General features: G+C 38.7%; 1 protein-coding gene and 1 long non-coding RNA gene across 4 annotated transcripts; one reads left to right on the plus strand and one right to left on the minus strand.

Moving 5' to 3' along the window:
- Positions 1–11,506: 11,506 nt before the first annotated feature.
- LOC127448424 (iroquois-class homeodomain protein IRX-6-like) lies at positions 11,507–16,178 on the minus strand. Of its 2 annotated transcripts, none has more exons than XM_051710933.1 (7): positions 15,835–16,178; positions 14,760–15,023; positions 14,242–14,351; positions 13,782–14,077; positions 13,050–13,661; positions 12,637–12,742; positions 11,507–12,040 (listed from the first exon to the last, which is right to left on the minus strand). In XM_051710933.1, the coding sequence occupies exons 1-7, from the start codon at positions 15,898–15,900 to the stop codon at positions 12,001–12,003; spliced, it is 1,494 nt and encodes a 497-aa protein (XP_051566893.1). In that variant the 5' UTR covers positions 15,901–16,178; the 3' UTR covers positions 11,507–12,000. The 2 variants fall into 2 exon arrangements, with proteins under 2 accessions (XP_051566893.1, XP_051566899.1); XM_051710939.1 differs by having other exon boundaries at positions 12,628–12,742.
- On the plus strand, positions 15,531–48,726 carry LOC127448545 (uncharacterized). 2 transcript variants are annotated; one of them, XR_007898548.1, is made up of 3 exons: positions 15,531–15,595; positions 46,729–46,824; positions 47,299–48,726. It is a non-coding gene; the product is annotated as an uncharacterized LOC127448545 (long non-coding RNA). The 2 variants fall into 2 exon arrangements; XR_007898550.1 differs by lacking the exon at positions 15,531–15,595 and adding an exon at positions 38,320–38,350.
- The last annotated feature ends 23,363 nt before the right edge of the window (positions 48,727–72,089 follow it).

The following is a 72,089-nucleotide window of genomic DNA, read 5'->3' on the forward strand; positions in this document are numbered from 1 at the left end:
GTGTTTTTAAGATTACTATAATTACACTGTATATGTTTGTGTGTTTATTTATGCATACATATTCTAGGACTTATGGCATCAAGAGATAACTTTTGGACATATACTGTATATTTAGGCTGGGTGCATTTGAGAATTGGGGTTTGGACATTATTCTGCTGTGCTCATGCAAAATGCCATAAGTACACATTTTGTCAAAACTGAATTATGAAAACCTGAAATCGGGTCTCTTAGCCACATCCACACTAATCAATTTTCATTTGAAAACGCTTTGATTTATGCATCTCATCCAAACTGGAACAGCGTTTTCCTCCCCACTGAATACAGAGACTTTCGAAAACGGTCCCCATAACTGCATGCTTTCGGAAACGATGACATTAAAAAACAAAAACGGACATATGTGGATGTGGCCTTAGATTATGATCTGTCCTGTGACTGACAGGTTTCGCTCAATTATGGTTAGATTCAGAGTGTAATATATGTACTAACCACAAAATCCACACTAAAACCACATATACTGTATGTGTGTGTGTGTGTGTGTGTGTGTGTGTGTGTGTGTTTAAGCTGGGAGGTCACTGAGACGGTACAGCTGGGTGACTCTGCCCACACTCCTCGCCAGGGATTCCCATTAGTTAGATTTATTGTTTCCTTTCTGTGCCCTTTCAAGCATTACACACGGCCCTAATCAGTACACTACCTTATGGTGCAGTGCATATGTGCATTTCTGCATTAACACACACACATACGCTTGCAAATAGTCTATGCATTCATTGACAAATAAATAAGCATATTTACACTCCTTTACATACCTTTATATAGACACAAAAGTGTAGAAACACTGTACACTAAATATGACCCCTTAAAATCAGCCTGTTGTTTTTTACTGCATAACATAGCATAGTCACATTAATTTTGTGATTATTTTCTTTGTCCTGAAATCTCATAGCAGCACAAAATGTAAAGTTCATATGCTCATACCTAGTGAAACAAATTGTAGTGTCCTTTTACCCTCCACATAGTTTAAACAGGTTGAAATCAGTACAGTACTATTTCATACATTGTGTATATTCATTTAAATGTATAATACATTATTCTGTTCCCACTCAGGGGAGTTAGACTTTACTGCTCCAATTAAATTTGTCCTTTATGACCCCAGACACTTATATGTTCCCATCATGTTTTATCACATATGGGGACTGATGGTGATGATGATGATGATGATGATAACAGCAACAGTGCAAATGTCTGTAAAGAATAAAATCTTAAAAAGTGATTCAACGTTTAAATGAGATGCCACATGTTCCTCTACAGACCGGGACTCAGGATTATGGGAAGTGTGCTTTTAGGAGGATGTATTGTGATAAGCAAATACACAAACCCATAATGGAAATGTATAAAATATAACATAATCAATTATATATAAAGAAAACACTGCCATAAATTAATAGTTCAACTTACAAGCACAACCAGAACTAATACTTTTGTGCAGTTAATAGCATTTCTCTAGGTGTGAGTACAAGAGTTTACATGTTGGAAAAAGCTGGAAATGTCTGTATGTCTATCTGCCTGCTAATCCAAATATGTTTACTCAAAGGAACAGTAACATATAATTTGGCCTCTATCCTAGAATACCACAGGATTTCAGTGATTTTAACAGGCTCCCTCAGACATTAATATTTAGTATGAAAATATTTTGTTTCAGACCCAAAATTTACTTCATGAATCATATTTTTTTTTAGCTGGATGGGAGTTTTCATAAGTGTCATGTTTTAAGAAAACTGACATGGTTAATACTCTATATACAACTAATAAAATTCATACATATTGCCAGGGAGATGTAATAAACTTTGTTTTATCAAATAAATCGAAAACATACTCAAATACTGTATGTACACCCAAACACCCACTGTGGATGAACTGTGGATACTGTAACAATACTGTTACAAAGTTGAGGAGAAAAAAGTATGCTAAACGTATTAGACCAGTGGTGGCTTTGTGCAGGGGTAAATTTCAGTGCACAGAGATTTTGGGGTGGTTAAAGGAATAGTTCACCCAAAAATTAAAATTTGCTGATAATTTACTCACCCTCAGGTCATCCAAGATGTATAAAGCTCTTCTGAACCCAAACGACTGATTATTTTTAGAAACAAAACAATACTTATATACTTTTTAACTACAAATGTTCGCTTCTGTACATCTCTGTGGCACACTCATGAGAGGGATGACGTATGCTCATCGGTAAGGTCACGCGTCACATGGAGGAGGAGTCAGGAAGCGCGTCATTGTTTACATTGTTTTTTTTTTTTTATTATTATTATTTGGAAATATATGTATTGTTTTGAAATTGTTTTGGACTGTTTTGGTTTGTGAACGGCACAAGTTTCTCTTGTAAACAATGACACGCTTCCTGACTCCTCCTCCACGTGATGCGTGACTTTACCAAAGAACTTACGTCATCCCTCTCATGAGCGCACATCACAGAGATGTACAGAAGCGAACATTTGTAGTTAAAAAGTATATAAGTATTGTTTTGTTTCTAAAAATAATCAGTCGTTTGGGTTCAGAAGAACTTTATTTGTCGACTGGAGTCGTGTGGATTATTTTGATGTACCCTAAATATGCATTTTGGACCGTCAAATAATGGAGGACATTCACTTGCATTGTTTAGAGGAGGAGGCCTGAAATGAAATCCTAAAAGTCTTAAATTCTGTTTTGATGAAGAAAGAAACTCAGATACATTTTGGATGGCCTGAGGGTGAGTAAATGATCAGTAAATTTTCATTTTTGGGTGAACTATTCCTTTAAGACAGCATGTGTGTGTGTGTGTGTGTGTGTGTGTGTGTGTGTGTGTGTGTGTGTGTGTGTGTGTGTGTGTGTGTGTGTGAGAATGTTTTAGAGATTGGGACTAGCAGGTCTGTGCTGGACCAGCAGGTTTACCTGAGTGCAGTCTCACTCCTGTGGGCTGTTGCCAGAGCTGTCAGTGTTAGTGAACCTCCATGTTGTGCCTGGAGAGATTGGTCTCTAGAGGTCAGTGCAGTTCCACTAGTGACAGCTGCACTCATAGTCTTTCTATAGAGCCAACACGATCGCCTGTACACTACTAGATGGAGGGAGGGCAAAATAATTAAAGCAAGGATCAAATATGTTTCCATGACAAGCAGTCACATCCGCACAAAGACAGATAGATACACAAAAACACAGAGGAGTGTAGCCCTCTAGGGTCTCTGACCTTGTCTCTAGAAATGCTGGTGTGTGATGGTGTTGAGCTCATGAATGAATGTAAATGAAGGACTGCTGTGTGGTTGATTCAAAGCTCTGTACTGGTCTGGCTCAATAATATATATTTGAATAATTTATATAATAGTTGATATAGTTTTCAAAAGGTTTATAGGTACCTGCGTAAGTCTATATTTTACAATAAATATATAAATAAATACAAATTAGGGTTTTCACAGTCATGGAAAGCAGGTAACTATAAAATGGTAATTTCCTGACCTGAAAAAGTCACAGAAATAATAATAATAAAAATAAAAAAAACTTAAATTATCATGGAAAAATCATGGAAATGTCTATAGTAAAAAAAAAAAAAAAAAAAATGAAAAAAACAAAAAAAATGTGTTATGCTCTGTAATCTAAAAATGATTTCAATGGCTAGAAACTGCCCTTTGTGACTGCAATCTCTGTATAATTATTTAAAAAAAAATCATATTCATTAATCATGTGCAATTGGAAAAATCCTGGAAATTCTTAGGTCAAAATGTAATAATGATTTTACTAATCATATGCCCATTACTTTTTATTTATGAAGTTATAATACTGCTTCTCACAAGAAATACCATAATAATAATAATAGTAATAATAATAATAATAATAATAATAATAATAATTTAATATAATGAACTGCATGTTGCAATAAGCCATTTTATTTAACAGTTCTGAGTATTGTGTGGATATCTTCGGCACATGTATTTGATTGGAGATAAAAAAAAGAAAAAAAAAGGGTTGACCACTCATTCCGTAGGACTGCAGAATTTGCTCCTCGGTTTCCGTGTGGCTTTTAGCAGCACATTTTTATCTGCGGCTGAAGTACAAGCTGAGAGCAGAGCAAATGCACCTCCACCCCATCAGAGCTCCGGTTTAGCATAATGTCATTATGTCCAGTTAGTTTTAAAAAGCCCTTTTTTGTAAACATTTACAGTGTGGGGCACAAAGGGAGCTGCTGTTCCTCCTGCTTTTTTGTATTGTGGTTGTGGTCACGTTGGGCTTCAGCTGACTTGTCTCTTGAAAACTGGTGGCAGAAACGTGGCCTGCCCTGCCAAGTTTTAAAATTAGTAGCAAATTTAATATGTTCTGCGCTCCCATCCCCTGCCACAGAGATTGCGAAAATACGTTTCTAGTTTGTCGTGGGGTAATGCTGGATGACCACAAAGAGGCAGAATCATTGGGAAATGTGTAACAGATGCGAGAAGCATCAGGAGAGGAGAGGGGACCGGCTACAAATATAAGGACCACCAAACACGCGGTGCGCCTTGAGCACAAGTCATCTGAACACTTCCCACTCCACCATTCTCAGGCTCTTGGTATGACCTAAATGACAGAACCATGCTCCCGTTAATGGCATAATAGTGATTTATCGCTCTAATTTTGATGATTGCTATCCCCATAACTCCTAATACAGAGGGAAATATGTATTTTGGATAATGTGTGCCTGCTATGAGGCCTCATGGGCTGTTAAAGCATGGGAAGAAACATATTACTGTCATAAATCTACATCTCTAACCTGCTGCATTAAAAGATGTGGAGATAAATTATTTGAATCAAGAATGAAAAGTGAAAAGGAGGAAATAGAGTTGACACATGCTGATATCAGACCACTAACTTTTATTTGTGGAGCATTTAAGTATGCTTTATTAATGGTGCTCCAATTATATTATCCCATTTTCACCTCATACCCTGCCATTCTCACTTGCTGTCTGCACAAACAGCTTCTCCTTCATATGTGTTTCCCCCTCTGCCTTTGGTACTGGAAATACACAATATTTTAGCTTTATTTATTTATATATTTATTCATTATTACTTTATTTTATGATATTTTCATAGTTATGGTCATAGTCGCCTGCTCCAGCTGGGTGGCTTGAATTTGTTAAATGACAGGGGTAATATTATCTGAGCATGACAAGCTTTGCCTGCTAGATGACAAAAATTCCTGTGTAATTACTGACCCAACACATTCTCACAATTTTCTTTTATAAGATTATCTGTCTCTCCATCATTAGGGATCACTGGCATAGAAGGTAGAAGCTGTTTTTAAAAAGGTTATCATGCTTGCAGTGATAAATTTAACCAGTAGAGGGAGGCCACTGGTTTATTTCCACCATTTTCTCAGAGCCAGCAACCTTTGCAGATATCCCCTCATTATCTATGAAGCTAAAAAAATGTGTCACTTATTATTTTTGGCCAGCCTCATCAAGGTGTCAGGGTTTCTCTTGAAGAGTCATTTATAATGTAAAAGATAAGCGTGTTCCAATAACCGATTCCTCTCGAACAGCTCATGAGTGCTGATTACATGTGACTTCACATCAGGTCGTAAATATTTGTCAGCCCACCTTTGAAACAGGCAAACTGTGGCGCTGTGAGTCCTACCACATGAAAGAGTGAATGGAAACGTTTAGGGTTGGGAGCCGAATCAGTCATAGCTGAAATGAGATGGCCAATAAAATGCATAATTATGATGCTCTGTCATTGGCCACAGCCCAGAGGGCTTTTTAACCAGGCGAAAAATCCCACACGCGCATAATGGGCCTTTTTTATGGTAGTCTCGTCTAAAAGTGAGCTGTGACAATGTGTGGTCTGCATTCAGTGCCCAAGGCTGCTGAAATAGACTGTTTACCTAGCCAGAACAGTATGTGGGCGTGTTGCAACGGCCTGTCTTGATTACACTGTTTTCTGGAATACATGATTCTAAAGCAATGTCATAACTACCATGCTACCACGGTAACCTTCACTCTCACCCACCTCTTTTGGAGACATGATGTTCCTTGCAAGTTATCTGTGTGTGTATGTGTGTGGGTGGGTTTGGGTGGTTTACGAGGAAAAAATTTTAGGTTACAAACTGGTAATTACAAAGGTATTATGCTATAAATGTGGTTTATGAGGACATTTCTAGTGTCCCCATAATTCAAATCGCTTAAAAACATACTAAACAATGTTTTTATTTTTTTTATTTTTTTTATTTATTTTTTTTTATGTAAAAATGCCGAAAGTTTTTTGTGAGGGTTAGGTTTAGGGGTAGGGTTAGGGGATAGAATCTATAGTTCGTACAGTATTATGTCTATGGAGAGTCCTCATAAGGATAGCTGCACCAACATTTGTGTGTGTGTGTGTGTGTGTGTGTGTGTGTGTGTGTGCATCAAATAGTACAAATTTGTGTACAAATAGTTTATGGTAAAGTTTCGAGGTTTTATAGAAGTGAGGATGTCAAGAACTGTTTTATAACTTCACAAACTGTTACGTCTAGAGTGTGACAGAATGAATATCATTAGCCACAAAGTTTTGAATTCTTCGGCAATAGAACAGATTTGCCTTCATTGTCAGCCTCATCCAAATAAAAGTTGATGGATGGTGAAGGTAGGCATAGATTCTTCACTGTCAGAATAATTCTTCTTTGACTTCCTTGCACAGTGGAGTTGAATGTAACAGAAGAGATTCCCACAGAGCTGAAGACCCCTAACAGAGAGAGTGAAGAGAGGCATGTAGAAACAGTCCTGTAACGCAGCCCTACTGTGATCTTCAACTGAATATCCCTAAACTGAACTTGATCTCCTATCTGTTAGACATTGTTTTTTCTCATTTAAACACTTCATAACTAATTACAATGGTGGCATTTTGAGGTAAGGTTTCACATTAGTAGAATAAAGTTTGTTTTGAGGTATTTTGAGAAGTTGTATGCCTGCCGCAGACTTCTTCCAAGGAATGGCTATAAGAGGGGAAGCAACATTCTGCCTATATCAAGCATAAATTCTTTGCTCCCTCACCCAACACTCTGGTAGCTGAATTTGTGCAAGGGTTGCAAAGAGGAAGAGGCTCCCTTTCTCTCAGTTATCACATAGCATACAGTAAACGCATACATATGTACCATTTCTGAGAAAATGGCACAGATTGCATTTCTTAGTAATTAGAGTTTACATGCTTCAAACTTTCTCTGTTACATAGACGTGCACATGCCATGCACACAAACACAACTCAGAGAAGAACTGATACTGCTTTACATTTGTTGGTAAAGCACACAATATTGGAACACAGTAAACGTATCATGTTTGAGTTTGGAATATTTAACTGGGTTGAATGTTTCTGTCACTGCAGAGTTGATGTGCTGTTTAGAAACCAACTAAAAGGTTGGAACAAAAAGAATGCGACATAGTATGAAACTGTAATATCAAAAGCCAGAGTCGTGTTTATTACTAATAGAGTTATATATATATTGTATGTTACTGTTTAACCTTAGCGAGTATTCAGGGTGAAAGCCTTATTATCCTCGTCAGTTTTAAGGGTAAATCACACTTTAATTATATGTATTTTACCCATGGGGCATTTTTGTCTCAATGAGGATGAAAGGATGCATAGCTGAAGTTATGAAAAAATAAATAAATAAATAACACATAGTGTTCCCATAATCCTCTGCACCAGTCTCTCTTTCTTCTTCTTCTTCTTTCTTTTGTATAACTTCTGTGCTCATCACTCCAGTGATGAATAATGTGTCTGTTGTCCCATGATTAAGTAAATGTAAGGTTGATGTAGAAGGAGTAGACCACTAGTGTACGATTGGCCTAATTAAAGATACATTTAGTCGAGACCTGTGCTATATATGCTACATTAGGTAAGACTGAATCGTTGCAGGACAACAACCCTTGGCCAGGAGAGGGTCAGGTCACACAGGTCACTCAGAGTGCACTGGAAGTAGCAATGGATGAAAATATACTATCCGCCCACAAGGCACACAAAGCCAGCTTTTCATTGAGCTCTTCGGCCACCGTAATTATCTTTGACAAAACTCATTAGCAAGGACCTTGTAACAACAACGGCGACCAGGAATTTCATGGGGATAGACATGCACAGAAACAAAGCCCTGGACAAATTTCATTGCGCCCTTTGACAAAATGTAATGAAGTGTGTTCATTGTCCCCCTCATCAACATTTGAACTCTGAGCCATCATTGCTGAGATCTTCTCTCACATGCCCTCTGTGGCACTGTGCGGGACACATCAAATAGCACCTTCACTTTACCTCTTTTGTCTGGCTTTGGGCAAATTGTTGTTGGAGATGTTGTTGTTATTATGGGCCTTATTAGCATGAATTGGACATTGCTATTCTGTCAGAACCAGTTAGCTAGTTTTACATCACAACCATATGCTCTGTGAGCAAACAGTCTGAGGTGAGAGAGAAAAACCCTCATAACCCTATTTTTTTATATTAAACCCTCCGTTGACATTTGACACAAATAATTGGGGTATTGTCAATTATAGTCATGGTCCCCCTGGTCAGCAGGGAATGATATACAATCATTGTACATCACTCTCACAGCAAACCAAAATGTTCTTCAATTGGATCCAGCAGTCGTGGCCCATGCTCATGGAATTTATTGATGTTGGTCAATAAAAAGAATGCTGCAGCACATATATTTCAAGATAAGCATATTTGCCAAATCCCACCCAGGCTGTAAATATCACTAGCTAAAAGTAACTTTCCTTGAATTAACATCATAAAATTGGTACTGGATCATCAGTCTGCTTCATCAAAATCTAAACCATTTATGCCACATTTCCATAATCCATAAAACAGATTGAATCATGAATCATGAGTCATTCACAGGTCATGAGATATATAGGTATACTATATATATATATATATATATATATATATATATATATATATATATATATATATATATATATACAGAACTGTGCATTTGCCTTCAAAACAGCACCAATTCTCCTACTTACACCTGGACACAGTTTTTCTTGGTTGTTGGCAGATAGGATGTCCCAAGCTTCTTGGAGAATTCGCCACAGTTCTTTTATTTATTTAGGCTGTCTCAATTCAGTATCTTCATGTAATCCCAGACTGACTCCATGTTCAGTGAGGGGCTCTGTGAAGGCCATGCCATCTGTTGCAGGGCTCCCTGTTCTTCTATTCTATTCTATTCTATTTGCAAAAGGAATGTTTGGGAGTATAAAATGTATATTTCCTATTGACACACTAAAGTAGCAGATATAAATAACCATCTTAAAGTTAAACTATACAGTAAACGTTGTGTGCATTCTTCGTTTTCAGTATAAAGCATTATTGTAATGTCATTTACATTCATGTACTGTACAAAATGCATAGCATGTGTCCCTGTGCACCCTTCCATTAGACTAATGAACGACAGACAAACATGGTGAATCATGAAATAAGAAAATTACACATTTTAGGAAGACACTTTTTTCCATAGTCCCCATCTGAACGTGAATGCAATCTTAGATTGATTCTGCCCTCGTTGGTGTAGATTTAATATGGCGTAAACCTGTTGTAAAACAGGCTCTTAATTGAACTATTAGTTGCAGTGTGAGCCTGATACTCTGTGGCAGGAATCCATGCTATTATTGCCGGTTCCCTCAGGTATAGCGCTACCGCACTAATCCCGTTGCACATGCATCATTACCTTCAATAATGTTTGGCAGCTCTTCTTTACAGCTCCCATTTTAATTACGTTTGCTTTAAATATTTAACACAAGGCAAATGCCTTTATGTGGCCGTCGCACAACCGTGTAGCACTTGGCAATACAGAATCAGTAAGCAACGGGTCTACGGGTCTACGGGTTTTTGGTTATTGTGCGTTGTTTGTTTTCATTTTATAGTGGCAATTTGTGGTCCGGGTCAAATGTTGGATCGTGGAAATGCAAGCTGGTGGTTGAAAAACAGGCCTGAGCCGTTAAGCATCAGGCTGGTTTTGAAATATTCCAAGTTACTCTCCATCATGCCAGTATCTCTTCGTGTTTTTTTCTTTATTAATCAAAATAGTATACAGAATATGATTTTGAGAGGTTATATTTAGGGAGATTTGTAGAAATAGATCTCGCCCGTTGGACAGATTGCTTTGTAGAGTGCAGATCCCGAGAGATAATCCGAACTATAGTCCGTTGACCTTTAATAAAAACAAAAATACAGGGCTAAGAGGCAAAGCATGCCACCTGCATCGTGTTAGGCCTCTGAAATACATTTTTAGCACAATTTCCTACAGCAACAAATCTAGTCGACAGCACTGAACAGCTTTCAAACCCCCCAAAATGTAATCGAATTAAATGAAATAATTTGCGTTTTTGTCGTAGCCTACAATGACATCTTTAACGTGCTTAACAACAGCAATAATAATAATAATAATAATAATAATAATAATAATAATAATAATGAAAAAATAACAAAATAAGAACTGGCTCATTATTTACAACTATTGCATGATGACCATATCTGTTGAATGCTTTGCTAAATAAACTTATATTAATTGGATTTAAAAACCAAGGCTTATTAATTTTCTCGATATATGATCATCACCTTTTGTAGACCAGGATTTTTTTTTTTTTTTTTTTTTTTTTTTTTTTTGAGGAATTCTGCAGCGCAAACAAGTGACATGACAGTCGGCACGACCCCTTTTTCAGTTCGCCCACAAATTGACCACAGCGCCTTTGAATAGACCTAATACAGTCCTAATGCTCTTGTTTACATGCCTTAATCTTCCACTCCGCCCTGAAATAATGTCTATCTTTCTGTGGCTTAATTTTCTGGAGCCCGACCAGTAGGTCATTTCTCCATACTTGTTTTTATTATTTTATGCTTTCATGATCGTGTTTTACCTCTGACATTAAAAGTTTACTTGACTCGGTGCTGAAAAAAACAAATGTAGCATCACTAATGCATGCCTAACACGTCATAGTGTGAATTACTTTTAATTATTTCTGTTTTATTTTATATCCGTTCAGGATAATATTCTACATGCCAACGAAAAAAAAAAAAAAAAAAAAAAAAAAAAAAAAAAAAAATTCTCTGTGTTTTTGAAACAGCCCATTCATTGCTTAGCGCGTTTAATCGTAGTGCTTAAAGATCCCCGGGGATGTTAGTTCGAGCAATTGACTGATCAACTTCAAAACACTTCATGCGTATGGATGCTCCCGCGTGACCCCGTTGTTACCACAAGAACTGGATGATGAACTGGACAAAGCTGCATTTATAACCTATTCGTGCATCACTCAGAGCCTGAACAATAACAAAGTGTTTGATGCCAATACCGATTAAACAACGATAATGATAAACGGATGCCCCCTTTCTTCACCCCCGTGTTGAGCCCATTCACATCCTCTAAATGTAATACCTTCCAACAATGTCCAGACTTTAAGCATATCAGGAGGATGCATTCCGTTTACAAAGCTGGCTGATTACGCTATAAACAAAGAAATAAGTTCAGACAAATTGAAAATGAGTTCTTATAAAATATTTTATAAATAAAAACACATCACATTTATACACAGTTTCTTGATATAAACATAGCAGACTCCTCAGGATCACAGTATCTTACCTCATTTATTATTGATAAGTAAATCAAACTAAAAAGTCTGGCTGTAAGCTTTACAACAGCTTTCAAAAAAGTAAATCACAGAACATTAAGCACATGACCACAGATGCATGGTAGAGATAAATAAAGCAGATGGATAATTAAACAATAAATAGATAAATAGGAGGACTAAACTACGATTGCCAGTGCAAACAAGAAATCACAGACAATTTATTCTCATACACCCACAAAACATTGCATAAAGTTATTGAAACCATCAAATCATATTGTGCAAAATTATGGCTGCCTCCAGTTTTCACAGTTCTAGAAAGAGCGCACATCATTGTGCTAGAATTTCAAGTGTCTGCTCTCATGAGCTTAGATCTTCTTTGCTTCCGTTCCATAGTGCATAATGTAGATCATAAAAATATCCCAGTGTTTATTGGCATTTCTGCAGTCCTAATTAACAGAGAGAAAGGAAATGTATGAGCCAATATTGTGAAAGGTAGACTAGGTGAAAAGGACAGGTAATATTGGGTGATTACTTGATGAAATCCTTGTGACAAAGAAGGATATGTATAACTCATTACCTCAAACCACACACATATATAATGTAGATTCTAAATAGAAAGATACATCATTCTACTTTAATTGCGCAGTGACTGAAATTTTGCCAGAACAATCCAGTGAAGTTTATCAGTTAAGCTGAGGGCTGCACAGCAAAAATGTTTATTGTTGTCAGAGTTACTGTACAAGAAGTATGTGTAATGGCATTACTTGATGTCCGCTCGAATCTATGCAGACTGTGGGGTGACAGATATCATGTAATCCTAGATGATTGGATTTCTTTCTTTTATTTTTTATGTACATTTACATGTCTGCCTTTTTGTGGGTCTTTCTAGCAGAAAAGACCTCTCTTTGGGGACATTTTTGGATGTCCTTATTTGGAAAAATAAATTATCCATACATAAATTAAATAAATATTTTAAAAATTCTAATAGTGCAAAAAGTTTTGTGTGTGTGTGTGTTTAGTCACTCTTGCTCACCTTCCTCACCTCTTCATCACAGGTCTGAATGCAGTGGTCTTAGTATCCTGCAGTGCTGGACATGTGTCATTGAGCTCGGTGGGTTCTGTCTCTATCTTTCCTGTACTGGGAAAGCCTACAGTAAACATAAAAGACCGCAAATGCATTGTCAGTCCCCCTGAATGTACATACCCACCTGTCAATAAAATAGCCATAATTTAAACACTACACAGATTTAACTTGGACACAATATATTTTGAATTTTTAAGGTATTTTGAATATGTATCAGTGTCATCATTAACTAAGAATTTAAATGTAACCAGGATGTTGACTAGCATTCAAAATTAACAACAGCTCATAAGTTAACCCTATCAAACACTGGTATTGTTACTTGGTTCTTTTCTATAGTTCTATAATGTTGATTAAACACAGAGATGCTGTACCTTCCACTGAGGAGTACTGGCAGGATTCTGTCAGTATAGGATAGGACGAAGAGTGTAACTGGAGGGTCTTGAAGTTTCCACTACTGTAAGCCTTATGTATCCCCTGCAGTCCTTCTTGGTAAATGCTTTCAGTATTGCTCAGGTCCCCACTCTGCCCTTCTCTGACTGTGGGCAACCTGACTCCCTGCATCTGACAGTCCGCAGGGCCAGTTCGTAAATCTCCTCCATGCTGCGTGCCTAAAACAACCCCTGCAGCAGCTGTGCGTGCCAGTGACCAGATCCGGGGCTTCTCTGAAGCCTCAAAGTGAGAGAGTGCCACAGTACTTATGGAGGTGGACTGAGGTGATGGCTGCTGTTGCTGTGTTTTGGAGCCCAGAGGATCCGGGTAATCAGGGTTCACAGGCCCCAAACTCTTCAGGCCACAGGAAAAAGAGGCAAAGTTAGAATGGAGAGGGAGGTCAGGGTTACAGTCTCTCTTTGGAGGGGAGGAAGTCGGGAGGTCATCCTGACCCGATTTCTCACAGTCACTGTCCAGCTTGTCACAGTCCTCATCCTCAATTTCATCCAGGTCACTGAACTGCAGGTCCTGCTCATCCTTACAATCTTTGGAGTCTATGTAAAAGCAGTGAGAGGTACTGAAGTGAAATTCACATGATTTAAAAATAACAAAGTTAAACATGTTATATTTACAGAAATTGGATTTAATTACACTTGAGAAGAGGTATGAGGTACCTTTGGTAATGCTGTCTGGGTCAGTCTTATTGAGGTCTTCTTTCCTGTCGTCCCCTGCTTTGTTTTTGGGGGACCAGGTCATCTTATTCTCTTTCTTTAATCTCCTTCTAGCATTGGCAAACCAGGTGGACACTTGTGTGAGAGTCATTTTGGTGATGATGGCCAGCATGATCTTCTCACCCTTTGTAGGATATGGGTTTTTCCGGTGTTCATAAAGCCATGTTTTAAGAGTGCTCGTTGTCTCACGTGTGGCGTTCTTTCTCCGTGTTGAACCATTAAAATCAACTGTCCCATACCTGGATCAAAACAAAAAGCGGCATGTTTAACTTGAGAATTTATTTTACAAGTATATATATATATATATATATATATATATATATATATATATATATATATATATATATATATATATAAAATATTAAAATAATCTTATTAGAGGTGGGACAGACTTTAAACTCACCTGTCATACTGGTACTGTCCCAGTGAGTGGTCATATGGATAGTAGGCAGCAGGTTGGGTTATAGTGCCATGAAGGCTTCCTGATCCCTCTTTGATATCATATTGTGGGTTCTGGAGATAAATTAAGTACAAGAAAAATTTTAGTATGCGACAGCTGTTCCATATATTACTAGTATTTAGTCTGATCCTGTACAGATTATTATTATTTTTTAATGACATTTATTATTTTATCTCCTTACTGTCTCTAAATTATGACCTTTCTTTTTTAAAGTATGATAGGCAATATGCATTACATATGTTTCTGTGTATATCTTCCCAATTAAACCAAGTAGGCCATATTAAACCAAGCAGACAATGTGCAATGTCTCTTCATTCTATACCTTCTGATTATTAAAAGTTATTTCACCAATAACTTGATCCTTTTAGCAACCCAATATAATCCATAACAAGCCGTGACTTGAAAGAGTCAATCGATTGAACGAGAACTCGCGCTATATCTGATGAGAGCGCTGCACATACCAGGCTTGAATAGATGGCCGAGGGGTCGGCGCTGTACGGAAAGTAGTTGGCGTAGTTCTGACCGGCTGCAGCCGCTGCTGCTGCGTACGGAGAGCCGTACATCCCGAGCGCGGCGTTGAGCTCTGTCCGTGTGCTCGCCAGCAGCCGGTTCTCATAGGAGGGACAGCAGAAGGAGGCTGCTGTCTGAGACGCGCTCGATCCTTCCGTCACCGACCTGGAAATCGAATCGCAGCAAGTCGTACTGGTGTTTGCCGACACGAACAACTGCATGAAGACAATTGTGGATAGAAAAGTCATTTTATTTTTGCTTAACAAAGTAACCGCACAGTTTCCTTAAACAGAAATGTAAGGTAAGCTTAAGACACTTTGTTGATAGCCTGAACTGTAAAACTGTATATATATATATATATATATATATATATATATATATATATATATATATATATATATATATATATATGAGTACTTTAATTTTACTTTGAGACTTAATCAAATTAATGGAAATATCTATCAACGTTTAGTTTTTAATCTTATTTTTGTGTGTGTGTGCTGATTTACGGTGTACAATATGAAACCTATAGTGTTCAGTTTCTGTTATGTCAGAAAGTAAAACTTTCTGTTAAGTTTTGCTCAAAGGTAAGTTAACCGTCATATTCTTTGCCTGCATAGAAACTTTGTATCTTTTCCATATTAGAGTAAAACCATGATTGTTCGCACGTCATATTGTCGAAATCGCTATTATTTGAAAATGTGTAATTAATTTATACACACAGACCGCAGAGCAAACCGGCAAAGGGAGGAGTCTCGCTCTCACCATGAACAATTACACCGTAAAGGTAATTTACACGTTTACAACAACACGTGAGGTCATTTATAATTCAAATAACCAATTACTATAAATATTGACAAACCCCAAGATATAGCGGAACTTTACTTTGGGATGCAATGACAGAGCAAACTGCTACCCAGTGATACAATCCAGAGATTATCATAGAAAGTACAAAAATAAAAACACATGGTTTTAGCGGTCTTTAAGCATCTACATAGGACAAATATGTAATATTTTAATGCTTACCTGAGAAGTTGCATTGTAAGGACATCCAAACTGCGAGAAAGACATAGCTGCTTCTTTTGTTATCATAAGCAATAATCTTCTGCTGATCGACTGAAACAAAATCTACTTCAAATCCACCGTCTTACACACATTTTCACACTCGGCCTTTCGCTCAATAATATATGACTGCACTTAACTGGGAAGCTCTGAGGATGTTTACGCCAGCCCTACTTTTATATGTATATATAATCCCCTTAAGGAAACGAGAAATTAGAGTTAAGCTTCATCAAGTACAAAAATATTGTTGTTATACAGCTGTAGAAAGCTTAAAGGATAACTAAGACTTGCAAGATATGAACTTGCGGTTGTGCTATTATTTGTGCCTCTATAGTTCTTTAGAATTCATCCATGCACGGGTATCCGTGTGACGTCACTCTAATCCCGGGACGGCGAGGATAGAGTGATGTCTTTGCCAATCACGTCATGCTTCGCGCTTTTCTTGAGGTGTGTTTTGCACACTCTTGTCCCCTCTGCCCCGCCCCCCACCCTTTATAAAACACTATGGTATTCTAAGACTTAGAGAGCAATGATGAATCACTTGGACACAACTTCTAAAACAGAGACAGTGACTATAAGCAAGAATTCTTATTCGATAAAGAATAGCCTATTTACATAGCCTTTACACTTTTCAAATTAATTCATGTAGCACATATAGTTTTGGAAAAGCCTGTTTTCATGGCAAATTACGTGTTTGTTTTTTTTTTTTTTTTTTTTTTTTTTTTTTACATGTTAGATGTATGTTAATATATGCGCTCTAAATGATATAATTTGATCAATATTTTCAGTAATGCAAACGAGGGTTTGACATATGAATATTTTTATTTTCAGGTTTATAAAAATAATATAGAACTGTTCAAAGCTTTAATCACAATTATATGTTTTACTTATCATCCCTATATTACATTATGTGCTTGATGATACCAACAAGCGTATAATTATTGCATTTAAGAAACTACCCAGCTGATGAAGAAATGAACTGAAGAGGTATGTGCAGGACCCTTGCTCGCATCTGTCTGACCGATCAGAGGTCCGACCTGATGTTAATTGCGATGATGTTTCTATCTCTCTCTATTAGAGAGAGGGACAGTTCCAGCAGACGTGCACACAGGGAGAACCTCTGGCAGGTCAACAGAAAACCGATTGATACTTATCTCGGGACCTACGCGACCATTACGAGAAATGCGTAATTGTAACAATTAACAAATGGATATGGCCTTGTTTAACCAGCGAGTTACACCGTGAAAATATGCCTCTGTAGTGAAATTAGACGATCAGAATGGAAGAGAGAGAGAGAGAGAGAGAGAGAGAGAGAGAGAGAGAGAGAGAGAGAGAGAGAGAGAGAGAGAGAGAATTAGCTGAATCTCTCAAGTCTAATTACACGGCAGTAGTGGGAGGCGACGGGAACAGCATTCTAATTGAAGGATGCTTACTTGAAAGGGATGATAGAAAATAATGCTCCCTCGCGCGGAATAAAGACTGGATAAAGGATAATACATGCGGTTTTATTAAATGTTCTAGACAATATGATTAGAAGACTCATCTCTCTCTCTCTCTCCTCTCTCTCTCTCTCTCTCTCTCTCTCTCTCTCTCTCTCTCTCTCTCTCTCTCTCCCTAATAACTATCCTAATAGCTTTACTGTGAAATAATTGTGATAGTACTAGTGAAGTGCCCGCGCATCATCACGCGCAGCTGTCACAATGCTCACGCGCTCCCCACGGCTTGTGGCTATCTTGAGGAGATCTCATCTCCTCTCATTTTATAATTTCCAGGGATAATGCAAGACGAATAGTTCCATGTCCACGGTGATCTTTTTGCGATTACGAGCTCACTCTTCGAGAGGCGCCAGAGAGCCGCGGGTAAATGCACGGCTCTAATGGATGGATTTAGGATTACTGGTAAACTGCAATGACACAGCAGAATATAGGCCCATCAATACTTTGAGTGCCAAGTTCACTCTTTTTACTTCAGTGAATAGTCCTCCACCAAGATTTATTTTTTAAAGCCAATTACTGTATAGCTCTATTCTGTATGTGTCTAATTAAACACCTGATCCAAAACCTTATAGTTACTGAGATATAGCCCTCGTGAAAACTTGCCTTGGTCTCCCCTACTAGCCTTACATAACATTGTAGGTTAATAATCAAAAAGGAAAATAGTTCAGTGTGTAGCCTAAAACCCTAAAGTTTCAAAACCGAAAAGTATAGATACTGAGGGTCAAAAAGCAGCAGTCACACTCTCTAATTTCAATTTATCATCCCACAAAGCTCAGGTTATGAGCACAATTAAAGAAAGAGGAACCAGTTAAAAGAAAGGCCAGAATCTTTACTGTAGTTTGTCCAAACTCCTTGTGCAAGGACATGCATGATAGCCCAAGTGCATATGGGCGCCCTCATGCATAATGCATGTGGAGTAGCGCCTGATGATCAGTACTGGGGGTGGAGGTAGAAAGTTAAATCAGCCCTAATTGAGGAGGCAGAGCACACTGACCGATCGTCCATACATATCACTATTCATCCCCATTGCTCCCACTGCTTTCAGGATATTCTGAGTCTGATACATGATTGGTATCAGTCTTGTCTGATACAACTGAATCAATTTTTATACTGTCTGTGAATATTTTTTTTGTTTGTTTGTTTTTTGTATTCGTAAACATAGCTAGCTATCTGTATAGAAAGATAGATAGATAGATGGATAGGTGTGTGTGTGGGGGGGGGGGGGGGGGGGGGGCTTTGTTAGCCTTGCATAGGGATTATGGAGGCTCAAAGCCTCACAGCAGAAAGGTTAAACCAACAGCCTGCTTCACCTTCTCATTTAATACATTTCTCAGGCTGCTTTAATGAATTTCACAAAGCTTTTCTGCTTTTTCATAAGACAGATCAGAGCTTTTTTATGAAATAATAATAAGGCCCTGCTCAGAGAGGGGCAGAGTGGAGGGGAGGGGACACTCTGGATCGAAGCTGAGTGATATCTCATTAAACAAGTCTGATATTCCTGATATATTCAGATGAATCCCAGACATACAAGATCCTGAATTATTGCTCACAGTCTCCCCTCGCTTCATTCCAGGCCAGGTATTAACACTGCTAAATTATCCAAAAATGTAAAATAAGGCAATAAATATTCTAATAAGAAACCCTCAAATTATAATGTATGTGGCCATAGCATTGCCCAGCAAAATCCAAAACAAACTTCATCTCAGCAGATGGATAAATTGACCAGAGTGAGGGAGACTTTGATCCTCAATTATCTTTGCCTACTAGAGGCATAATAAAGTTATCAGTCTAGCTATTTAATAAAAGCTTTGTGTTGGATGCAATAAAGTAGAAAGTGCTTCAATGTCTGTTCCGCAGTGTCAAGCTTGAATTCATATTGCTCCATTTCTGTAAATGCTCTTTTATTTAATAATTAGAGACATTGTTTTTAAAGATGGTGCAATACCAAAGTCAACTTACCATTTTTCTGGAGTACATTACAGTAATTAATTAATTACAAATTAATGTGCAATAAGTTGTTTAATCAACACTGATTATTATAACATTTTCAAACATTTTAATTTATTTATTATTATTATTACTATTATTATTATTTGATGTGTGATGCACTGCACTGTAGTGTATACTGTATATTTAGGTTTGTTCTTCACTGTTGTGCTGAGCTTGTGTGAACAGGACTGTTTAGCTGGCAGGACCTCTGAGGGCCCCAGTGTAAATCTATTATTAGTGTTCCTGTGTTGTTGTCAGGGATTTGTAGCTTGTTACACACAGATTGGAGAGTCAGAGAAATACTGTAGACTAGTATAACTCAGTTACTGTGTTTCTAAGAAGGCCCTCTAGTGACGTAGTTGAATGCTGCATACTCGCTTGTGCACATGCATGTTGTGTTCGTTTAGATAAAATACAGTGTATGTCATGTAAGGCTCCAATGCTTAATGGTATGTTTGTGTGTACATGTAATGATCAGAGTATGTCAAATGAATGTCATCATGCATTGTAGACTACAATATCTCCAACAATTTGTGTGTTTCTAATAATTCTGCAATTTTCTCTCCTCTCCTCTCCTCTCCTCTCCTCTCCTCTCCTCTCCTCTCCTCTCTCACTCTTTTCCTCTCCATTTTTCTCTCTGTGCTTGATGCCCCCTGGGAAAGGTCCCAACTGCAGATGCTTGTGGGTGGATAACCAAACACTGGTGTTTGTTTGCATAAACACTTTTGAGAGGTTTTCTATTTATTTTTAATAGTTGGCTGGAGCTTGAAGGACTGTGACAGAGACATGGGGGATACAGTTCATTGCTAGGTCCAAATCTCCATTACTTAAGTCTGGATTCTGATAATGTGGTGGTTATGCTGCATACGGACAGTAAGTTAAGTCTCATTTTTTTGCAAACATGAAAGCAATTCAGGCTGTTGTGATGTCAAATTTAGTTTTCCACTTGCTCTTATTTCAAAGCCTTGTCGTGAGTACCGTGCAGTATTAGTATGAGGTTTAACTAATTGAAAAGTTTTCTTTCACTTTTGATTTTACTCCTGGATTGAAAGAATGCCAGAAGAGGGATAATGTTGAGCCTTGTAGGGCAGGATAACTAAAGATTAAGTTACATGTACAGGCAGAAAAGAACATTTGTTTATCCCCTATTATGACAGGCACATTTTAGTTTCAGGTTTTCATCCCTGGGATTTGGGAAAAACAGAAAGTGTCCAATTGGTAGTCATCATCACATAACTGTTGTTATTCTGTAGGTTTAGGAAAACTGACCTGACTGCTTTTATCTTCAGGTGAGAGTGTGTTGCCCTGGAGGTAAGTGGGAACAGACATGGGCTGCTGAAGTCTAGCCTTACCTCTGCAGGACAAAACAGCATCTCCTGCAATGACAGTTCAATTGCTGAGGCCTCTGGTCCTCATTTGCAGGCCAGACTCTGGAGAGATTTTTCTCCTCCATGCTTGGTCTCAAACACAAGCCAGATGGCTCTATTAATGTTTGCTCCACACATTTTATTTTCATCTGCCCTGTCGGGTCTTGTCGTGTTAGTTCCCAGTACTTAATAATGCATTATTTCTGTGCTTTCTGATGTGAAACCAACCAATGTTTCCAACCAAGCAAGAAACCAATGTCCGAAATGTCTTTCACTCCATACTCTTTTCTGAGAATCAACTTTACTCTGTACACAGTTGTTTCCTTAGGGAATACAATTTTATAAAAATTATTCACGATTGCCAAGATGAGCTAACTATGTCTAGTATGCAGAAAAATTAAAAAGAAAGAATTGAATTGCTAAATAAGTGTATCTTGGTGCCACATTCATAAATTATGCACGCACTCTCCTGACTAAACCTAAACTAAAGAAAAAAGAAAAAAAAAACACATAATTTTAACAGTGTAACCAAGTGGGGGGGGGGGGGGGGGGGGTTAGGGGCAGTATTGTTTTATACCAGACACAGCTTGGCTTCACTCCTGCTAGGAATGTCACCCCTTCCTCATTTTCCAGTGTTGTGGATTTTCATTTCCAGGACACAATGTTGTTACCGTGGAGTGCCATTCAGACATAACTATTTCATTTCATTTTTTATTTTTTTTCCATTAAGATCACATATGTTATGTACCTCCAGAACTGTCTGAGGTTATTTTCCCCAAACAGGAATCTGGATCTTACTATAGCGGGCATATTGCAGAACTTAAAAGCAGCTGTTACATTGCTGCCAAGATCAAACACTCTTGTTAACTGTACAGAAAGTGAAATTAAATACCTTTGATTGCTAAAGTAGCTGGTTATTGTAAACTAGTTCTTGACATGGCTCTTACACAGCCCTTGACCTTGGCTAGGCTGCACACGCATCATCACATTTCAAAATCAGCTACATCTTTTTGTTGTTACTGCTAATTCCTGATTAGCAGATTGTCAAATTTACTGTACTTTGGGGACTTAGAAACTTGGATTGAATCTCAGAGGTGTTTCCTTTATTGATTTAGAACTAGCTTTCTTAAGTAAACCCACAAGGGGTAGTGTTTGGGTACTTGCAAAATGCAACATTGTGCTTTTAAGATTTTTGTCTGCCAAGCAGTTTTCTCTTATGTATGTATATCAGATTCAGTTATTCTAGTGAACCATCTTATCTCAAGAAATGAGTACAGAAATGTTGGTAGTTACAATATTGGCAGACAACATTCTTCAGGCAACAAATTTTGAACGACACACATGCGTTCCATTCAACAGATTAACCCCAAAAGAGAACTAATTTGAGAAGTTCAGAGGATAAAGGCCTTGAAATTTAAGCATTAGACATTGCATTAAAACCCAGGGAAAGTACTGAAATTACACCCCAGTGTCCTTATTTTGTCTTATTCATTCTGTATGCAAATTGCTGAATGTTTTAGGGGTTACTTCATTTGATGAAGGCATGCCCCCACAGAAATTCTAATGTCTGACATTTGTAATAATTTCAACTCCTTACTTTGATGGCTAGAGAATAATACTTCATTAAAAGGTTAAATTTTGACATTTAATACTGTTATCATGAGGGTGGCTTTTATAAAAAAACAAAAACAACAAAAAAAAAAACAATTAGTGCATTAATGTGCTGAGACTAAAAAAGCATTAATCTAAAAAAAAAAAAAAATGCTTCATGTGGTAACATCTAAATTAACTGTTTTTATTCAAGTAAAAATATAAATAAAATATTTAACATGTCTGAATCAACCTGACTTCATAAGGTTACACCAAACAAAACCATTTTTAAGGTTAGAACAGGTAGAAATAGCTCCTTAAAGGAATAGTTCACCCAAAATTAAAATTATCTTATCATTTACTCAACCTCATGCCATTCCAGATGTGTATGACTTTCTTTCTTAAGCAGAACACAAACGAAGATTTTTAGAAAAATATCTCTGCTAGGTCCATACAGTACATTGCAAGTGCATGGTGATCAGACCATTGTAGCTCCAAAAATCACATAAAGTAAACAATTAAGCCATTCCCACTGGCGGTACTAAGGCCAGTTTTAGGTACTTTTCCCCGGGATTAGTGCTTTTCGTCGCTTTCACACCTAAGGAACTATAGTTCCTCGAAGCCATTTTAGGGTCATTTTTAGCTCCTACTCCAGGGTAGATACTTTTGGGGTATAGGGACTGTGTGACTGTGGGAAGTGCTGCAGCCTGTGATTGGACAAAACCCTGCATTGAGAAAGGATAGGAGCTCCACAGCCGCCATAGTAAACAAACTAGCTACTAGCCTGCTACTGAGAGGATTATGCTAATTTTACAATTCCCTGAACAGAAATAACATATAACAAACAAAGTATCCAAAGAGAATCACCTGTTTCACATATGTGTTTGTCAGTGTGTGTGACTTCATCAGGAAACACGCTCTGAGGTTTCATCGCATCTTTACTATTTGTACTGTGTGACTGTACAGAAAATCAAGTGATTTCTGGATTACTACATCAAATTTTTCATGGGATGACGGATATAAATAATCAGATGTTTATCGAGAGTGGGTAATTGATAGAGTTGGGGTACTCGAGTTCGGACTCGGACTCGAGTCCGAGTCATGAGTCCAATTTTTATGGATGCATTAAATGGACTCAGATGCATTTTTGGACTTGACTCGGACTTAAGCCATTGGGACTCCGGAGTCTAGCCGAGTCCATGGCATTTGTGATGCAATGAAAAAAATAAAATAACGAAACAAAAATAAATGAACACATCTCTTTCTGCATTCAGCCATAGTACCCCCAGAAGTCATAGATGTGCAAGAGTTTGTTTCACCGTGTTAAGCAAACACATGGCCACACATATACGCACGTGCACAGTCACACTCACACTCACACTCACACTCATCAGTCAATCAGTACGCTTAAATGTTACTACAGAGACTACTGTTTAACATCGATTACCAAGGTGGCTGGCACGCCGAAAACATAAAGACAAGTATGTAGCCAATGTACTAGAAACAAGGCAGTTTCGCATGGCACGGGACCTGACAGTTGGTAAAATTGCACATGCCATTTGTGCAGATAAGAATGTGCTCGCATTGCAGTTTCATCGTGGTTAAGAACTTCAAATCAAGAACTTTATTGAGTCTCCCACATCATGACAGTTTACTAAAAACAACATTTTGAAATAAAAATTTAGAAAAATAGTTTTAATACTGGTCTGTTAAGTCTTTTAAGGCATAATGTATCCACACATATAGGCTTCTGTAGCCTCTTGTGGTCCATGCAGTGTTGTCAGCTTGAAATGGTCCATAATAGCTCGATGAATTAACTGTGTAGTTAGTTTGTATATGAAGCTACTTCATGTAACGAATTGAATTTAGCTGGTTATTACATTTTTATTTAAAAGTTTTTATTTTATTTTTACCACTGGGTAACTTATGCACATATTGTTTTTAGCCTATATCTCTGACACTTTTGAAGGACAATTCTGTTAAAAATAAAACTCGATATTATTATTTTTCATGATTTTGTGGTTAAAGAAGACCTCAGTGAAATTCTTTGGTATTTAAAGATTTCATAATGATTGTAGACTAGCGTGGCTGCCGCTCAAGCAAATATCAAATATTTTTATCTTGGATGTCAGCTGCTACTAGCCGCACATGGACGCATCAGGGTTTTAGGTGCACGATCAGCACGCAGAACTGTTTTCCACTAATTAACTATGTGTTAAATGGCCCTAATATTAGCAGTGGGCTTTTCCAGTGTTTTTGGATGTAACATTTGCAGTTAAATCATGAGATGTAACTTCTCAGCGAGTGCTAATTAGTACTGTGTTGACGCATTTGTATGTGTTTTCTCAAACCAGTCGGCAGATAGAGACTCTCAGTATAGACTATTATTTCTTTAGTTAGGGTTAATTTTTAGATAAAACTAAACTAAATTGAAAGGACAAATTGAAAATGTAGCAGAAATAAAAACTAAATTAAAATTCGAAACAATAATAACCCAGGTTGTAATGACTAACACAAGTTTCACTTACTTTAGTCTGTGTTTGTTTTTGTCAAGTTTTTGTTACATTTATATATTGACATTTTATTTTTCTTAGTTGTGAAGGTTAAAATAAGCTTAAAATATTGATGTTGAGTTTACGGTTACAATTTTCAGATTCATTCAGACTCGACTCGAACTTGGTCTACTATGGACTCGGTCTTGAGTCTGACTCGGCCCCTTTTGGACTCGGACTCAACTCGTACTCGATTGTTTAAAGACTCGGACTTGACTCAAACTCGACTAAGGTGGACTCGAACCCAACACTAGTAATTTAATTTTATTATACACTAAACCGTCTTTAAATGTAGTTTACATGAGGGAAGTATTGCGTACCTATTACTGTGTGGTTAACTTGCATCAAGGCATCTTTTTTAAGTCACTATATGTTGAGTCATAAAAGCCTTTATCGTAAAAGATAGGTTTATAGTACATTTTCCACATGTTGTCCGCTGAGTTCAGCGTGTGCTGTGCAGTTAAACAGCATTTTCGCTGCCTCATCTCTCCTCTCACTCCAGCTGCAGCACGGAGTACCGCATGCACGCCTTGCGAGCTCAGTTTAAACTGTGTCCAAAAAATGCTGCCTTCGGAGGCTGTATAAGGATGGACGAAGGTAGGATGAAGTAAGGTGCCTTTTAAACTGTTCAGAGAGTTCCGTTCATCCAAAAATGCTGTTGTTTAAACCATTAACTGATAAGGCAGGGGCCTATGTTTTCCGATGCAGCCAAAGTTCGTATAAAACAGACCTAAACAAACAAAAGTGTAGCTCCGATCCTGGAGTCCTCCGAAAACACACGCGCAAAAAACGTCAGAATAAAAATGGTAGATACTTGGTTACGTCACTACGGTGGTTACTTTGGGAATGTGAATGCAATGGGAAATGTCTCCTCGGGTGTTCCGTTCCTCATAAGAGTTCTCATCTAGAAAGTTACTAAGGGAAAAGTATGTATGTGACTGTGACTGTGGCTGTGTCTTGTTTGGAAGGCTGTGTCCTCCAGAGGTCGAATTTGTCGGCCGCATACGTCTTCGAGGCTGTCTCGTTTCAGAAAAGCGAGTAGGGCACTTCGAATGCAGCCTTCGAATGCGACCTTCTTTCATGGGAATTTGGAGGATGCATGAGGTGTATCCTTCGTGGGCACTCACAACCCACAATTCTTTGCTTCAACGGAAATGTCTATAAAAAATTATGCCACTTTGCCCGTAAATATGATGTTCAAATGCAAGTAATGTTAATTCCCAAGTTGAAGTACCTCAGTAGATGGGTGCAGAGTATATAATATGTATAACTGTATTAATATATAATTAAAATAAAATATTAGACTAAAACTACACCTGTAAAATCTATTTTCTTTTCTCTTTACATCATTATAACTCTCCTAAAATTTACCTCATACATACCCTTCTAAAGGGACTTTGTTCTCTTCTCACTCAAAGCGCTCGTACTTGTTAAAGAGTGGCGTGCTGTCATAGCAACCATGTTACGTTACGTTTCTGTTTGTCTTACGAAGGCCGTCTCATTTAAACGAGACTTGTTTATTTCCTATTATATGGACCTACAGAGCTTAGATATTCTTCTAAAAATCTTCATTTGTGTTCTGAAGAAGAAAGAAAGTCATACACATCTGTGATGGCATGATGGTGAGTAGATTATTTTTGGGTGAACTATCCCTTTATGGTGACAATTTTAGGTTAGGTTTTAGGTTAAGAGTAGTTATATATTTAAATATGCAAAGTAAAATATTACTTTGCACCTTTTCAAAAGGTCTGTCTTGCAGGTCAATCTCAACAATCTTCAACAATTGCAGATCATACAGCAATTTTTTTTTCTTCTTTTTTTTCTGTCTGGAATATACTTGCCACTGTTGACCACTTGGTTTGATCTGGTGATTGCATCATGGACAGAGATTCAATATGAAATCCTATTATATCCGTCTGGTCTGCAGTCTGTATTGTGTGGTTCTTACTTTTGTTGGGAAGTAAAACTTTGTGCCCACGGAGGGCAGGCAGAGAATGAATAAGTGAACAGTGAAGCTATAGCAAGATGTAAAGATTTTCTTAGAGGACTGTGTATCAAATCTCAGATTATTGAGTAGCTCTTTGTTTGACGGGCTGCCAAACCAAATGAACGCATTCAGTCCCATACAGAGAATATTTTACGCCTTGGTGGATAGCATATAACTAAAAAAAAAAAAAAAAGAAAAAAGAGAGAGAGGGAAAGAAAGAGCGTAAAGTCCAAATCCTTTTTAATTCATCAAAGCACCTTCTAAATGAAGGGCTGAGTTAAACTTTCATACCCCACGTAGAAGGCAAACAGCAAAGCCCCCCTCCCCCCTTTGGTATGCCTTTCTGAGATTCATTAGGTTTTGAAGGCATGGGCTGAAAGGGTTGAGAGGTAGAAAAAGAGTAGAGAATAAGAGGGAGAGAGAACAAGAATGATGACTGTTGCCTCTTTTGACAGATGGAAAGGTAACCCCCTAATTTCCTAAGGTTCATGTCATCCATTCTATGATTGCTTGATTTTGTGAGCTCACTTTCCCTATATATATGGCCATTCTTTAAATATTTTGCTGACAAACTCTCCTCCAGGGCCTGACAGATCCACCTCCAGTAGGCAGTCTGTGTAGTTCCCAGCTCCAAATATATTTTTAGACTGATTGTGTACAGTAGAGTTTCCCAACCCTGTTCCTGGAGGCCCCCCAACAGTACACATTTGGATATTTCCTTAATCAAGCACATCTGATTCAACTCATTAGCTCGTTAGTAGAGACTCTACTACCTGAATTGAGTGTGTCAGATAAGGGAGATATACAAAATGTGTAGTGTCGGGAGGCCTCCAGGAACAGGGCTGGGAACAACTGGTGTACAGTAATTGCATCAATCCATTCTTCATTGTGACATTTATATTGCAGTGTTCACAGGAAGTCTTGGAACATCCCATTTAAGACAGTCAGTTTAATTCATAGGAACAATTTTCTAAGTCAATCATTCTCTTTTTTAAAGGAAAAAGCATGACTCAAAGTCCCCTTACAGTCAAGCACAAGCAAACTGTGCTGATTGGTATGCACAGAAGCAGTTTGTCACACAATGTCAAAGCAGATCAAGCCATTTTGATGAGCAAACTAACTTTTTACAGAAAAAATTACATCTTTGAATATGTAAATACACATTTAGAACAAACGCATCAAATGCATTTCTAAGAAATAAAATAAATATTGGCATAATGGTTGTTCACTACAGGCTCCAGATACTCTGATGTATCTTACTCATTTCTGAAGACCCTCTCCTCTTTTTCCTCTCTTCTTGATCACTCTTCTTGTCACATTTCCTGCTGCTGTCTGAGTGTGAGCAGGGTGCCGGGGTCAGGTAGCTCAGCTCTGTGATAACCCCTCATAAGAGCCGCCAGCATGGCTGACACTCACCATATGGCCCTCTGACCCTGTCTCCTTGGGAACAGGACATGGCACAGGAAGAAGAACTCTGGGGGAGAGATTTGTACTCGGCTGAAAGGAATGGAAAAGATATGTATGAATAACTCGAAAAACTGGGAACATGATGATAAGTAGTTTCGGAAAGCAGTGTGGACTGTGTTAAAAATCAACAATGTAGTTCACAGCTGAAATGCTTGTTGACTGGTGATAAGGACTTTCAGCATGGCTGCTCCAAACTAACTACAGAGACAAGTATTTTAAATGCATGTAGCTGAATGATGTTCATTGTGGGAATAAGTCTTTTATCTCTTACACTGCGATCAATAGTCACACACAGTGTTGGATAAGTTACTCAAAAAAAGTAAATAATTACTAACTAATAATTACATAGTCTAGAGTGTAATTAGATTACTGTACTAATTATTCTGTATGAAAAGTTATTGCATTACTTACTACTAATTACTTTCTAAAACCCTTATCAACCTCGACCAGATGAAAAATACAAGGATAGACATGAAACTGTTCTATTAATTCTTTCAAATAAATCATATAAAATCAAATAAATTATTCATGAACTGGTCAAAGAATTTAAGGGGGCTGCATTAAATTAGAAAACATACATTTTAACATTAGACTTTAAATTTCGATTTTAAATTCACTATTGTTTTATTTAGAATAGTTCTATAGTCTATACAGTATTTAACGCAATTACATCATAACTAACTGTAATTAAATTACTGAAAAATTAAGAGTAATCCCTTACTTTTTAAATGAAAAAGTAATTTAATTACAGTAATTAATTACTTAGTAATGCATTACACCCAACACTGGTCACACACATGCACAAATGTGTATGCACACAAACACACACACACACACACACACACACACACACATACCTAATATCTGGACAGTTCCCTGGGCTTGAGTGCGTGAGGAGGGGAACTTGCAGTCTGGCTTATTAGAATGCTCTGTGTGAGATGAGAAGAGAAGAGCAGCAGCTTTCCCAATGTAGACCCCACGTCACACGCAGGCAGCGGCGGTAGACAGGGGTCACTGCTCCTTGACCCCCCCTTCCTCTTGGGAGATAGTCCAGGTCTGCTTTCTGTCAGGGTGTCTTCCACACCGCACCCCAGGGGGCCACACCATGTGGGAACACAATGTTTTAAACCTTATCACCCTGTGAAGGAAATGGAGACAGAGGAAGGATACAAAGAGAGAGAGAGAAGTTTTTAGTTGAAGATGTGTTGATTTTGTTACATTTACAATGGAACAGCGTTTTCCTCCACTCAAAATGGAGATTTTTTTTTTTTTCAAAACTTTTTTTAGTACCGCATACTTTAGAAAACAATTCCGTTAAAAAAATTTTTTATAACAAATTATTAGCGTGTACGTGACCAGAGACTCGACTCTCCTCTCCTCTTCTCTTCTCTTCTCTTCTCTTCTCTTATTCTCCTATCTTGTTCATCTCCTCTCGGTCGATAGGGTTAATTGGTCTGCTCTGTCAGTGCTGCATTGATTGTGACCACTAATAAAAGAGATATTGATTGGCAGTTTGTTTAACATTGGCCTGCACACTGCACACTGCCCTTTAATGCTATCCCAACAGCAACCTTTTCCTGTTTCCAGCACTTCTCAATGTCATGAATTATGCTGCTCGATTATGTGTTTATATATATATATATATATATATATATATATATATATATATATATATATATATATATATATATACACAGCTCTGGAATAAAATTAAGAGACCACTGCAACATTGTCAGTTCCTCTGGATTTAGGTATGTATTTGCGTAAAATGAGCATTTTTGTTTTATTCTATAAAGTACTGACAAAATTTCTTCCAAATTCTAAATAAAAATATTGGCATTTACAGTATTTATTTGCAGAAAAATGACAACTGGTCAAAATAACAAAAAAGTTGCAGAGTTTTCAGACCTCGAATAATGCAAAGAAAGCTCATATTCATTTTTAAACAACACAATACTAATGTTTTAATTTAGGAAGAGTTCAGAAATCAATATTTGGTGGAATAACCCTGATATTCAATCACAGCTTTCATGCATCTTGGCATGTTCTCTACCAGTGTTTCACATTGTTGTTGGCTGACTTTATGGCACTCCTGGCACAAAAATTCAAGCACCCCTAGACTATCACTGATCCTCCACCTGGTCATCTAATGGTTAGACGGAGACCTGGAGAGGCCTTCAATCCACAGTGTCTCGCACCCACTGTGAAATTTGGTGGAGGATCAGTGATGATCTGGGGGTGCTTCAACAAGGCTGGAATCGGGCAGATTTGTCTTTGTGAAGTACGTATGAATTAAACCACATACAAGGTTATTCTGGAAGAAAGCTTGCTTCCTTCTGCTCTGACAATGTTCCCCAACTCTGAGGGTTGGTTTTTCCAGCAGGACATGTTCCATGCCTCAAAGACAGTTCAATCAAGGTGTGGAAGATCACCGGATTAAGACCCTGTCATGGCCAGCCCAATCTCCAGACCTGAACCCCAATGAAAACCTCTGGAATGTGATCAAGAGGAAGATGGATGGCCACAAGCCATCAAACAAAACCTAGAGCTAGAGGATAGGAGAGGCCAGGCGGAGCCAGGTGACCGACTGACCAAGGAGGAGCCAAAAGGACGAGGGACCCCAGAGAAGCCGATTGGCTGAAGGACCATGGTGGAGCTGAAGCGACATAGGGCCAAGGTGGGACTGAGGGATCGAAGGACCAAGGCGGAGTCCAGGGCTCGGAGGGTCTAGGCAGGGTCGGAGGGTCGAAAGTTCCCCTTGCCTGATCAGGAAAACTAAAGGTGGGCACAAGGGCAGGAACCAATTCCAGCTCAAATAGCCCAGTGAGAGATGGCTCTGGAATGAATGAGGCCTGCAACGCTGGTTCGTTGGCCAGAGGTGAGCCTGAGACCTTGCACGGAGCACACTGAAGTGTGGCTGTGACATAGCATAGAGCACACTGAGGCGTGGCTGTGACATAGCATGGAGCAGAATCAGACGTGGCTGTGACGTGGCATGGAGCAGACTCAGGCATGGCTGTGACGTGGCATGGAACAGGCTGAGGTGTGGCTGTGACATGGCATGGAGCAGGCTCAGGCATTGCTGTGACATGGCATGGAGCAGGCTGAGGCATTGCTGTGACATGACATGGAGCAGGCTGAGGTGTTGCTATGACATGGCATGGAGCAGGCTGAGGTGTTGCTGTGACATGGCATGGAGCAGGCTGAGGCATTGCTGTGACATGGCATGAAGCAGACGCAGGATCCGGGGCAAAAGATGGCACTAGCTCAGCAACCATAATGAGGAACTCTGGCTTGGTGGCCATGACGTGGGACTCTGGCTTGGCGGCCATGACGTGGGACTCTGGCTTGGCATCCCCCTCCCCCACAGTGAACACAGAACCAATTATCTGCAGGGCAAGGTCGATATACTGAGCCAGATTGAGGGGACTGCGACCACCAGGCATCAGGGAAGAGATTGGATCATTCAATCCCACCTGAAAAATGTCCTTGAGGGCGACTTCATTAAAGTCCACCTGGCAGGCCAGAGCGCAGAAGTCCTCCTCATAATTTTCCAGGGATCGATTCTCCTGGTGAAAACAAAGAAGCTGGATTGCTGGGTTCATTTTAGTTGGTCAGGTATTCTGTAACGTAGTTGAAGAGACGATGATGTGTGATGACCCTAAGTGCAGATTTATTTACAAACGTGATATCCAAAAAACCATAGCTCCAAACGTGAACAAAACATAAACTTGACTAAACTTGACTTGAACAAAACATAAACATGAACTTGACTTGACTTAACATGACTTGACCATGAACTTGGCATAAACAATAGCACGACGTTACTGTCATGTTTATGTGTTTTGTTCTTGTTTTCATGTCTTTTATTTTCAAGTTTAGTTCCTGTTCAGGTCATGTGGTGTCATGTGATTTCCTGTTCTCTCATGTGATCTTGTCATGTGTTTCCCCTGTTCACATGTCTTGTTTTCATTGGTTCATTTGTTTGAATACTTTGTTATTAGTCTTGTCTTTTCATTGGTTAAAGTTAATTTAGTCTTGTTATCTTGTTTATAGTTTAGTCTTGTGATTGGTTGTCTTGTTTACTTGTTAACCATGTCCTTGTATTTAAGCCCTCATGTTTGCCATTGTCTGTTGTCAGGTATTGTGAATGTAACTTTGTTGTTTAGTCAAGCCAAGCCAAGCCAAATCTAGTTTTATGTCAAGTCAAGTCAAGTCATGTCATAGTCATGTTCATGTTTATGTTTTATTTACCTTTGGATTAAACTGCACTTGGATTCCTCATTTCTTCGTCATCATCTTAATCATTGTCTTTGCCAGCCCATCGTTACAGTTACACAAACAAACAATACCTGACAATGGACAATGGCAAACATGAGGCTTAAATACATGGACAAGGGTAACAAGACAAGACAGAACTGATAACAATGTAACTAGACAATAAACCAATGAAAACAAGACACATGAACATGGAGGGAAACATGAAATCAAATGACCAGGGGACCACATGACATGAAACACATGAACAAACACATTAAACATTACATTACTGTATACAATAAACATTTTATTTATTATATTTTTAACTACCTGCCCTGGACGCTGTATATTGCTACATTTTCTGATGTAGTGTCTAATGAATAATACTCTGTAGTGTTTATATATTGACTTGCTGTGTGTATGAATTTAAAGTATTGCTTGATTTTGAGCACAAATGAAATGGGTTTGAGGCGATTGTTTGATTTTGCTAGAAGAGTCAGGGGTTTTGTGAATGTAGTTTTAAGATATGGTTTTGTGTTTAAAGTTGTGAGAAAATGGGTGAAAATTTCAAAAAATGTGTCTTAGCAATTCAGAAAAACTGTAAATGATATTCAGTTTATTTTTGTCTGCTATATAATCTCTTCCAAATATTAATTCACATCTTACACTAATTTATATTGTATGAGGGCATGCTTAAAAGTGAAAGTCCTCTGTGTGTCCCCTGAGTCTGAGGGAGGGCTTCAGAAACAGTCTTAAGTACTGTACTTCATAGATTTAATTTTCTCCATTAACTATTCAGTGATCAATAGAGTTAGTTTTAGCCAATCAATAGGTGCCCAGCCACCAGAAGGACAATGTGCATAAGTTAATATTTGCATTTGAAAGTGGCTGATGTCACATGGCCCCATTGGAAATCCATAGCATTTTGTGCAGCTGGATCTTACGGATCTGTTTATGGCTGCCCGCTATTGATTCGGCCCACTGTATTTACTGCCTGGAAAGTGCTATTGCTTTTAATTGTCAAAATGTTTTTAGAAGGCAGATAGACTGGTCACACATTCTTCTTCACCCCTCTGTCTTCAACCTTCTCTGTCTTTCCCTCACTTCTGCCTTGCTTCAGAATTTTGCCTTTTCTTCTTTCTCCTTGTCTGTTCTTCTTTCTGTTTTGTGTTTTAGTCCTTGTGGCATGGAAAAACTGATTTTCACACACAACCTTCTTAATTTGCTTGTTGTGAATTTATGTGTGTGTCGGTGTGCATGCAATAAAGAGAATGTGTGAATTTAAACTGATACCTCTACGAACCCCATGGGATCAGCTCGCATCACTTCTAAGTGCGTGTAGCTGCTTATTGAGCCCTGTTCCTGATGGATTTCTGTTTGTTTACCAACTCATTTTCTGATGTAATGTGTTTTCTCCTGATCTCACGGACCTGCAGCCCAGCACACTTGAGCTTTTTTGAACACATGTTCAGTCAAAGCCATTGCTTTGATTTTATACCCATACATTTCTTGTCATATTTGAACTTTACACTCTGAATTGACTTGTGTTTTCCCATTTGATTTGAAAAAATCTGCTTATGTTAGAATAACGGATTTTTTTCCTTATACATTTATTTATTTTTTACAAAAGTAATGTCATGTCTATGCATGTAATATTTACTGTAAACACATTTTATTCTTGTGACAGGAATGACATAATGAGATGTCTGTGGAGACAAGGTATTCATGTGCAGATAATAGATTATATGATATCATAATTCATCTCTCTTATCGACTAATAACTATTTATGTTAATGACATCAAAATGTATTGATTTGAAATAAATTTAAATTATACACAATTGTTATTTCTTAAATTGTATCTAATGATAGATATACTGAGTAGAAGAGACATACTGTGTTTGGCTCAGTCCAAAACTGAAGCAGCTATTGACTGAAAAATTAATACTGACATTTTTTGCGGAAATACTGTCTCGGCTATGGCTAAAAGGAGCACAAATATACACACCACTTACCCTTCCTCAGTCTGTGTATGTGTGCGAGCTCTGCCCATTTACAAATTGTGATGAATAACCAATTCTCATATTGTAAAAAATAATCATCTTGTTCAAGAAAATGTCATCAAAATGTTTTGACCCTGATTAATTTTATTATTATCTTATTTGCATGTTAAGGCATGTACTTAAGATGTTAAAACACAGTGACACTGCACTGAATCACAATTGTCAATCTGCCTCTCACAGCTCCTTTAAAAAAACTAAAAAAAATATGAGATAATGTTTTAACAACTCATTATGCAATGCCTCCTCCAAACAACTTTTGTAATGGTAAAAAAGTGTTGGTCAGAGTGATTCTCGGGTAAGATTATGTTGCTGAAATAACACAGAGTGGCTAAAGACACTTTGAAAAGTGAGTCTATTTTAAATTGCTCCCTGCTGTGTTTTTAATCCGCTAAAAATCAATAGAGCTTTTACTGTCACTCTGAATGGGAGGCAACGTGTATTGATGTCCAGATGTCATTCGGAGAGGACTTGAAGCTTCTATTCCTCCTTCTCTTGCAGGGGATGGTGTGATATATCAGCTCATCCTGCCATTTATTTTTAAGAGAGTTAGTAAAGCTTTCTGCTGTGTTCTGCAGAGTGCAGGATGTTGGGCCTTGCTAGCATCTCTTTAACGTGCTTGGTTTACACAACAGGGCTTATTTTAAAGCCTTTTATTGATGTCTGTCTCAAAGAAAGCTCTTTAAATGAATACAGTCTTAATGGGTTATCACTGTAAGCTCTTACACGTAGCTTGGCTCGCACAGGGCAAAGGCAATTTATCTGGCAATTCAATAAGAGGAGAGAAAGTTTAACATGATTCAATAAGGCTTTCCTGCAGGCAAGTCTCTCCAAAGGAACTGAGGAAAGGGGAAAGCCATAGGAATGAGAGAGAGGGACAAGTAAATGAATGGAGAAAGGACAAATGGAGGATCAAAGAAGGAGAAATAGCTGTTAGAGAATTGACAAGAGTAGGAGCAATAAGAAGAGAAGCATTAATGGGAGCAGAAAGCTGGGAAGGCTAATGCCTGAAACATACTCTACACAAGCCATTACATCAATGCAGACACTTCTAGCTATGCAAGCTCGATTTTGTGCATTGTTGCATTCCGAAATGTGACCAATTCATAGCTCAAAACTAGTATGTGTTGCATTCTAAGCTTTGCCACAAGGGATGCTGTAGTGGACTTTTTCATAAAATTGCTGCTGTTACGTTCACTTTTCTCTTTACGGTTAACGGTAACACTTTATAATAATAGTCCATCATTAATTAGTAATTATGCAGGAAGTAATGCAGGACAAATGAGTAGTACTACATTAACACAACTATATGGAAACACAATTAATAAATCTGTAAATAATAGTGAACTGATGACTGATGTAGTTTACTGTTAGGTAATCAATAATTACTGAATTTGATTTGTCTCATTGAGAACTATTAACTAACAATGGCTAATTTAAAATAACTACTAATTAATTACTAATCAAAACATTAACATTCGTCTAAAATGTGAATGATTATGTTTTTATTGTGAACAAGATCATGAAATGTACCTTGAGAGAAACATGAGCCTCACGTGTGTTCTTTGTGGAAATTAATTTATGAACATAACAGCTCTCTAAATCAAGGCTACAGTGTCTGGTAGAGTATCATAGTCAGCTTACCTTACAGAAATATAGGTATGTTTGTGCCCAACCTGTGTATTCCTTGGGATATCTCTTCTGTTCATTACAAATTATTAACTTCAGCATGTTAGATATTGCTGGAGGTCTTTTTCAATAATTTTGGTAACCCATAAATAATTAAGTGTAACCACATAAATATGAAGGAATTACTAATATAATCTGGACCATTATTTTAAAGTGAGGGTCATGGTAACGCATTATTAATTAATGAGATTACTTACTGTTTCCTTCCTTGGGAGTTAAAGGGTATCTGGACCATTATTCTGAAGTAAAAAACACATTATAAACCATTAATAGTAACTGAGGTGTTACTTGTCAGTTAGTAATGAATACTCAAGTGTTTGTTCCTACATTTTTTTCCATTTAATCAAACAGATAACAAACATTCACAGACATTCCAAAAAAAAAAAAATGTTCTGCCATTAAATTATGAATCATTGAAATAATTGAACATAATTGCACACTTAACTAAACACAATGTCTTTTAGCAAACCTTTAGCAGGATAATGCTTTTAATGGCTGTTGCTCATGGTTACTACATGTTTTAAAAGTCTTATCTCTTAACATAAAGTAAAATAATAAATTAAGATAAATATTAAAATTATGTATCTAAAGGACAAGTGTGTTGATCTCCACAAGACTTCAACACAAAACCTGAGAAAACCATCGTGCTGCTATGAGGCCGATTCCACTTATCTGTGTACTTCCGCCCTAGACAGTCCACTCGGTAAATACATATAGTTTTTATAAAATTAATTTAACATGTTTCCTCATTTTGCCTATGTTCGGTCTGAAAAGAACAGAACTTATGTTAAAGTTTACCGAATGCAGGAGGAGTGATGGGAGGGCGGAGCAAAATCACACTCAATCTTTCACTTTCAGCGCGAGCATTGAATATGGCAACCCTGATCGGATTAGAAGCTTGATGGATGAGACACTCATTCTTTCTTTTTTTTTTTTTTTCACTGGATCCATTAAGTTACTCAGAAATAATAAATAAAAATGCACTTCACATAAAATTAAACACTTCTTGTAAGATTAACTTACAGTATCTATGACTAAAAAATTAATTGTAAAAATATTTTGTAAAAACAAAGTTGTGTATATTCAAGTGATTTTTCATTAATTAATAATGCGTTACCATGACCCCCACTTTAACATTTAAAATAATGGTCCAAATCAGTAGTAATTCCTTCATATTTGTGTGGTAACTCTTGACAATTACTTATCAGAATTATTTAAAAAAAGTAATCCAGCAATATATAACATGCCGAAGTTAATAATTTGTAATGAACAGAAGAGATATCCCAAGGAATACACAGGTTGGGCACATACATCCCTATATTTCTGTAAGGTAAGCTGACTAGGATACTCTGCCAGACACTGTAGCCTTGATTTAGAGGACTGTTATGTTCATAATTAATTTCCACAAAAAACGCATGTGATGCACATGTCTATGCGCATTTCATGATCTTGTTCACAATAAAAACATAATCATTCACATTTTAGGCACATGTTAATGTTTTTATTAGTAATTAATTAGTAGTTATTTCAAATTAGCCATAGTTAGTTAATAATTATCAATGAGGCAAATCAGATTCAGTAATTATTGATTACCTAACAGTGAACTACCTCAGTCATTAGTTTACTATTACTTACTGATTAGTTAATCGTGTTTCCATATTAGTTAATAGTAGTAACTAAAGTGTTAATGTAGTACTACTTATTTGTCCTGCTTTAATTCCTACATAATTACCTATTAATGACGGACCATTATTATAAAGTGTTCCCAGGTTAACTAAAGACCCTTTTCACATTTATGGCTTTTGGAATGCGAAAGTAAACTATTGCAGGCTAAAATTCTATAGCGGTGAATGAGACACCACAGCAAATGCTATTTTTGCTTACCCATTTTCTCCAACAGCACAAGAAAAAAATCCACTATTCTGTTTCCATGCCTTTCTACAAGAGGAAAAAATAGACAGTGTTGGGCAAGCTACTCAAAAAATGTAGCTAGCTAAGCTACCAACTACTCAACAGAAAAATTAGTAAGTTAAAAGCTACACTTCAGAAAAAGTAGCAAGTTACACTACAAGCTACATGGCAAAAGTAGCTTTCTACACTTTTTTCAACCGCAGATGCACAGAGCATACTGTCATAGACAAAGAACCTAAAAGACGTATTCACATGACATTTATCAAAGCCATGGGACAGTATATTACAGTTTAGTGCAATACAGTATACAAGTATATAATAGGTGCAATACGTATGTGCATGGAAATAAAACAACCATGTAAATTCATATTTAGACATGCTACCTACACAAACCTATGTGTTCAACATGAAAAATCACTATTTTAATTTTTTTTAAATATATATTTATATTACTACCTCTACAAACCCATACCCATTAAAACGTAATTTCATTTGCACATTTCTGTATAAAAATTCTGCGTAAATACAGTATACCATTCATCTTATTCTGTAATTCTGTGTCTAGCTGCTGTTGTATTTCTGTATGTACTGGAAGCATTTTTTTTTTTTTTTTTTAGGTTACAAACTGGTAATTACAAGGGTAATATGCTATAAATGTTTTTTATGAGGACATTTCTAGTGTCCTCATAATTCAAATCGCTTAAAAAACATACTAAGCAATGTTTTTTTGAAAATGTAAAAATGCAGAAAGTTTTTTGTGAGGGTTAGGTTTAGGGGTAGGGTTAGTGGATAGAATCTATAGTTTGTACAGATAAAACCATTATGTCTATGGAGAGTCCTCATAAGTATAGCCACACCAACATGTGTGTGTGTGTGAGCACATCTGGGCAATAACAATGTGATATCTGATGGCATCAGATGGTCATACCATGGTACTTTGATATACAAATATTTATGTACCATTCTGTAGTTGCATGGTGCTTCAAAGTACTTCAAAGAATACTATGTTACTACCATGGTAATTTGATATAGGATTACCATATTCATATACTATTGTATTTACAAGGTGCTTCAAGGTAATTAAAAAAAAAAAATACCATGGTACTTCGCTATATTACCACATTCATATACCATTGTATTAACATGGTGCACCCAGGTAATGGTACATGTCAAAAAACATGGTAATGTCATGGCACTTTTTTAAGTGTTTTCATGTAGGCTAATAAGTGTTTTGATACTCTTTTACCTGCACACGTATTGAACTTAAAGTTGCAGTATGTAAGATTCAGAAACCCTTGTCATTAATGTCACCTGTGGCTGTTAAGTGAACTGCAGCCAGGTACCTGTTGCTCGTGCTCGCGCTCATGCACACACACCATAGGGATGCAAGCATCTGCCAAAACAATGACGTAACATACAAAGAGACAACGTGATTCACCGGCATCATGCTGACAGATGAGGTATCATAATTAAAATTACACAGTTATGATTGCTTTACTACAGACTTTAAGACTGTATATTATATTTGACTCTCCAGTGCTGGAACAGGGCTAAAACAAAGTGTGGATATAGGTCTGACTATGCGAGACCGTAGTTTGAAGTAATCACTTTTCTTTGCATGATACAATGACTGCATTTATACGATAGCCTATGTCGGCATTAGCTTGCTAGCCAGCTTTATCAATAGCTGTTAGCTAAATTTGGTGGATGATTACAGTAGCTGTTTATAAAATAGCCTGTACATTATAAATATGTTGACACAATTCAGTATTGATGTGATTCCATCACAACTGTCATTTTTATATATCAATGTGGTATTGTTTTATAATAATAGAATGTATAAATTTTCTGTATAACCAAGTTACATTACACTAACGAATGGGTCTTTTTGCATTATCTTAAACATTGTCTAGCATTCATTTAATGTTATTGTAGTTTAGCTTGCTGAATAATTACAGATTAACATTGTTTATGACAGTTACTGTGCAGGCAAGTTCAAGTTAGCTAAAATTACACAGATCAATCCTTATGGCACTATATTTCACATGCTTTGCAGTTATGTAAGCTTACATGTCCAATAAGAAGAATGCCAATTCAGAGTCGGTTTTGATCCCCAAAACCAAACTAAGGTCCCTCCAGGAATCAAATGCCCTGCTGATGTTCACTCTAGTTTTTGCTCAACCACGATCATGTTTCCGCTTAGCCAGATGGGATTCAGTAGATGAATGTTTTTTCTTTTTTTTTTCTATTTTTGGCTTACTCTGAATTTGTGTAGGAGTTGGTGTTGTGCTGGGAGAGCCGGACATTTGCTGGATTCCATCTCTAAGATAACATTACCTAGTGTTTCAGACTGTCTGTTGACGTGGAAGAGAAGCTATTAATGAGGCAAGGCTCTCGGGAGCACGCATAAACATCACATCCTTTGGATTTTTCCAGCAAAAGCGACCCGCTCCCTTCGCATGAAAATCAGTCTACAGACTTTAATTGGCAACCTAGGAAGTCCGGGAAGGGCTCATTTTTTAAGTTGCGTTACAAGCCGTTCACTCATTGGCAAAAAAAAAGGCAAATATTACATGAAAATTTGTACATATTGCACTTTTAATAAAGACTTTCTTCATCACTGACAAACAATAGGATGTATTTGCAAGTTTGGTTTCCATTGATTGAATGTAGATCCACTGCAACCAGCATTATCTTCATTTTCCGTGTTATAAAATATTCCATGAGCTTGTTGACAAGTGAGAGTGCACGCCATATGATTCAGCAGCGTGAGCGCAAGCTTTCTGAGTCATTCAGATTGTATCATGAATTGATTCAGACCGCTTTCCTATCACATGTGTCCAATTCATTGCAAAGAACTGACACATATAAGCAATTCATTTGTGATTGGACATATTAATTCCTGACTCAAAACTGCCATTAGTAAACACTGGGTACAAGATATGATGTAGTGGTGTAGCTTTTGTCAAAGCTACGCCTCTACCTGATAAAAAATATAGCTTATCCACTGAAAAGCTACTTGATTTAAAAACGTCATGGTTACTTGTGTAACCTCTGTTCCCTGATGGAGGGAACGAGACGTTGTGTCAATGTAGTGACACTAGGGGTCACTCTTGGGAGCCCGAGATACCTCTGGTTTTTGATAAAAGGCCAATGAAAATTGGCGAGTGGTATTTGCATGCCACTCCCCCAGACATACGGGTATAAAAGGAGCTTGTGTGCAACCACTCATTCAGGTTTTATGCTGAGGAGCCAAGACAAGGTCCCAGCCATTTCAGCGGGTAGTTCAGCATTGTGGCAGGAGGGACACAACGTCTCGTTCCCTCCATCAGGGAACAGAGGTTACACAAGTAACCATGACATTCCCTATCTGGCACTCACTCGATGTGGTGATGTAGTGACATTAGGGGTCCCTATACAAAATGCTGCAACTGGCTGAACTGTGTTACGTGATCTGGCGGTGTGTGACAGGCAGACAACTGTGTGCCTCGTAGCCAGCCCACCAAACCGACACGTAACCTCCCCCAACATAGTTATGAGTGTCGAACAGCCCTTTGGGGACAAGTCGACTACCCAAAAGATAGAGACAGGCTAGCCCAGTCATAGCCTCTTTTCCCCTTCTTTTTTTTCACTCCTTAAAAAAAGGGGTATTATCTGACTGGGCCGACAAGGTCAAGTCAGGGGATGTCCCTCCCAAGGGGAGGACACCGTGAAGACCACACCTCGCCCAGAGAGAGGGGGGATATTTAACTGGGAATACATCGCATGGTCTTGCCGAGCTATGTCGGAAGTATGTCATTGGGGAAGTCTCATGGTAGGTCCTACCCAACAGGGGAGGAGTTACTACAAACATGGAGACTGTGGCAGAGGGGCCTCTGCCCAAGGAAGATGCAGTTTGCCAACAGGGAAACAAATTAGCGGAAGATATACATCGCATGGGTTTACCTACAGGGTACCGCCACATGCGGAGCACCTACCCCAGAACAGGGCTTTTAGTTAGCACATGAACTGGGCCGGCAGATAGTCTCTCCAAAAACTTGACTGCCACAGGGCTCGGAGGAAGTCAAACAGGGAAAATAGTTTGTGAACACTACTGGGAGTTCCCCTAGTCTTCAGCTCAGGGAAGGTGAAAGGCATTATGTGCAAGCGATACACCTGGCCGGCTATCCCGGACTTATCTGCTTGTATTGCGTGCCACTACACGGGACGAAACCGGTTCCACCCAGAGGTTGTAAACCTCGCAAAGGTGTTGGGTGTTACCCAGCCCGCTGCTCTGCAAATGTCTATTAGAGAGGCACCCCTGGCCAGGGCCCAGGAGGCCGCTACACCCCTGGTAGAATGGGCTCGTAGCCCTACCAGGGGCAGCATGTCTTGGGCGTGATATGCCATAGCTATGGAGTCAATGAGCCAGTGGGCGATCCTCTGCTTGGAGACAGCGCTTCCTTTCCGCTGTGCACCAAACCAGACAAAGAGCTGCTCAGAGACTCTAAAGCTCTGCGTGCGATCCAAATAGATGCGTAAAGCACGCACCGGACACAGCAACGACAGGGCTGGGTCTACCTCCTCCTGGGGTAGTGCTTGCAGGTTCACCACCTAGTCCCTAAAAGGGATCGTGGGAACCTTAGGCACATAGCCCAGTCGGGGTCTCAAGATTACCTGAGAGTAGCCCGGACCGAACTCCAGGCATGTTTCGCTGACAGAGAACACTTGCAGGTCAACAACCCTCTTGATGGAAGTGAGCACAGTCAGGAGGGCAGTCTTCAAGGAGAGTGCCTTAAGCTCAGCTGACTGCAAAGGCTCAAAGGGGGCTCTCTGTAGACCCTGAAAAACTACAGAGAGGTCCCATGAGTGAACGAGGCACGGTCTGGAGGGATTCAGCCTCCTGGCGCCTCTCAGGAAACTGATGATCAGATCATGCTACCCTAAGGACTTATTGTCCACTGTGTCGTGGTGTGCCGCTATAGCGGTTACATGCACCTTCAAGGTGGAAGGGGACAGCCGCCCTTCCCACCTCTCCTGCAGGAAGGAAAGCACCGATCTGACTGCGCATCTCTGGGGGTCTTCCCGTCGGGAAGAACACCACTTAGTGAACAGACGCCACTTAAATGCATACAGGTGCCTTGCAGAGGGGGCCCTAGCCTGAGTGATCGTGTCTACCACCAGTGTCCTCTCGTGTCCACTCTCCCGTCCAGGGGCCAGACATGGAAATTCCAGAGGTGTGGTCACGGGTGCCAGATGGTGCCCCGTCCCTGAGAAAGAAGGCCGGGGGGGGAGGAGCGTGAGGTCCGAGAACCACGTCTGGGTGGGCCAATAGGGTGCTACCAGGGTGACCTGCTCCTCGTCCTCCCTGACCACAGGGTCTGTGCAAGTAGGCTTTCTGGGGGAAATGCATATTTGTGCAGTCCAGGGGGCCAGCTGTGTGCCAGCGCATCTATACCGAGAAGCGCCTCATTCAGGGCATACCAGAGCGGGCAGTGGGAGGATTCCTGGGAGGCAAACAGGTCTACCTGTGCCTGTCTGAATCGACTCCAGATCAGCTGGACCACCTGAGGGTGGAGTCTCCACTCTCCCCTGAGGGTAACCTGCCGTGACAGTGCGTCCGCTGCAGTGTTGAGGTCGCCCGGGATGTGAGTGGCTCGCAGCGACCTGAGGTGCTGCTGACTCCAGAGGAGGAGATGGCGGGTGAGTTGTGACATACAACGGGAGCGCAGACCGCCTTGACGGTTGACATATGCTACCGTTGCCGCATTGTCTGTCCGAGCTAACACGTGCTTGCCCTGGATCAACGGCCGGAACCTCCGCAGTGCGAGCAGAATTGCCAGCAACTCAAGGCAGTTGATGTGCCAACACAGCCGCGGGCCCGTCCATAAGCCGGCGGCTGCATGCCTGTTGCAAACAGCACCCCAGCCCATTTTGGAGACATCTGTCATGACCACGACACGCCTGGAGACCTGCTCTAGGGGAACGCCTGCCCATAGAAATGTGAGGTTGGTCCAAGGGCTGAAGAGACGGTGACAGATCGGCGTGATGGTCACGCGATGTGTCCCGTGGTGCCATGCCCATCTTGGGAGTCGAGTCTGAAGCCAGTGCTGAAGCGGTCTCATATGCATCAACCCGAGCGGAGTGGCCACCGCTGAGGATGCCATATGTCCCAGGAGCCTCTGAAAAAATTTCAGTGGAACCGCCGTTTTCTGTTTGAATGCCTTCAAACAGGTCAGCACTGACTGTGCACGATCGTTCATGAGGAGCGCCGTCAACGAGACTGAGTCCAACTCCAAACCGAGAAAAGAGATGCTCTGAACCGGGAGGAGTTTGCTCTTTTCCCAGTTGACCCGAAGCCCTAGTCGGCTGAGGTGCGAGAGCACCAGGTCCCTGTGTGCACACAACACATCCCGAGAGTGAGCTAGGATTAGCCAACCATCGGGATAGTTGAGGATGTGAATGCCCACTTCCCTTAGCGGGGCAAGGGCTGCCTCTGCGACCTTCGTGAAGACGCGAGGGAACAAGGACATACCGACAGGGAGGACCTTGAACTGATACGCCCGACCCTCGAATGCAAACCGCAGGAAAGGTGTGTGTCGAGGTAGAATCGAGACGTGGAAGTATGCGTCCTTCAGGTCTAATGCTGTGAACCAATCTTGATGCCGGATGCTCACTAGAGTGTGTCTTTGCATCAGCATCTAGGACGGGAGTCTGTGTAAAGCCCGGTTCAGTACTTGCATGTCCAAGATTGGCCGCAACCCACCGCCTTTTTTCAGTACAATGAAGTAGGGGCTGTAAAACCCCTTCTTCATCTCGGCCGGAGGGACAATCTCGTCAGACATACCAGCGGGTGGGGCCTCGTGGCGGGGCGGAGCCTGAGGTGTCACGTCGTGTCATGGCCGTGCTGAGTTCAGGGACATCGAAGTACTTAGAAGGCCGGGGAGTCCACTCTCGCCAGGTGATGGCGCTCTGTGGGCATAGGTGCACCTTGAGTGCCTTTATCCACCAGGGGGATTGCTGAATAGCCCTTGGCCGCCCCACCATCGAGGGTAGTGAGGGCGGGGAAGCTGAAAGATCGGGACCGGCAGTAAAATGTGCCTCCCACAACCTTGTCATTTCTTCGTGCACTTCCGGGAAGAAAGGAATGGGGATGGGGTGTGGCTTTGAGTGGCATCGTGAGCCCAGGAACCAATCATCGAGCCGCGAGGGTTCATGGGAGAGCGGAGGGTTCAACTCTAGCCCGACACTCGCGGCTGCCCGGGAAAGCATGTCGTCATCTCCGCGTCAGCCTGTGACTGGGCAACCACACCCGAAGGGAGGAGCCCAGCTGAGGCTTCCGCGTCCGACTGGACGAGCCCGCTCTCTGATGCTGCGCTCGAGAGCTCATCACCTTCGCGGGCTCCAAATAAGAGGTCGAACTCGCCGTGAGACGAGCCGGCGGACTCTTTCAGAAGCCCGATCGGGGCAGACGAGTGTGCTGGGTAATGGGAGGTCCATGGGTGGATACCCGGCGGAGATGGTCCCATTGGGGTCCCCAAATCGCCCCCAGTGCTAGCCGCGCTGGCCTCATACCCGTGGGTAGAAGGACCGAGGCGGGGAGCCTCTGGGGTGGCTTGCTTTCTTACGAAGGTAAGCCGTGACCGCATCGTTGCCATGGACATGTTCTCCCAATGAGTACTTGACCCATCCACGAACGCTGTCTCTGCATGAGCAGTGCCCAGACACGAAAGACAGTGATCGTGACCGTCAGAAGGCGAGAGATTACGAGCGCAACCAGGAATAACACACAAAGGAAAGGCATCTTTAAAAAGACGCGTCTTTAAAAAGACGTTCCGTGTGTGCCACTCCTTTGCACCAGTGCAGAGGGGGGAGAAGCCGCTGAAATGCGCCGTCAGATCCAGCGGTGAGCATGACCGTTCGGCTCCGAAAAGTAAATCTGAATGAGTGGTTGCATACCAGCTCCTTTTATACCCGTATGTCCGGGGGTGTGGCATGCAAATACCACTTGCCAATTTTCATTGGCCTTTTATCAAAGACCAGAGGCGTCTCGGGCTCCCAAGAGTGACCCCTAGTGTCACTACATCAACACAATGTCGAGTGAGTGACAGATAGGGAACTAACGAAGCTACCGTCTCCCTACTCAGAAATGTAGTTAAGCTAATAGCTTCGCTATTTGTAATGAAGATACTGCCCGTCACTGAAAATAGAGAACAGTGGATTATAGCAGTCAGAAGAGAAAACATGCCAAATTTACTTTCACTTCCTCAGCAGCAATACTAGAAACCCTATCACAGCTGTAGTAAAGTTTAGCCATGAAATTCTATGTGGCATAAGCTTATAGGTTCTTTGAATTTGTTACAGTATTTGTAAGCCAATTGGCTCACTTACTGTACATATGACATTTTATGCCAATCTGCTCTCATGCTGTAAGCTGATTAGTCCTTTGACATGTAATCAGTTAGCCAATCAATTTAAGTTTCTCTCTTTGTCTAACATTTAAATTGCTCAGTTTTGCAGATATGCTGGATTCACTGAAGCACACCACGAGAGTATTTCTCTGAAACCCACCTCCACCCCAGCTCAAATTGTCTAGAACTGCTACAAGGTAATTGTTTGTGATGTCTATTTGTGCAGCAGCAGCATGTCCACATGTTAGCAGCAGCAGCGTAGCAGATCTATAATATTCTATCAATATACAGTATCATACCCATATTAACATGTCAAATCTTTCCAAGAGATCTATAATATCCTATCATTATACAGTATCATACCCACATTAACATGTCAAATCTTTCCAAGAGATTTCATGGCAGACTATTTATTTATTTATTTATTATTTTAATTTTTTTAAAATAAATTTGCTTAATGTATGTGTTGGACAGGTAGAAAAACTAGGATGACAAAAAGACATATACATTCATAAAAATATAGATTCTAAGTGACTGAAACAGGATAGATTGTGAATAATTTTTTTTTCCCGAAAACTTCATTTTGTGTATAGGTCATTACAGATATCGCTGTCTCTCTCCTTCTCACTTTCTTCTTCATCTCCACCTTTTCTCATTTATGACATTTCCAGAGCCTATTGTATCATTGCATAGCTGGTGGATGTTCAGAGACCGGTTGAGACCAAAGTCGGTTTGAGTCTGCCTGGATGGGTTTGGCATGTGGGACTCTGCTGGTGGCCCTTTCTCTCTTCTTCACTGAGCCTGCTGCCTTTGTCATTATTTATTTAGCCCTTAAGTGTTTAAAATGGAAAGGTCTAGAGGGACTAAGAATAGCTGATGAAAATATTCGCCGATACAGTGCAGGGCAGGAGGAGATATTTTTTTTCCCATTTTTTCTGATTCTTGGTGAGATAACCTGTGTACCTGAAGCTTGGATAAAGATAGTCCTTGATGTACTGTGTATTCATTTAGTGTTGTGTCATAAAGAACCTAAAATGACAGAAGAGATGAGGGACTGAGTATCATATTGTCTGTGTGTCTGTGTAATGGGAGATCCACTTGAATAACTGATCTTTGACTGGGGGTCCCCAAAGGGGCATCACTGGCCTGAAGCAATTGGCCCTTGAGATAACATCATCATCAGACACCCCCCAGGTCAAAGTTCACCCCAGGGACCATGCATAGGCCATTGCTTTTGTTAACCAGTTTGAGTTTGGATGTCATAGAAAGGTCTTATCAATCTTGTCTGAGCTGTGCAATGATTTATTGTCTGTTTATGTTGGCACGTCTAAGATTGTTTCTTTATTACCACCGACAAATAGTCAGCTATTAAATTTTCAGTCAGTTGAGTCACACTTTTAACATTTTGAATCCTGTACGATTTTGGATTCTTCAGTATATACAGTGCATGTGCCTAAATTGGTACAAATTTTGGCCTAATTTTTGGTTCATTATTTATAATAAGCACAACATACAATAAACTGAATACTATAAATAAGTGACATTTTGAGCATGTATACTTTGATTAATATGAACTAAATTACATGTTTATTAAGGTCACATGGGTCTCATTATAGTATGGTATGTTGTAATGCAGTTTTAAATTGCTATTATAATTTATGACAGATAGACATAGATGCAGATATGCTAATAAAAAATGTGTGTTCTGATCACCAATAAACTATCTCAGTCAGGGAATGCAATGCACAACAGTCGCAAACTGTTTCCCTTTCAGCCTCTGTTTTTTTTTTTTTTTTTTTTGTCTTTTACTTTATATTGATTTTAGATTGTCCAGATTTGGTTGCCTTGCTCATCTATTTCTCTTTCTCTCTTGCCTCCCCTCTCAAGTTTAGAAAAGCCGGGCCTCTGTTAGAGCATCTGTGACCGTAAAATGTCCCATTAGGGAATCACACTCACTCACTCACTCAACACATCAAAAAATGATGACACAAATCTGTATTGATCAGAAGAGGTTTGAAGTTGTCTGGCTTTTGTCTGTGCATGGATGCCTGCTGAAATTTTGGCATATTTCCTCCAATCACACATAAATAAAAACATTTAACAATGATTTAAATGCTTTTTTATTTAGCATTGCCTTTGAATTGGTGTGAATAGGCAAGGGGTTTAGTAGACGAGTCTGTGAAACAATATTAACCAACAACATATTCCAATACTGAGAGCACTCACTTTTTATTGCATTCTAGAGCAGAGCTGACAATTTTGCAGTTCCACTGCGGTGTCTCATGAAAACACATCCAGTCAATAACCTAAAATCTGTGGAGAATTTAAGCTGAAAATTAAAGGAAGTCAATAAACTGCATTGCAGATGGGATATTTAGATTAAACTGCACTTAATTTAATTTCTAGACAATACAGTGTTGCCGAGTACCTTATGAATTGCCCATTTTTCCAGTTCTGTATGCTAGGCTAAATGGTTTCTGTCATATCCTGCTAAGCATAACCTGGTAAAGGTTATTAATGGGAGCAATAAAGGGCAAATTATCCAGTGAAAGCAGTGAAAAAATAAATATCTTGAGTCATAATGTGCGTATGTTTGTTTACCTTTTGCGGTTATTGCTTGTGCTGTTTGCTATTGGTAACTGTCAGAGATGTGACAGCAATGTCGTTTTACTCTTTGAAAAGCGAAAGCTAATTTTTATAACCTGCACTTTCTAAAGGATCCCTAACAGAGATATAATACAGAGAATATGAAGCTGTTTAAGGGCACCACAATCAACTTTCTTCCCAAATGTACTAGCCAAACATTTAAATTATTTATCTACTCTATTATATCCTGTAATTCCTGTATTGACTTTATAAAGTATCCAGCACCTGAAATGTCCCTGTCTACGAGTCACATCGCACTGAGTCATATCCTCCCTTTCCTTCATAGAGAAGCAACTTTATCAAAGCCCTTCCCTTGGGCAGACACAGTAGTGTGTATTGATTTCCCTCCCTCTCCATAATGAACTACTCAGCACAGCTTTATCACAGCGTCGTGCCACCATTGGCTGACGGTAATATGAAATTAGGCAGCATGCAACCAGCCTGTCAGGATCGATTCCCCCACCCAGATTACTTGTTACAAAAGAATAGAGCTGTCTGTGGCATAACTAAACAAGTTAACCCCTTGTGCCATAAAATGTAAGCTAACATTGATTCATAGGGACCTGGTTTTCATGCAGAATAAAAGGAAACGCACACTGTATTGTCTTTGTGAGATGTTCATGGAATTTTCTTTTCTCTCTGACTTTGCCTCACTCTCTTTGTCCTATGTTCTTTCACACTAGCTTTCGATGTTTTTCTTGCTGAGTTGCAAGAAAAGTAAATGGGATTTTGTTTTGTGCTGTAGCTTTTCTTTCTGTGTTTTTCTCTTGTGCAAGCACTCAAGCCTTTAGCTCCACAAAGTGACTGCTGTATTTGTCTACCAATAATGTTATTTTCAATGTATCCTGGTGTAACAATTAGCTTAGTCAAGAAAGCTTATTTAAAGACCTTGTGTGGAAGGGTCTTCCACATTACCTGGGTCGAGGGTGGGTCGTCACACTGCTCAGCGTGTGTCAAGCACAAATTTTACAACCTTATGAAAAGCTCAAATTCATGAGTTTGCCAGGCAAGAAAGTGGGATGTGTACACAGTAAACATCAAAAACATGTATTTGGAGAAGAGAAAAAAAGTTGTGGCAATTACTTTGATACATTAATTGCAGGAAGTGATCAAAAGACTTGTTTATGTTAAGGTTATTGGTGTCTGGTTAATTGAAATGAGTTCAATACCTGACGTCTCTGGATGCTTGGAAACAATAAGGTAAATATTTATGAATAAAAAGAAACTATAAAACATTCAATATTTCTTTTTAAAGTTTGACAGTTAAAAGGCATCATTAGTGAGGTAAAATCTCTGTAAGGATTTTTACTTAAAAATCCTTACAGTGTAATGTCAGTCCTGACATTGCAAAACCAGACTTTGCATATATTCGATAAGTCAGCAGCAACGGGGTTAAATTTGTAATTGTTTGAACTTTGAGCACGTTCTTCACCACTTGAAGGAGTGCCAAGCTGACACTTCACTCCATAAAGTCAAATGTATTCAGCAACGTTGACACGAGTGGAAGCCCCTTGACATGTAAATACACACATTCTCCTAAACACAGAGACCATCTATAGACACAGCTGAAATTAGAAAGAAAAAATTCCAAATGTATCTCTGAATGCTAACTCAAACTGACACTTGTTTAAGGAAAAATAATTTTGTATGAAACAAAAACAAGTTTTAAGTCATCTCTTCATTCTGGCAGTATGAAAACAAAGTACTCCAATGATGCCAAGTTTGATAAAGAATGATCAAAGAATATAGATTATATTATCAGCATGCAGATGTACAGGAGATCAACAGACATAAGGAGAGGAAACTGAAAACACACAGGGAGAAAGAGAGAGTGAGAGCTGTGCCCCATAAAACAGATCTAAGCAGGTGAACACTTTTTCCACACTGTTACTTCTGCTAATTACAGAATAGAGCTCAGTCAAGGGGAAAATGCACTCTATCTGAACAAACACTCCAGAATCAGCCCTTCAGGCCTCACACTTAACCACTCCTCTTTATACAGGGTGGGGGGTCAGCAGGCAGGTTGTGAGGGGGGATGTAAATTGTTTGATGAGCGTATGTAGCTCTTGTCGCTAGCCCAGATGTAGGCTAGATACAGTGTTTTCCCTCTGTGGGGTTAAGGGTTAATGAAACGCTCCCTCGCTCCCCGGTTCTCCTCTTCTCCTCCCGGCACAGTGATAAGTAGCTAACCAACGGTGCCTGTAATTACAATCTTACAGAAACCAGACAGATCTGTATATAAATCTCACCATCCAATTACAATGTGTAATAACTTTGCACTCAAGCTGGTAATGAGCTCTAATACTGCAGCATGTGATAATCCCCTCTGGATGCTGGCTTGATCAGATGTTGGCTTTGTAATTAGAGTGGCAGAAAATCATTATTTCGTGTTCAGGAAAAAATGAGGTTGGTGGGAAGTTAATTTTGCTAGCATTCTCTGAAGCGTAGACAAGAATTTAATGATTTAATCATGATTGTTAGCTATTTTGCAATCAATTTGTAATGATTGTGTCACAACAGAGGGCTTTGCTAGGGAGAAAGTCCTCAAAAGAGTCGCTGATATGGCATGTGAGTGTAAGTGTGGTGTGTTTGTCTGTGTATGTGTGTGATCATGTGCCAGCCATAAAGAGATTAGGTTCTCTCTGAGTTATGTTGCTAGTATTTATGTTATAATGCAAACTCTATTGAATATAAAAAGAGAATAATTAAAAGGACAGTGAAGGGTGTTAAAAAAAGCTGTATAAAACATTTTAGGGGAAAAGTAAAAATAAAATAAAAATAATAAGTAAACAGTATCTGCTGACTGACAAAACATGTCAACCCAAAAATAAATAAATGACACATTTAAAAAAGCAAAACAAAATAATTTTCAACTTCATAACGAGAAGGCCACTGTACCTACATATAGTATATCATCCATAAAAACAAAGGCTTTCTAACATAAATCACACTGAATATGTATCTCATTACAACAACAATGAGATCTGATCTGTCATTTTCACACAACATCATACTCCAGTGTTGGGAGTGTGTGATTTCTGTGTTCTTTGAAGCAGTGTGACGTGAACTGCTTGAAAATATTTTCACTCACTGAGTGCGTCTTATGAGGTGTGTGTGTGTGTGTGTGTGTGTGTGTGTATAAGAGATAGAGAGAGATAGGAATAGATTATACTATCCAGTGCTGTTATGCTCTCCCCTCATCCTGATAATCTCGGGTGATTTGCACTGAAAGCGTATCGATGCAGGACTGGCTGCTCTCCTCCGAGTCTCTACTCTATAATTGATACTGTTTTGAAGTTTCCTCAGAGACCCATATTTTTTTAGAGCACTGGTGCTTTTTGATCAATTATTATAAAGCACTATCCTCAAATATTTGAGTGCACCCCAAATTTTATCCTGTCCATTTAGAGAGCTCTATACTGAAACACACTGCCTGTACTGACCTTTCAGCAAATCACATTTCAAACAGAGTGCTGTAGTTAAAACATCTTCCACCTAAATTGTTTGTTCTATCCACCTACATTATATGTTGTGAATTTGTGTCACAAATATGTTTTATGTATATTCATACATGTGTATGTGTGTTGGAACTGTATGCAGCGCATGAAATGTAATTATATATATATATATATATATATATATATATATATATATATATATATATATACTGTATATATATATATATATATATATATATATATATATATATATATATATATATATTCGTAACTTCAATGGAAAAATAGAATGTAATGCTCCAGTAAAAAACAGTTAATTGGTAAACTTAACTGGTAGTTACCATGTGTAGTGAATATTTATATATTTTTTCTCTTTTCTATTATAATTTTTGTGGTAAAATATAAAAAAAATTACATAACTTTTAGAAGTAAAAATTATGGTTTACCTTATAAAATTTATATTATGTTTAACAAGACAATACGTTTTTTTTGTTTGTTTGTTTGTTTGTTTTTATGGTAAACTATTGTTAAAATTACAGTGAAATGCAATATTATATTATATTTTATTTTAATAGCTATGTTTCTGCTGTTTTTTAAATATGTTTTTATATGTTTTTTGGGGTAAATGCACACCTGGTGGAAAATTAGCTTTTTCCTGGTCACAAAATGAATTATTTAATGTTGATGGAGCAACATAAGTGTTATTTTTAAATATGTCATTAAATATGTAATTTAAATATGTAATTAAATATTAGATCAAATGACCTCAAATCAATCTTTAGACATTACAGTACATGCAATGATCTCATGGATCAGAACAATTTTGAAGTGAATAGTGACAAACAGGTGCCCAGAAAAGTGCTGTGGGAGTTTTTGAGTGTTTTGGGAGAAAATGAAATCAAGTTATTTTAACCCTGGGGGGCCTTTAGCCCCATTATTAACCATAGTTTCTGGAAGAGCCTCTTTTGATGGGGACTTTTTTGATTACCCTAAAGTCATCTTGTGGCCTTCTTTTGTTACTATGGTGATTAACACATCATTTTAAAATACAAAGAAAGACGATTTAATGTAATTCCAGTAGGTTGGTATATTAACATTATATAATTTAATGATAAAAAAAAAAAAAGTTGTTAACTGTAAAATGTACATGGTCTCTGTATTTTTATTTTTATTTAATTTTTTTACAGTGAATTTCTAGCAACCACAGCTGCCACTTTAAAAATAATAATAAAATAAAAAAAAAAAAAAAAATATATATATATATATATATATATATATATATATATATATATATATATATATATATATATATATATATATATTTTTTTTTACCTTAAATGCAATGGATGTTTTTTTTTATTTATTTATTTATTTATTTTTTTTACAGTAGATCATAGAGCATCTTTTCAACACCTATCCTACAGTCGCTCTTTGAGGTCAGCTAACTGCTCCACCTTCTCCCTGGAATAGACCCTCCTATGAAAGCGAGAAACGAAGAGTAGGAGTGAGAGTAGGCCCTTGGGCCTTTCCATTGCATTGAGAGTGATCTAGATCTCTTGCGCTCCTCCTCTCCTGCTCCTCACACCCCACTGCCCACCTGCTCAATACCTCAGAACAGCTTTCAAGTGTTCTTTGAAAAAAAAAAAAAAAAAAAAAAAAAGAAAGAAAATTCAGAGCTTGTGTTCCTCCTGTTACTCAATAGCTTCATTCTCTCTCACAATCTTTCTCTCCTTCTTCTCACTGGAAACACATCCTCCCTCCTGGCTGAGACTCTTGAGGTCACAACAGGGCTCTTATATTTGGCTGGTCCAACACAATGAATAAATAAAATCTCTGTTAGCTCTGTCAATATAGAGACAGCTGAAATTGCTGCGGGCACATGACCTGGCACAGATCCCCTCTTCATAAATCTCTCCAAAAATCATACCTGCTAGGCACACTGGCATGGGCCCTCACCCAACTTACATGAAATATTACTGTCAACCTATAATGATAATTAGACTAGTCTCATCTTTGTTCACAACCCCCTCTCAGAATGCTCCAAAGAATGGACTTGGGGTAGTATTGCGCCAGAGACAAATCACATCACACCTTAGATTGTGTTTTGTTCACATTTACCTTTTTTGTTTTGCAGATTAGTATACAGATTTGCATGAACATGCATACACACTGTGCATTATATTTATTCATTTTGCAGATGTTTTTGATCAAAGCAGAGTATGACAGATACATAAAATGCCTTGGGATAACAAATACAAATGCAGTTTGTGTGTGTAGCACGTAATCCTGACACAATGCACATGCACACAGACTTTCTCTCACTCTCTCTCTCTCTCTCTCACTCACACACACACACACACACACACACACACACACACACACACACACACACACACACACACACACGTTGGTGCAGCTATCATTATGAGGACACTGCATAGACATAATGATGTTTATACTGTACGAACTATAGATTCTATCCCCTAACCCTAACCCTACCCCTAAACCTAACCCTCACAGAAACCTTTTTGCATTTTTACATTTTCAAAAAAACATAATTTAGTATGTTTTTTTAAGTGATTTGAATTATGGGGTCACTAGAAATGTCCTCATAAACCACATTTATAGCATCATACCCTTGTAATTACCAGTTTGTAACCTAAAAAAAAGTCCTCTTAAACCACTTAAACCTGCCCACACATACACACACACACACACACACATGTTGGTGCAGCTATCATTATGAGGACTCTCCATAGACATAATGATTTTTATACTGTACGAACTATAGATTCTATCCCCTAACCCTACCCCTACCCCTAAACCTAACCCTCACAAAAAATGTTCTGCATTTTTAAATTTTCAATAAAACATCGTTTAGTATGTTTTTTTAAGCGATTTGAATTATGGGGTCACTAGAAATGTCCTCATAAACCACATTTATAGTAGAATACCCTTGTAATTACCAGTTTGTAACCTAAAAAAAAGTCCTCTTAAACCACTTAAACCTGACCACCCCCCCCCCCCCCCACCCCACCCCAACACACACACACACACACACACACACAAAGGACATCTATAACAGTGTTTCACAAAAGCATGATCTTAGAACAACTCATGTGCCATTACAATAGCTGTTGTATAGACACATCTATCAGAATAAAATGTTTCTATTTTTCGTCTCTCTTTAAGTCTGTGCCAGCCTGGGTTCAGGAGGCCTTTGGAAAGCACTGATTCATCTCTGTAGCCTGAGGCCTCAAATACTCCGATATAGCTCACACATTCTCCTCTCCTCACTCTCACCATGACACATCAGACTGTCACTTCTGTTTCAGATTCTCTTACCTACTAGCTCACTATCAGGGCAGAAGTAGGTCAGGACTCAATTTCTTCTTAATCCCCATTATTTACACTCATATGAAACATATGCCCTTTCTGGAACAAGAGAAAGGCTTATAATAGACTTGTAAAACGGGGATAAATGTGATGAAATGACTGAATTGGCCCAGGACAATATGACTGAGTGAACATCGGATACAGTATTATCCAATTTATCTCTTCATGCCAGTTTTCAGTGTTGAGAAACTGTAGTTTTCAAAAGGATGTCACTAACATAGATAACAACAGTGAGCATGTGCACTGCCAAAGTCACACTCCGACAGTCTTGTTCTTCTGTCTGTTTGTGTATGTGGTCAATAAATATAAATGATACTTCCAAGGTGATCTTGTATGAAAGTTGTTAAGGTGCAGTTCTTAAACTAGGTGGCAACTGCTACAGATTGTCTTGGCAGAACAATAAATCACTTGGTCCATGTCCACAATAAAGTTCTTTACTGTTCCCATTTGATTAATACATCAGTATCAGTGTGTGATTCTATAAATGAACAATTATAACAATAATGAATATAGATACGATCATAAGACAGAAACAGTAATAACTGAACAATATAAAGTAATAATGCAACAGCATAAAGATAAGGACATATTTATAAGTCCAGCAGATGTAAATTTCCTCAGGTTTATATGCATATTCACTTTAAATCAACTATCAGATAAAGCAGAATTAAATATTTCCATATAATATTTAAACAATTGCATTTAAAGCTTTATTCAGTGTGTTTTATGCTGAAATGAATGTGCAATTGAGACTACGTGCTCATTGACTACTTCAAAGGAATAAGCGAACATTTAGTATTGCAATATAACGTAACAGTAATTCAATCCAGCAATAGATGCATGAAAAGAGTATTTCACTACTTATTTTTAAGATGTACGCACACAGTATGAACAAAAATCCATTAGAAATTGGACCAGATCAGCACGGAGATCAATACAAAACTGCCGCAGAACTTAGCAACTTCGGTACATGTCTGGACATGAACAGTCTTTGATTGACATTCAGTTCTGCTGACTTAAACCAATCAAATTACAGAAATAATAGTCATGTGATTCAGAGATAATATACATGTAAGTGCAATACAATAAATGTCTAGTGGAGGGCACCAGCATCATTAAAGCTTGGCCTTTTGTACAGCCGCCCCCAAATTTGTTTAACAAATTTGTAAATAAAGAAAAGCCTGACTAGTCTTTGTTGGTGTTGGTAGGTAGGGCAGGCAGTTTAATTAGGCGAGCCACCGGCCTTGTGTAACTTCTGTCTTTGACATTTACTACAACTGTATGAACTCGCCCATCTAGTCCAGGAATGACTTAGGCCACAGTACCTATTTGCCATAGAACTCGGGGTGATTGTTGATCCATAATCATCACAACTTCACTGATCTGAAGGTTTTCAGATCCTCTTTGCTATTTTTGCCGCTGTTGAAGGTCCGGATGTCGTATGAAACATTTCCAGAAGTTTTCAATTAGAATCTGGCTGTGACGCCATCTCCTACAACTGAGCATTTCTGATTCTGGGTAGACAACTTGTGGTAATGCAGAAGTTGGACATCCCATAAAGAGGGAATTAGGTGTCACAGGGTCAATATCTGCTATGTCTGAGGAAACACATCCCAGTGGTCTGGAGTTTAATATTCCCTCTATTTCCACAAGTAAAGTGTTCAGCACTTCCTCTGACACAGATTGAGAACCAAGAGAGGTATGCAGTGCTGTCTTGATAGACCTAACCTCTCTCTCCCACGATCCTCCAAAATGCGGTGCATTTGGTGGGTTTAGACGGAAATGAATCTGTTGAGAAACCAGATGCTCTTTCAAGGTTGGGTGAAGTGTATTGAAGGCATTCTGAAGTTCTGTGATACCTCCTTTGAAATTTGTGCCGTGATCAGAAAGCAGTTCATATGGTTTCCCTCTGCAAGCTATGAACCTTCTTAACGACATGAGAAAGGAGTCTGTGTCAATGCTCGATAGAAGTTCAATATGAACAGCTTTGGTAGTAAGGTATTTGTACAGTATTCCCCAGCGTTTTTCACATCTGCATCCAAACTTAACCTGGAAGGGGCCAAAACAGTCAATGCCTGTTGAATAGAAAGTTGGACGAAACAGTCTATGGCTAGACTGGGGAAGATCCGACATCATGGGAATTTCTGGCTTTCCTCGCCATTTCTTACATTCAAAACAGCTGCGCTGGTGTCTTTTTACTGCCTCTCTGCCTCTTATGATCCAATATTTCCATCTCATCCCAGAACACATGCTCGGGTCCTGGATGTAACAGGAGGTTGTCGTAATGTTGAATCAGAAGCTTTGCGAGAGGGTGAGCAGGATCTAAGACAATGGGTGGAGCGTGTTTGAGTCCAAGTGGTTACATCTGCGGAGGCGTCCACCTACTCGGACTAATTTGGCTTCATGATCATACTCTGGGGCTAGAGTTAGAAGACGACTAGAATGCGATACAGGTTTATTTACCTGAAGTTGGGCTGTTTCTTCTGGGAAGCTTTCAATTTGAACATGTCTCAAAAGTTCCAGTTCGGCTTGTGAATAGTCGTCAGCAGAGAGTTCACTTGATTTGTCTGCTGCCCCGTGTAAAGAAATAGCAGTCGCCTTAATCAGATCTTGAAGTGGATTGTATTGAGAGATATCTGGGATATCGGTTTGATTGGAGGTTAGAGTTACACAAAAAGTAGAACTGTGGCGTTCTTGGATGTCATCGCATACAACATCAAATGGCTGTTCATTGTGTTGAACAATGTGGTGTGGTATGTACCATGCGCAATGGCTTCTCTCTGTCTCCTCTGGTATCAGCTTCGTGATGTAGCCTGCTTTTTCAAGTTTCTGCACTGATGCAAAATCTGTGTTCTGCAAAAGGTGTTTTTCTGTGCTTCTTAAATTACCGCTTCTTTAGCTGATTGCAAAGGTGGGAGATTTCTTTTCCAGAGGAGGGGTGTTGCATACCTTTGATTGTTTCTGACTGCCACCCTGATTGTTTTCTCCTCAAGAATTTACACTGATTCTGTGTCTTGCCTTGATCTTGTGATCAGTTTTTCACTCCTATATGGGAATGTGTCCATTTGCCACAATTTCTGTACATTGTTGAAGAGTTCTGCTTCTGGTGACAAAGTGGATGTGAATAGACACTGCTGTGGTGAGAGCTGACTGGCAAGGAACTTTGAGGGGCCCTGCAAAGTCCACCCAAGTCTGGTTTTCACAGCAGCAGGACCACCGGGAGGTCCGAGATGTACTGGTTCTGTGGCCATGATTAAATGTGGGTAATCTGAGTCAATAAGTACGAGTGGTTTAGCCTGCTGCAGTTGGGGAAAAGGCAGACCTTGCAGGTGTCTGTATTTCTTCTGCAGCAACTTAACAGGGTAAGTGTGTTTTGCAAGGCTCAGTTCTTTGGTTGTGAAAGCTCTTTCAATGGTGAAGTGTTTTGTCAGCTGAGATACAGAAGCCACTGAGAATGAAACAGCCGCCCCATGAACGACCCGTATGTCTTGTCTCACAGTACAGAGGGCTATATCTTCAGGTAGTCCTTGAAGATCAAGTTGCTGTGCTGCTTCATACAGTAACATTGTCCTCTCTGAACCGTCATCCAGTATGGCGTATGTGTCAAGTTCCTTCTCACCATTTCTCAAGATCACTCGGCTGACCACCAGAAGAACTTTACTGCTTGTAGTTGGTCTATCCATATACAGACTCTACTTCTGAGCTCACAAGACAACTGTTCTCCGCTAACGCTAGTGTTCTATGTTTCATTTTGGCATTGAAGTCGTGCAGTATTTCTAAATGTCTCTTGTCACATTTTTTGCATTTGGCTTTAAGATAACATTGTGAGATCTGGTGATCACGGCTGCACTTAAAGCACTTCTGATTTGACTTCAGCCAGGACTCCACTTGATCTTGATTCAGCAGTTTGAAGTTAGCGCACTTGTTGAAGTAATGCTGCACAGTGTTGCAAAAGGGGCAGTACTTTTTCGATTTCTCCTTGACTGCTGTAGCACTTGCCTGTTTACCCTGTTCACCACCATGTAAGACAGTAGCAAATCGTTGAACTAGCTTTGAGTTCCTTTGCTGGTCTCTCTGCAGCTGAGAGTAGGCTCTGCTTGAATTACTAGCATACTGTGACTCGTCCTCTTGTATTCTGAGCTCGTATTCGAGCCAGTCACTGAGTTCTAGCAATGTTGGAACTGGTATTTGAATGGGGTTAACAAACCTTCTGAAGTTTGCTTTGAGGTCATGAGGCAGTTTGGCAAGAAGATGTGAAATATGTGACCCACATTTGAGTTCTGTCCATCCTTTAGTTCCAAGTTGGTCCAGCATTCCAACTAATGCATGCACTTTGAGGGTAAACAGTCTAAAAGATTTAAGGTCTCCACTCTTGATTTTTGGGCCATCCATCAATTCTGCAATTCTTTGTAGTGCGAGTTGATGTGGTTGCCCATAAAGTGCTGTTAGAGACCTCATAGTATTGGTATATGGGTACCTGCTGTTGACATACGAGTCTGCAATGAGCAAGGAATTCTCATGTTTCAGATGATCAACCAGTATTTGGAACTTGAAACGTTCTGTGGCCTCAACAGGTAGCAAATTCTCCAGTGCAATTTTGAGTCGTGCAAACTCTCTGGGATCCTCATTGCAAAAATTAGGAATGGTAGGGATGTGGCCTCTGTAGGAGAGACCTACATGAGGATATGGAGGAGAAAGAGGACGCACTGGGTGGTATGGCTGATATGTCTCTGGCTGAGCGTAATCTGTGCACTGTTGTGGGGTCAAGAATTTTGATTTATCTGCATGAATAGGAGCTGATCGATCATAGTAGTCTGAGTGTCTCTCATAGCGTGCATGATGAGCTAGTCTATCCCTTGAAGTAAGTCTCTCATCTTGATAGACTTAACTTGTAGTCGAATAACCATGATAAGGTTGCTGATAACCTTGTGGTTCACTGGAAGGTAAATAGCTGACAGCTGCAAACTCTTTGGTCAATGGACAGATAGTTATGGCTTCTGTGATCCATGTTGTAGTAACCACGGGGTCTGTCTATATGCCTAATGCCAAGTTGAGGATATGTAACATCTCCTTGATGAGCTAGATTAGGCTGGGCTTGGGTTGGTTCATAAGGAGAGAAGGGATGACATGAAGTTAGCCGATTTGCAGAGTTTGGTAATCTCAGTTCTCCTAGGTTGTCAGTGAGATAGTCAATCTCTTTGTGACTGACTGAGTGAGAATGCAGAGGGTCTCCTTGTAAATCTACAGGCAGTGCCCTTATGGGCTGAGGAAGATCATCTTGATCTCTAGGCAGAACTGGCCTGCCCTCAGTGACTGCTGTATATGGGCTTGTGGCGAGAACTCTCTGATCTGTATCAATTATTTGCCTTGGAGAAGTCCGAGTACGGGGCCTTGGCTGTGGCAAACCTTGATATGTCTCCACAAATGAGCTCCTTTCACTTGATCCAGTGCTAGTAACTTTTGTTGGTTCTGGTCCGCTTCCAGTACTTGAGAACTCTTTAAATGCAGGCCTTTTACCTGGTGCAGGTCCAGTGGCACCATTTATTGGCTGTTCATCATCAGAAAGAAGCGGCTGATGTGGCACCATATAATCAACATAAAAGTCATCTAAGTATCTTGGTGGGTTGACTTGTCGACGTGGTCGAACCACTGGTAAATCTGGCGTAGCCTGTCTTTCCATTCTGGTTATGGTGATGCTGTAGTAGCTGTCTGATCCGGCTCGAAGGACCAAATTTTGTATGAAAGTTGTTAAGGTGCAGTTCTTAAACTAGGTGGCAACCGCTACAGATTGTCTAGGCAGAAAAATAAATCACTTGGTCCATGTCCACAATAAAGTTATTTACTGTTCCCATTTGATTAATTCATCAGTATCAGTGTGTGATTCTATAAATGAACAATAATAACAATATTGAATATAGATACGATCATAAGACAGAAACAGTAATAATTGAACAATATAATTATTAATAATGTAAGTAATAATGCAACAGCATAAAGATAAGGACATATTTATATAAGTTCAGCAGATGTAAATTTCCTCAGGTTTATATGCATATTCACTTTAAATCAACTATCAGATAAAGCAGAATTAAATATTTCAATTTAATATTCAAACAGTTGCATTTAAAGCTTTATTCAGCGTGTTTTATGCTGAAATGAATGTGCAATTGAGATTACGTGCTTATTGACTACTTTAAAGTAATAAGCGAACATTTAGTATTGCAATATAACGTAACAGTAATTCAATCCAGCAATAGATGCATGAAAAGAGTATTTCACTACTTACTTTTAAGATGTACGCACACAGTATGAACAAAAATCCATTAGAAATTGGACCAGATCAGCACGGAGATCAATACAAAACTGCCGCAGAACTTAGCAACTTCGGTACATGTCTGGACATGAACAGTCTTTGATTGACATTAAGTTCTGCTGACTTAAACCAATCAAATTACAGAAATAATAGTCATGTGATTCAGAGATAATATACATGTAAATGCAATACAATAAATGTCCAGCGGAGGGCACCAGCGTCATTAAAGCTTGGCCTTTTGTACAGATCTCATTAGTATTTGTAGATATTTGAACATAACGTTTACACATGCCTTTTTGTATGTTTGGATAGACACTGAAATGTACAATATCAGCGTATTCACAGCATCTAAATCTTAAGCACTTTTACCAATGTTCAGCTTTTTTCCTACGGTTGGAACATACATTTCCAGAATATTTACTAGGATATAGCTTCAGGTAAACATGTTTTATAGTCAGAGACAATCCCATAGTGGGAAATTTATTTGTCAGTGAGCATGTTTACATGCACAATCTCACAGCCATTATGCTTAATAAGCCAACAACATGTAAGATCATATAAACACATTAATCGGTTTTCCTTTATTGGGGTAGGGTCATCAATGGTTTAAGCAAAAAATTATCGGCACACGTAGGTTGTTGCCAATTACACACTGAATTCAAATTGCATGTAAACACCTTTCCTGGCATTATTAGCGGCTTAACCAATGTTTTGACGGCAATAATTTCAAAAGAGATGTCATGTCATTATACAGTTGCAATCGAAATTATATTTGTAAATAGCAGGATTTTTAAAAAATACAGCCATGTCATAATTATTCAACCCCTATTGCAGCAACCTTCTTGGGGTGTGGAAGAAAGCAAAACTTCACCAAGGGAAATGTTGACTTGAATATTCAAGAAGTAATTAGGAAAGACCTATGGAGTCCTGGAAGAAGGTTTTATAGACGTATGATACTAAACTGAAAATGAGTTTTAGACCCATGGGTCAGCAGTACATCTGGAATATGACAAGGTGATGACAAGAACGACACCATCCCCACAGTCAAGCATGGAGGTGGGTCAGTCTTGTTATGGGGGTGTTTTGCAGCTGCAGGAAATGGCTATCCTGACTATGTGACTGACACCATAGATTCTTTCAGGTATCAGGTCATTTTGGCATGAAAAATATGATGCCTTCAGTGTGTAAATTGAAGCTCGGTGATCACTGGACTTTCCAGCAAGACAATAACACCAAGGATACATCCAAGTTGTCCAAAATCTGGTTCAGGGATAGGTTGTGGAATGTCCTTAAATGGCCCTTTCAGTCTATCATTAAAATCCCATTGCAAACCTTTGTTGGGATTTCAAGGAAGCTGTGGCAGCACAGAAACCAAAGAATGTCAATGAGCTGGAAGCTTTTGCTCATGAAAAAATGTGTAAAAATTCTAATAGAGAGGGGTCCGAAGCCTGAGAATACTTACCTGAAACAATTATTTGCTGTTATTAAGGATAAAGGACGCTCCACAAATGATTGACTTTGGGGGTTGAATATTTTTGACATGACATTTGTGGAGAGAATGAGTTATTTTTTATTTTAAAATTTGGTTAAACTGAACTCTTTGTTCTCAAAATCACTCAAATGTGTATTAAAAACTTACTTTGACTGTTTACTGAGGTTTTAGTTGATGTGTTTTAATTCACATCACCAGAATGTACTGCTGGTCAGGGGGGTTGAATAATTTTCATTGCAACTGTAGTTTTCTAGTGTTGTTGGATCTTTTGACTAAGCAGATTTTTAGTAGTTAGCAGCATATTGGTGTGCATGTAAACACACTCACTGAATGTTGGAGAAATTATTTTCAAGAAATACCCTTTAAATAAAGACAACCAGGTGGCACTTATAAAAGTATAATTATTAGTACACATTTTTAAAGGCTTAATTTAATTATCATCAAAGCTCAACAAATATGAAATATAATTGAAACACCTTGTTACTGTGTACCATTTACACATTTCTCTAATTTCCTGATGTGTGTCTGTGTGCAGTCTCACAATTGTTCCAAAACTTCGGATTCTTTGAATTCCAAAGGATTTGTAAACATTTGTACATCTCTAAATTTGTTCAAATCTTCAAATGTTTGCATTTTAGATGCTGTCAATATGTTGACATTGTACATTCCGTTGTCTATGCAAAGATACAAACATATATGTATGATAGAACCACACGTTATGTAAGAATGTAAAAAATATTAATGAAATCACGTTGGTAATTGCCTTGATGATGAAAGTATAAAACAGAGAAGCATATGTTGTGGGTTGTCTTGACAGTATCAACAACAGAATGGTCTATTTTCGCTCTTAGACATCTTATTTGTCAGATGTGCCCAAGATGCACATTAGTGTTGGGTGTGCATCATTAAATGCTTCCAGTTTGCTGTTTACGTTTGTACAGCCATACACTGGAGTTACCCTGTTTGAATGTGTCTGGATTTATAAATGTATCTGAAATTTAGCTGTATAGCAAAGACCATTTCTACATTTGGCCCTGGTTTGTGCATTTCTTTGTATTTACACTGAGCGTTCAACTTAATTGTGTATTTGTTTATTGCTGGCACAATGATATAAATATGCTCCTCCTGAACTTTATTTAGAAGCAATTCATCAACTATGATGGAGATCCTATGTGAGAAGATAAATAAAATAGGTTTTGGAAGAGGACAAAGCTAGAAAGACTGACAGAGAGAATAATTTAGAGTGAGGAGAGCAAGACTGAGACTGATAGAGAAAGAGAGAGCAGAGGTGAGATCAGTTGAAGGTCAGAAGCAGGCAGTCTTCCATTAACAGAGTCTCTGTTTACTCTCTGTTTGGCCTCACCAGGGATTTGATGGCATATGTTTGTGCCCCCGGCATCCCAGAAACAGCCCATTTAGCCAGGCAAAGGCAGGGGGCAGGCTGGGGCCATGTCCCAGGGCACTGCTCCTGGGCAGCGTCATTTATCTAAAACCTCCCTCACTGCCAAACACCTACCAGAGCCTGCGGGATTCCCCTCTGCCCTCTGTTTAAGTACCGTTGCTGTCTGAATTGTGTGTGCGTGTGCACTTATACATGTGTGTGTGTTTTTGTGTGTGCATACTGGCTGCTGCCTTTTTATAATCAGTTTTATATGTCCTTGTATGTTCTGATCTGTTTCTTTTTTCTGATTACTTGTTTGAGGGAGCCTTTGAGTTTTGTCCATTTTTCAGTTAATTTCAAATTGATTTTCAATTTGTTTTCCTTTGGGAATGACAGAATTATGCAAAACTGTTTTTTTTTAATTAAAAGCAAGTGATGCACATCAATAGAGGAGACTGGCAAATTTTTGTTGCTAACGTTTTAGTATGCTCTTCTCATCAATATAATATTGCCACATAAACATTTCATTATATTTTCCCTTTATGAAAGGCCATTTTTAAGTTTGTCCTTTACAGTCTCATCCTTTTGGAAGATTTAAACCTTGATTTATGGCTGGTTAGGCTCACTGTAAAGATTTATTGTCATGTATATAAAAAAAATAAAAAATAAATAAATAAAAAAAATAACAGGTTTTTTTTCCCTTGTTTTTTTTTTTTTAAGTGGGTCAGTCCATCTCAAGAGGTCCAGTGCAGGTTGCTTGACCATTTTTAATTTTCCTATTTTATTTGTTTTTTATTTGTATTTTTTTTTTTTTTTTTTTTTGAGTGATTACCTCTATGTGTTGGTATTGCAAAACCACCAGTTTTTGTTTTACTTGGTTTAACCACAACGGCCATCATTGTGTCATGCCACATGACACATTTTGGTTATACAGCTCTTTACGGAAACCTCAATATCGCGACTCAGGGTGGTCCTAGCTCCTTGGAACAAAAACTGAGTAAACTCTTGAGACTGTTGTGTGTGAAAATCCCAGGAGATCAGCAGTTACAGAAATACTCAAACCAGCCCATCTGGCAACAACCTTCATGCCACGTTTGAAATCACTGAGATCACATTTTTTCCCCATTCTGATGGTTGATGTGAACATCAACTGAAGCTCCTGACCCGTATCTGCATGATTTTATGCACTGCACTGCTGCCACACAATTGGCTGATTAGATAATCTCATGGATGATTGTTGGTGCCAGCCACTTTTTATTAAAGGATTTGTTCACCCAAAAATGATAAATCACTAATCATTTACTCACCCTTATGCCATTTTGAACTTGTATGACTTTCTTCTGCAGAACTCAAACAAATATGTTTTGATGAAGATATAATGTGTTTATATCCATACAATTAAAGTCAATGGGGTCCAACACTTCCAAGCACCAAAATGGACATAGAGGCAGCATAAAGGTCCATTCAGTTCAAGTGGTGTAATCCATGTCTTCTGCGATCCGATCTATTTTGGGTGAGAAACAGACAAAATTATCATACATTTCTTCGATCCAGTTACGATCCAATGCGTAAATACCGATATAGATTTTTTTTTTTTTTAAGATGTACCTTTATTTTAATACTCTCACGTCAGCCTTGTCCCTACACATTTCCATCAGGTGATGAAGCACCTTATTACATTCATTTATCTTTATGAGCGCTAAATATGCTTTCATGTGGGACACGGATGTGCGCGAGATCTTTGAAGCCAAATTGTGCTCTGCTATCCGTGCGTGCACGTTAACCGAGCTTCCTGTGAAATGCGAGCTCCATTGACAGGATCCGTGCAAGCGCATCAATCGGGCATCCTTAAAATGTGAGCTCTTGTGACAAACACTGAGTGGCTCACATGCGCAATTAATTCGGGCTTCCATCGATATCATTGCGCATGCGACCCATTTGAATTTTACATGAGAATTTGCTATTTTAAAGTACCATAGTGAAGTTCACCCATGTTAAACATCTTGACAACGCCGACATTCTGAACAGCAGTAACGAGGGAAAGAGAAACACCTGCTCAGCTCCAGCATCAGTTATAAGACTTTACACAACTATACATCAACACCCTTACTAACATTTATCCCACATAACTGTAACAGAATTTTTCATTACAGCTGTGGAAGTTGTAGCCCAAAAAAAAAAAAAAATAAAAAAAATAAAAAATAAAAAACCACAAATAGCATGGATAGTTGGAAACAAGTCATGGGTATGTAAGTATTTTGAATTGGACTAAACTGACAAATTAGCTGTCATCAAACGAGTGATGATCACTTGTGTGTGACTTTATTTTTTTAAATATTATTTATCTGTATAATCTTTTTCAACATCAGTACCTTATTTTGTTGTGGATGTCCCAATGTGTTTACAGTGAGCTGAATAAAATAATCAAATAATATTTTGGTTGCATTTGTGAAAAAAAAAAAAAAAAAAAAAAAGTAAAAGATTGTAATTATGTAAAATAGGCTCATAATATCGGAATTTCGATCACAGGCCCCTGAATCGAATCGTATCGCGGCAGACTTTGAAGTATCGGCAAATATCAGATCGCAGACCAAGAGAATCGATTCAAGATCGTATCGTGATGAAACGTCCGATTTACACCCCTAATTGTTGACTATAAACATAGTATGGAATTTACACAAGCTGATGTTGATGAATTGAAGTCTGTAAACTCCACCAACTTGAGCGCATTTAAATCCATCTCAGAGAACTTTGTGGATTTTAAAACATTACTGGAATATCTGACATCCAAAACGGACTACATTGAAAATAAATCAAGGAGGAACAACACTCTCATAGATGGAAATGGCACAAAACAGAGACCAAGTGTAATGATAGTGGATAATTAAGACGAGAAAAGGTGGATCTAAAAGCAGGCTATTTAATAAAAACTTAAATGAAACACAAAACATAAGAACTCTAGAAATCTTTGAAACGCAAACCACTGGAGAGTAAAACAAACAAACACTTACAGCCAAACATGGAAAAGAACTGACAAAGACAGGGCACAGGAGGGCAATATATACAAAGGGACTAACAAGGTTAACAAGAAACACACCAGGAACAATCAGAGGGGAACAAGGAACAGAGACAAGAACAATAATTAAAACATGATTTCAAAATAAGAGTCCATACAAAACTAAATTCCAGAACATATGTTACACCAAGGCCAAAATATTTCTGTCAGATCATCTCAAAATGGATGCTAAATTAATAGAGGTGGAAAACGAAAGGATCATTTTCGACAGAGGGAAGACCCAGGACAATTGTAATGAAGTTGCTACGCTTTAAAGATTTGGAGGAAATATTAAAAAGAGTGAAATGTCTAAAAGGGACAAAATTCTACATTAATGAGGGTTTTTTGGAGACAGTACGCACTAGAAGAAAAGAGCTGCAGAGGCAGCTCATAGAAGAAAGCAAGAAAGGTAATACTGCTTACTTAAAGATTGACCAGTTGGTCGTTCATGCCCCGTCTCGCAGATCTACAGACACTGATCCATCTTCCGCAGGAGTAAGTGAATAGTCTCATTCTACCTGATCATGAGTATGCTGTTGGGCCTCATGTATTCAGATAGAAGACAAAGGCAGGCCTAACAGTCGTAAAACCTAACTCAAGCCCCACCTTCCAAGTCGTAAATTATACTGATAAAAATTGTGCCAAAATCAAACAAAGGGAGTCCAAAACATACTGCAAATCCATGAAGCCTTGCTCACTAAAGGATCGAACATCATCAGGAGTTGAAATACCTCTGAAATGTTTCGTGAGTTGCTTCCAGCAACTTTGTTCACCGAATATAGACGTAGCTTTTTTTGCTGCTCTCCGGTGCAACCTCGTGGCACAAGGAAGTAATGTCCGACTTGAAACTGTAGCCATACAATCTCCATCTCGCTGGCGAGTTGAGATTACTCTGTGTTCAACCAAACACTCTAACGGATCTGAAGGAGACCGCCGAGCAATTCGCATCTTCATCCGTTTGCCTACAGAAGTGAAGAGATTAAAGATTTCTCTTCCATCTTCAATCAAGTCGACATTTCTGAGTTCTCCACCAGCCCGCCGAGAATCAACAGCCGTACCGCCCGCCGACAGAGTGAGGAAACGGCCTCCCGTCATCACCCGAGCCTCAAGGAACCGGGTCAAAGTTAAAGGACGGAGGAAAACACATTCTACCTGTGTCCTCATGCAATTCAAGTAAGAGGTTTACGTCTGGGCAGAGATAGAATATTATAGTGTGTTATTCTTGTGTTTGAAGGTTTTTGCTTATACAGTTTACGGACCGCCATGTCCGCTCATTATTAATACTCAGGGTATTAATTATCACAAATTTGTTTTGCTGTATTGTGGTCCAACCAAATTGGATTGTGCAATTTCGCCATCGCGGGTGAGACAGAAACTGAGTTCATCCATTAAAGAATCAAATAACGCAGGACTGTTTACGAGCCGTCCACCGCGTCTCTGAGCGATGAACTAAACAGCTGCTTTCTCTCCCACGATCGCAAAATCAGCTTTAGGGCTGTCACTTAATCATCTGTCACTTCTCTCTCTCTCTCTCTCTCTCTCTCTCTTACTAATCACACACACACACACACACTGTCACACACACACACACACCTTATGTGTTATAGGATTATTTTGATTTCCATATCTAATGATATCACTGTTTAGTTTGTAGCTGTAAGTCGGAAGTTTATTGATTGCATTGTATTAATTATTAATTGATATTACTGCATAAATAAACCTTGTTTATATTACAAAGAGAAGTGTTTTGGTTTGTTTTGACTACGCCTGTGTCATGCTGACGGGATGTCAGTGCTCGGATTCAAACCTTCATTCACTGTTTTTTTCCCGAAAATCGATATTCTTTGGATGCCGATTTTCCTAAGAAAACAATCTAATATTGAGACTGTTTTACTATTTGGTTATTAGTCCCTGATTTCAGGGTGGTGCCCCGTCAACGTTAATCCTTATTAATATTCTATTGATTTTTGATAATTGATAACTATCTTTGATGATTGAATTTGAATGATCAATAAGCTAGTATTAATTTTAATTAATGTTTCATCGATGTTAACAATTAACGATTATCTTTGATAACTGTTGATTTAAAGGATTTAAAAAAGCTAACATTGATTCTCATCAATGTTCTATTGATTTTAATAATTAATAGCTATCTTTGATAATTATTAATTATTGCTAATAACCAAACTTGCTCCTAAACGTAGCACACTACATTTACTGGAGTCCCATATGAGGTTTTAATGAGTTAGATTCAATTGATTAATTTAAATATTAATTAATAACTACAGAAATAATTATTAATTATTTCTGATAGTAACACTGATCTAAACAACCAGTAAAGCCCCACAATGCTTCGGTTTTCTGTTGCATTATGAATGTACATTTCTACCCTCCATGGCTGCTCAATGCTCAAACATTTCTCCTTCTATAATCCACTATAACTGTGAAAATACTATGGACATCTATGATAATATTACATTTAATCCTATTGATATAAAGACTAAACAAAAAACATCCACTGAGTGGCAGTTCTGTGGACAGAAATACCTTGTTGATGAGAGAGGTCAACAGAGAATGGCCAGACTGGTTCGAACTGACAAAGTCTACGGTAACTCAGAAAACCGCTCTGTACAATTGTGGTGAGAAGAATAGCATCTCAGAATGCTATTGTGAGATGCAGGTTGGTGTTGTTTTAGCGGCACGAGGGGGACCTACACAATAGGCAGGTGGTTTTAATGTTGTGGCTGATCAGTGTAAGTCCTCAGTTCAGAAGAATCGATTATATAAAACGTTTCTCATCAATCCCACACCTCTCAATTTAGCAACTTATAAATCATACAAAAATAAATTCACTCATTTGTTAAGAACAGCTAAAAAAGATGTTTTACTAATAAACTTGAGGAATGTACTAATAACACCAAATCCACATGGAAGGTTGTCAATGAACTTTTAAATAAAAAAATGTCTTTCTCAACTCTACCATTGCAGTTTAAGAATGGAAGTATTCTATTTCGGGATCCCTACAGTATCTCTTGTGAATTTAATACAATTTTTACAAACATGGGCAGATCACTGGCAAAAAAATATTAGGGCAACTAACAGAAATCCTTTGGATTACCTTAAGGTGAATTTTCCCTTATTTTGGCAGTTTCCAAAAACTAATATCACGGAAGTAATGGATATAATTAGTGATTTAAAAGTAACTGATGATATTGGTGCCTCATTGATAAAATCAGTATCTTCTTTAATTGCTGAACCTGCAATATATATATCATTAATCTGGGGTTGCTCCAAATGATCTCAAACTCACCAAAATTATACGTTACATAAATCTGGTGATCCAACCTCTTTTGATAATTATCACCAAATTTCTGTTTTGCCACGTTTTTCAAAAATATTTGAAAAAAATAGTTCATAACAGAATGGAAAATCATCTAAAGAAGCATTGTATTTTATACGAACACCAACATGGTTTTAGAAAAAAATAATTCATTTGACATGGCCCTCTTTCTCTTAATTGATAAAATCTATATAGCTATTAATACAAATGAATATGCTCTTGGAATCTTTTTGGATTTATCAAAAGCTTTTGATACTATAGATCATGCTATATTATTAAAGTAGTTTTATTTTTTTTCGTCAATTATTTTTGTAATCGTGAACAATTTGTGTGTGTTAATGGTTGTACATCTATATGTGTGGTGTACCTCATGGCTCCATT

Source organism: Myxocyprinus asiaticus, chromosome 1 (genome assembly GCF_019703515.2).
Source record: "Myxocyprinus asiaticus isolate MX2 ecotype Aquarium Trade chromosome 1, UBuf_Myxa_2, whole genome shotgun sequence".
NCBI classification, from domain to species: Eukaryota; Metazoa; Chordata; class Actinopteri; order Cypriniformes; family Catostomidae; genus Myxocyprinus; species Myxocyprinus asiaticus.

What these genes read in the sequence shown, in the direction of transcription:
- LOC127448424 (XM_051710933.1), bottom strand. Translation starts at nt 15,900, where the DNA reads ATGATAACAAAAGAAGCAGCTATGTCTTTCTCGCAGTTTGGATGTCCT. An exon ending in CCCAGACAGCATTACCAAAG is followed by an intron (nt 13,662 to 13,781) that starts GTACCTCATACC and finishes GCTTTTACATAG; the next exon opens with ACTCCAAAGATTGTAAGGAT. An exon ending in TTCAGACCTGTGATGAAGAG is followed by an intron (nt 12,041 to 12,636) that starts GTGAGGAAGGTG and finishes TCTGTTAATTAG; the next exon opens with GACTGCAGAAATGCCAATAA.